This window comes from Nomascus leucogenys, chromosome 9, assembly GCF_006542625.1.
Source record: "Nomascus leucogenys isolate Asia chromosome 9, Asia_NLE_v1, whole genome shotgun sequence".
In the NCBI taxonomy this organism is placed as follows: domain Eukaryota; kingdom Metazoa; phylum Chordata; class Mammalia; order Primates; family Hylobatidae; genus Nomascus; species Nomascus leucogenys.
Window position 1 is genome coordinate 83,911,463 of NC_044389.1, and position 72,089 is coordinate 83,983,551.

Consider the following 72,089-nt stretch of genomic DNA (forward strand, 5'->3'; position numbering starts at 1 on the left):
GAGGTGGGTGGATCATGAGGTCAGGAGATCGAGACCATCCTGGCTAACACGATGAAACCCCGTCTCTGTTAAAAATACAAAAAGATTAGCCAGGCGTGGTGGCAGGCGCCTGTAGTCCCAGCTAATCGGGAGGCTAAGGCAGGCCTGGGAGGTGGAGCTTGCAGTGAGCCGAGACTGTGCCATTGCACTCCAGCCTGGACAACAGAATGAGACTCTGTCTCAAAAAAAAAAAAAAGTCTCACATTAACTTGCTGTATAATTACTCCGGTATTAGTCAAAGAGGGAGCTAGTCCTTCCCAAGTTCCTAATATAACAAAATGGCAGCACTTAATTAATTTCTTTTTTAAAAAGTTTTATTTTTCCATAAGCTACTGGGTTACAGGTGGTATTTGGTTACATGAGCAAGTTCTTTAGTGGATATTTGTGAGAACCTGGTGTACCTATCACCCAAGCAGTATACACTGCACCCTATTTGTTATCTTTTATCCCTCATCCCCCTCCCACTCTTCCTCCCTAGTCCTGAAAGTCCACTGTATCATTCTTATGCCTTTGCATCCTCATAGTTTAGCTCCTACATATCAGTGAGGACACACAGTGTTTGGTTTTCCATTCCTGAGTTACTTCACTTAGAATAATAGTCTCTAATCTCATCCAGGTCATTGCAAATGCTGTTAATTCATTCCTTTTTATGGCTGAGTAGTATTCCATTGTTTGTGCATGTGTGTGTGTGTGTGTGTGTGTGTGTGTGTGTGTGTGTGTGTATCAGAATATACCTGTTTCTTTCTTTCTTTTTTTTTTTTTTTTGAGACGGACTCTCGCTGTGTCACCCAGACTAGAGAGCAGTGGTGCAATCTTGGCTCACTGCACCCTCCACCTCCTGGGTTCAAGCAATTCCTTGCCTCAGCCTCCCAAGTAGCTGGGGTTACAGGTACATACTGCCATGCATGGCTAATTTTTGTATTTTTAGTAGAGATGGGATTTTACCATCTTGGCCAGGCTAGTCTTGAACTCCTGACCTCGTGATCCACCCACCTCGGCCTCCCAACGTGCTGGGATTACAGGCATGAGCCACCGCATCCCAGCCCAGAGTTTCTTTATCCACTGGCTGATTGATGGACATTTGGGTTGGTTCCACAGTTTTCATATTGTGAATTGTGCTGCTATAAACATGCGTGTGCAAGTTATGTTTTACAAATAATGACTTCTTTTCCCCTGGGTAGATACCCAGTATTGGGATTGCTGGATCAAATGGTAGAACTATTTTTAGTTATTTAAGGAAGCTCCACACTGTTTTCCATAGCGGCTGTACTAGTTCACATTCCCACCAGCAGTGTAGAAGTGTTCCCTGTTTACCACATTCATGCCAGCATCTACTGTTTTTTGATTCTTTGATTATGGCCATTCTTACAGGAGTAAGGTAGGATTGCATTGTGGTTTTGATTTGCATTTCCTGGATCATCAGTGATGTTGAGCATCTTTTCATATGTTTCTTGGCCATTTGTCTATCTTCTTTTAAAATTGTCTATTGATGTCCTTTTCCCACTTTTTGATGGGATTGTTTTTTTCTTACTGATTTGTTTGAGTTTGTTGTAGATTCTGGATATTAGTCCTTTGTCGGAAGTATAGATTGTGAAGATTTTCTCCCCCTCTGTGCACTGTCTGTTTACTCGGCTGACTGTTCCTTTTGCCATGCAAAAGCTCTTTAGTTTAATTAGGTCCCAGCTATTTATCTTTGTTTTTATTGCAATTGCTTTTGGATTTTTGGTCATGAAATCCTTGCCTAAGCCAATGTCTAGAAGAGTTTTTCCAATGTCATCTTCTAGAATTTTTATAGTTTCAGATCTTAGGTTTAAGTCCTTAATCCATCTTGAGTTGATTTTTGTGTAAGGTGAGAGATGAGGATCTAGTTTCATTCTCCTGCATGTGGCTAGCCAATTATCCCAGCACCATTTGTTGAAAAGGGAGTCGTTTCCCCACTTTAAGTTTGTGTTTGCTTTGTCAAAGATCAGATGGTTGTAAGTATTTGGGTTTGTTTCTGGGTTCTTTATTCTGTTCCATTGGTCTATGTGCCAATTTTTATACCAGTACCCTGCTGTTTTGGTGACTATGGCCTTATAGTATAGTTTGAAATCAGGTAGTGTGATGCCTCCAGATTTGTTCTTTTTGCTTAGTCTTGCTTTGGCTCTGTGGGCTCTTTTTTGGTTCCATATGAATTTTAGGATTGTTTTTTCTAATTCTGTGAAGAATGATGGTGGTATTTTGATGGAGATTGCATTGAATTTTTAGATTGTTTTTGGCAGTAGGTCATTTTCACAATATTGATTCTACCCATCCATGATCATGGGATGTGTTTCTGTTTGTTTGTGTTGTCTATTTCTTTTATCAGTGTTTTGTAGTTGTCCTTGTAGAGGTCTTTTGACTCCTTTGTTAGGTATATGCCTAAGATTTTTATTTTTTATTTTTTGGCAGCTATTGTAAAAGGGGTTGAGTTCTTGATTTGATTCTCTGTTTGGTCACTCATGGTGTATAGAAGAGCTATTGATTTGTGTACAATAATCTTGTATCTGGAAACTTTGTGGAATTAGTTTATCAGTTCTAGGAGTTTTCTGGAGGAGTCCTCAGGGTTTTCTAGGTAAATGATCACATCATCAGCAAACAGGGACAGTTTGACTTCCTCTTTACTGATTTGGATACCCTTTATCTCTTTCTCTTGTCAGATTGCTCTGGCTAAGACTTCCAGTACTAGACCTTCAATCTATTTTAATTAGCAAAACACAAATGATGTGAATGTTACAGAGGCTCTGGACACAACTTCTAGGTTAGAGTTGTAGACTAGATTGGATTCCTGGACTAAAGGGTCTTTATTGCTACCAAGGCCTCAGAGCACTGTCAGTGTTGCGATCTACATAGAGGAAACATTCTCCAGGAGAGTAGAGGACTCAGAATTTACACTACCATGTGGAAGAAAGGACATAAATCATGCTGAGTGTGGGTGAGTGCTTCCCATTCTGTTGGTAACTGTTGAGGTGCTTCAAGAGAAGGGAAGAGAGATGTTTGTGTTGTCTTCTACATCCAAAAGTTTTGGACTCTACTGAGGCTACTTCTCTCTTGCTTCTTTAATTTAGGGTGGTGTGGTAAATGAGACACACTGAACCAAGATCTCCCAATAGTCATCCATTCTTCTTGGTAAGAGATGATAAAGCCGAATCCCAATTGATCCTTTCTAAATGAGGGTGAAGAGAAAAGGCAACATCAAAACCATTAAACTTAGGCACTACAGCATGAAGCAGTGAAGGTCAAAACTGGGTGTCCCATAATCTATTCTCCTATCCCAGCTCTACCTCTAGTTAGCTGTATGCCTTTGGTAGGCCATTCTGTTCAGAGCAATGTTTTCATCATCTAAGAAAAAGAAGGTGTTGGATAAGATCATGTAACTGATCTAAAGCTGATTGAGTACGCATCTGAGAATTTTGCTAATTATTTTTCAGAATCCACTCTGTCAACTTCTGCATTCTCCTCTGCATGGGGTGACTGCCTCTTCTGATTTTACTGATCATAATCTATTTGTGACTTTGGGCAAGTGGTCACCTAAGACATGGGATGATTCCTTCGTTATTATATCTATCACCTCTGTCTGCCAGCTGTTGACTATTTGTTAGCTAAGCCCATCTTTCTGGATACTCAAATCTCATTCCTCAATGAGAAGTTATATGTGAAGACGTGGCCAAGAGCTTTAGATGAACATAATTAATTTAATTATCTTTTTTTGTAATTCTAAGTTTTCTACATCATAATGAAGATAAAGCAATCACTTTTGTTTTGTTGAACATCGTGCTAATGAGGAGACTTTTAGGGTTATAAGAAATTCCTCCAAAACCAAGACCCTTCAAAGGAAGTGGTTCACTCCTACAGGCCCTGGAAAACAGCCAAAAAAACTCCTAAGACAAAGGACATAATCTCTTGGGAGCGCTAGGGTCCTGCCCACCACCTGATTCTCCCTATACTACCACAGCTGATGCTGTCTTGAAAATTCCATCTCCTGGCTGGAAGCCAACCAACACAAAACTAGTGCAATAAACAAAACTACAACTAAGGGCTCTCATAGAGTCCATCTCACTCCCCTGCCACCTCCACTGGAGCAGGTGCTGGTATGCATGGCTGAGAGACCTGAAGACAGTTCACATCACAGGACTCTATGCAGACACTCCCCAGTACCACCCAGTGCCTGGTAGCTCTGTGGTGTGGCTAGATCCAGAAGAAAAATAATGATCACTGCAGTTTGGCTCTCAGGAAGCCACTTCCCTAGGGGAAAGGGGAGAGCACTACATTAAGGGAGCACCATGTGGGACAAAAGAATCTGAACAGAAGCCCTTGAGTCGCAGATCATTCCTCTGACACAGTCTGCCTGAGAAGAAACCAGAAAAACAATTCTGGTAATATGAAAAAAACAAGGTACTTTAACACCCCCCAAAGATCACACTAGCTCACCAGCAATGGATCCAAACCAAGAAGAAATCCCTGAATTGCCAGAAGAATAATTGAGAAGGCTGATTATTAAGCTAATCAAGGAGGCACCAAGGAAAGGTGAAGTCCAACTTAATGAAATGAAAAAGAAAAGATACAAGATATGAAGGGGAAAATCTTTAGTGAAATAGATAGCATAAATAAAAAACAATCACAACTTCTGGAAATGAAGGACACACAGAAATGCAAAATACACTGGAAAGTCTCAGCAATAGAATCAAATAAAACTTCAGAACTCAAAGACGAGGTTTTCAAATTAATCCATTGCAACAAAGACAAAGCAAAACGAATTTGTAAAATGAACAAAGCTTCCGAGAAGTTGGGAATTATGTTAAATGACCAAACCTAAGAACAGCTGGTGTTCTTGAGGAAGAAAAGAAATCTAAAAGTTTGGAAAACGTATTTGAGTGAATAATCAAGGAAAACTTCCATTGCCTTGCTAGAGATCTAGACATCCAAATACAAGAAGCTCAAAGAACACCTCAAAAATTTACCTCAAAAAGGTAATCATCTAGACACATAGTCATCAGGTTATCTAAAGTCAAGATGAAAGAAAGAATCTTAAGAGCCGTGAGGCAAAAGCACCAGGTAACCTATAAAGGAAAACCTATCAGATTAACAGATTTCTTAGCAGAAACCCTACAAGCTAAAAGGAATTGAGGTCCTATCTTTAGCCTCCTTAAACAAAACAATTTCAGTGAAGAATTTTGTATCCAGTGAAACTAAGCTTCACAAATGAAGGAAAGATAGAGTCTTTCTTAGACAAACAAATACTGAGAGAATTCACCACTACCAAGCCAGCACTGCAAGAACTACTAAAAGTAGTTCTAAATCTTTAAGATACACCAAAATTGAAGCTCCTTAAAGCATAAATCTCACAGGACCTATAAAACAAAAACACATGTAAATTGCCTAAATGCTCCACTTAAAAGATACAGAATGGCAGAATGCATAAGAATTCACCAAACAAGTATCTGCTGTCTTCAAGAGACTCATCTAACACATAAGGATTCATATACATTTAAGGTACAGAGGTAGAAAAAGATATTCCATGCAAATGGACATCAAAAGCAAGCAGGAAAGCTATTCTTGTATCAGACAAAACAAACTTAAAGCACTAGCGGTTAAAAAAGACAAAGAGTGACATTACATTATGACAGAAGGACTTGTCCAACTGGAAAGTATCATAATCCAAAATAAATATACACCTAACACTGAAGCTCCCAAATTTATAAAACAATTACTACCAGTCCTGAGAAATGAGGTAGACTGCAACACGGTAATAGGGGACTTCAGTTCTCCACTGATGGCACTAGACAGGTCATCGAGACAAAGTCAACAAAGAAACAATGAATTTAAACTATACCCTAGAACAAATGTACTCAACAGATATTTACAAAACATTCTACCCAACAAATGCAGAATATACATTGTATTCATCAGTGCATGGAACCATCTCCAAGATAGACCATATGATAGGTCACAAAATAAGTCTGAATAAATTTAAGAAAATTGAAATTATATCAAGTACTCTTTCATATCACTGTGGAATATAATTTGAAATCAACTCCAAAAGGAACCCTCAAATACATGGAAATTAAATAGTCTATTCTTGAATGATCATTGGGTCAACAATGAAATCAAGATGGAAATTTAAAAATTCTTTGAACTGGGCCAGGCGCAGTGGCTCACACCTGTAATCCCAGCACTTTGGGAGGCCGAGGCAGGCAGATCACAAATTTAGGAGATTGAGACCATCCTGGCTAACACAGTGAAACCCCACCTCTACTAAAAATACAAAAAAATTAGCCGGGTGTGGTGGCAGGTGCCTGTAGTCCCAGCTACTCAGGAGGCTGAGGCAGGAGAATGGCATGAACCTGGGAGGTGGAGCTTGCAGTGAGCCAAGATCACACCACTGCACTCCAGCCTGGGTGACAGGGAGAGACGCTGTCTAAAAAAAAAAAAAAAAACTCTTTGAAATGAATGATAATAGTGACACAGCCTCTCAAAACCCCTAGGCTACAGCAACAGCAGTGCTAACAGGAAAGTTCATAGCATAAATGCCTACATCAAAAAGTCAGAAAGAGCACAAATAGACAATCTAAGGACACCCCTCATGAAACTAAAGAAAAAAAACCAACCAACCCAAACCCAGCAGAAGAAAAGAAATAACAAATATCAGAGCAGAACTAAATGAGATTGAAAACAGCAACAACAACAACAACAACAAAAACAGACAAAAGATAAAGGAAACAAAAAGCTGTTTGTTAAGATAAATAAAATTGATAGACCATTAGCAAGATTAACCAAGACAAGAAGGGAGAAGATCCAAATAAACTCAATTAGAAATGAAACAGGAGATATTACAACTGATATCACAGAAATACAAAAGATCATTCAAGGCTAATATGAACACCTTTATGCGCATAAACTAGAAAACGTAGAAGAGATGGATAAATTCCTGGAAATATACAACTCTCTCAGATTAAACCAGGAAGAAATAGAAACTTGAAACAGACCAATAACAACTAACGAGACTGAAAGAGTGATTTTAAAAATGCCAACAAAAAAAGTCAGGACAACATGGATTCACAACTGAATTGTATCAGACATTCAAAGAAGAATTGATACCAATTCTATCAACACTATTCCACAAGATAGGGAAAAAGGGAATCCCCTCTACATCATTCTATGAAGCCAGTATCACCCTAATTCTAAAACCAGGAATTGACATAACAAAAAAAGGAAGCTACAGACCAATATCTCTGATGAATATAGATGCAAAAATCTGTAACAAAATACTAGCTAACGGAATCCAACAGTATATCAAAAAGACAATACACCATAATCAACTGGGTTTCATACCAGGGATGCAGGGATGGTTCAACATACACAAGTCAATAAATGTTATACACCACATACACAGAATTAAAGACAAAAAATACATGATAATCTCAATAGATGCAGAAAAAGCATTTGACAAAATTCAGCATCCTTTATAATCAAAACCCTCAGCAAAATTAGCATACAAGGGACATACCTTAATGTAATAAAAGGCATGTGTGACTAACCCACAGCCAACATAATACTGAACAGGGAGATGTTGAAAGCATTCCCCCTGAGACCTATACCAAGGCAAGGATGCCCACTTTTATCACTTTCATTCAACACAGTACTGCAAGTCCTATCCAGAGCAATCAGACAACAGAAAGAAAGAAAGGGCATTCAAACTGGTAAAGAGGAAGTCAAACCGTCGCTGTTTGCTGATGATATGCTTGAACACCTAGAAAACCCAAAATACTCATCCAAAAAGCTTCTAGAACTGGTAAATGAATTCAGCAAAGTTACAGGATACAAAATTAATGTACACAAATCAGTAGCTCTGCTACACATAAACAGTGACCAAGCTGAGAAACAAATAAAAAACTCAACCCCTTTTATAACTGCTGCAAAAATAATAATAAGTAATAATAAAATACCTAGGAATATACCTAACGAAAAAGGTGGAAGACCTCTACAAGGAAAACTAAAAAACACTGCTGAAGGAAATCATATACAACACAAACAAATGGAAACACATCCCATTCTAATGGATGAGTAGGATCAATATTGTGAAAAATGACCATACTGCCAAAAACCATCTACAGATTCCATGCAATTCCTATAAAAATACCACCATAATTCTTCACAGAACTAGAAAAAACAATCCTAAAATTCATATGGAACCAAAAAAGAGCCCATAGAGCCACAGTAAGACTAAACAAAAAGATTAAATCTGGAGGCATCACATTACCTGATTTTAAACTATACTATAAGGTCATAGTCACCAAAACAGCATGGTACTTGTATAAAAATAGGCACATAGACTAATGGAACAGAATAGAGAACCCAGAATAAAGCCAAATACTTACAGCCAACAGATCTTTGTCAAAGCAAAGAAAAACATAAAGTGGGGAAAAGATACCCTATTCAACAAATAGTGCTGCTATAATTGGCAAGCCACATATAGAAGAATAAAACAGGATCCAAATTTTTGACATTATATAAAAATCAACTCAAGATGGATCAAACACTTAAATCTAAGACCTGAAATTATAAAAATTATTGAAAATAACATTGGAAAAACCCTTGTAGACATTGGCTTAGGCAAAGACTTCATCACCAAGAACCCAAAAGCAAATGCAACAAAAAGAAAGATAAATAGATGGGACTTAATTAAACTAAAAACCTTGTGTACAGCAAAATAAATGATCAGTAAACAACCATAGAGTGGGAGAAAATATTCCCATTCTATAATCCAACAAGATTAGATTATGGATATTAGTTCATATCAGCAAGAAATCAGCAAGAAAAACAAACAAACAATTCCATTAAAAAGTAGGCTAAGAACATGCATAGACAATTATCAGAAAAAGATATACAAATGGCCAATAAACATATGAAAAAATGCTCAACATCATTTGCGATCAGGGAAATACGAAACAAACTCACAATGCAATACCACCTTAGTTCTACAAGAATGGCCATGATCAAAAAATCAAAAAACGAAAAAATAGATACTGACGTGGATGTGGTGAAAAGGGAACACTTTTACATTGCTGGTGGGAATGTTAACTAGTAAAACCACTATGGAAAACAGTGTTGAGATTCCTTAAAGAAGTAAAATAGAACTACCATTTGATCCAGCAATCCCACTACTAGGTATCTACCCAGAGGAAAAAAAGTCATTACATGGGAAAGATACTTGCACATGCATGTTTACAGCAGCACAATTCACAGTTGCAAAAATATGGAACCACCTCAAATGCCCATCAATCAACAATTGGATTAAAAAATCATGATATAGCTACCATGGAATACTACGCATCCATAAAAAAGGAACAAAATAATGGCATTCATAGCAACCTGGATGGATGGAGATCATTATTCTAAGTGAACTAATTCTGGAATGGAAAACCAAACACCATATGTTCTCACTTGTAAGTGGGAGCTAAGCTATGAAGATGCGAAGTCAAAAGAATGATACAATGGACTTTGGGGACTCGGGGCAAAGGGTGGGAGGGGAGTGAGGGATAAAAGATTATACATTGGGTACAGTGTATACTGATCAGGCAATGGGTGCACCAGAATCTCAGAAATCACCATTAAGACCTTGTTAATGTAACCAAATACCATTTGTTCCCCAAAACCTATTGAGATATATTGGGAAAAAAAAAGAAATTCCCCCAAAACCTCTCGGATAATGTGCATAAAACTAATACCTCCTCAATTCTCCTGCCTATGTGTTCTTGACATTCTACCTTTTAAGATTCCCCCTCTAATAATGTTCAACTTGCTTCTCAGTTTTAATTTTAAGCAGAGGAAACCAAGAAAAGGTTTTTTTAGGGTTATAATGAAAAGAGTCATAAAAGAGACATGACTTTTCAGTGTAAGATGAGATGGGTGTCATAGATAGAAGCAGGTATTTTAAAGGCCTTATGTTTCAGCTTCACGTGGCACACTTCTGAGGCTCTTGGTGCCATCTCACTGCAAATGGGCAGCACTGGCTTTAGTCAACTGAGACAAAGATGAGTACTCAATGATGTTAGACCATTTTTATCATTATCAGTCTCTCTCTTCTCACTTTCTCCCACCTGTCTCTCCTCTCCCCACCCCATGCTCTTTCACACAGACACTTCTGTGTTACACTAGCATTTTATAAATCTTAGAGAAGAAAGAGTGCTAAGAAAAACACTTGCTGAATGACATCCTCTCTTAACTAATGTTTAAAATTCCACCATTGAAATGATTGTTCCATAGTAGGCAATTTTACTGCAGGTTCTTCCATAAAATATTAAATTAATATAACAAAACTTTATGCATTGCTATAATAAAAATAAGAAAAAGTACCTAAGTTACTGCATGATGAAAGTGACAACAAATGCCTTCTCTGGCAATAAGAAAATTAAATTTGTAATTAACTCTGCATTAATCCATCATATTTTCTTTCTTGAGATACCCCAGGAGCTAGAATTTTTTCCCATGTGATTTCAAACATTTCTTACACTGAATGACATTGAATTTTTGTTGCTTTCAAATAAATCAATATGTTCTTTAGATTTTTTGGACTATTTCCTTGGTTTTCTGACTAACCTCCAGAGGACATGAAATGATATTTTCTTTATAACCAGAGTTGAATGTTGCAATTTATAACCAGAGTGGTGCAAACATAACTACAGCAACCAACACCAACATAACAAGTTTTGTAACAATTAGAGAGGAGGAAGTTCCTTTTTTACACTATCAAAACATTCATGCTTGCTCCATTCCTTTGTGTGTGTGTATACATGAATGTTTTAATTTTATTTATTATTTCTTTTTTTTTTTAATTCTCCAGACTACAAGCCATTCAAAGAAAGGGGCCATACCTGTCTTGTTTAATGCTATATCCCCATGTGTCCAGAATTGCTTATCAAATGAGAGAATGATGTAATTCCTGCAATGCTGCCTAAACCCATGCACATAAATACACATATACACCACACACACACACACACACACACACACACACACACACACTATCTATCTGTATATATATTTGTTGCAACTACACATTTAAATTTTGTTCATGGAGTACATCTTCTATCCCAATGGAAGTATATAAATGTTATATTTAAGAGTTACTCTTATAGGAGAGAAGGTAGTGAGGAAAAGGTGTGAAGATTGGAATAGTTCAAGGCTAGGTATAACATGGTTTAATGAAATTGACAGCTACTTCACAATTTACTGTAAGCAATAGTTTCAGCATTTTTTAATCTTTTTTATTTTATTATTATTATACTTTAAGTTTTAGGGTACATGTGCACAATGTGCAAGTTTGTTACATATCTATCCATGTGCCATGTTGGTGTGCTGCACCCATTAACTCGTCATTTAGCATTAGGTATATCTCCTCATGCTATCCCTCCCCCCTCCCCCCACCCCACAACAGTCCCCGGAGTGTGATGTTCCCCTTCCTGTGTCCATGTGTTCTCATTGTTCAATTTCCACCTATGAGCGAGAACATGTGGTGTTTGGTTTTTTGTCCTTGCGATAGTTTACTGAGAATGATGTTTTCCAGTTTCATCCATGTCCCCACAAAGGACATGAACTCATCATCTGTTATGGCTGCATAGTATTCCATGGTGTATATGTGCCACGTTTTCTTAATCCAGTCTATCATTGTTGGACATTTGAGTTGGTTCCAAGTCTATGCTATTGTGAATAGTGCCGCAACAAACATACGTGTGCATGTGTCTTTACAGCAGCATGATTTATAATCCTTTGGGTATGTACCCAGTAATAGGATGGCTGGTTCAAATGGTATTTCTAGTTCTAGATCCCTGAGGAATCACCACACTGACTTCCACAATGGTTGAACTAGTTTACAGTCCCACCAACAGTGTAAAACTGTTCCTATTTCTTCACATCCTCTTCAGCACCTGTTGTTTCCTGACTTTTTAATGATCGCCATTCTAATTGGTGTGAGATGGTATCTCGTGGTTTTGATTTGCATTTCTCTGATGGCCAGTGATGATGAGCATTTTTTCATGTGTTTTTTGGCTGCATAAATGTCTTCTTTTGAGAAGTGTCTGTTCATGTCCTTCGCTCACTTTTTGATGGGGTTGTTTGTTTTTTTCTTGTAAATTTGTTTGAGTTCATTGTAGATTCTGGATATTAGCCCTTTGTCAGATGAGTAGGTTGAGAAAATTTTCTCCCATTTTGTAGGTTGCCTATTCACTCTGATGGTAGTTGCTTTTGCTGTGCAGAAGCTCTTTAGTTTAATTAGATCCCATTTGTCAATTTTGGCTTTTGTTGCCATTGCTTTTTGTGTTTTAGACATGAAGTCCTTGCCCATGCCTGTGTCCTGAATGGTAATGCCTAGGTTTTCTTCTAGGGTTTTTATGGTTTTAGGTCTAACATGTAAGTCTTTAATCCATCTTGAATTAATTTTTATATAAGGTGTAAGGAAGGGATCCAGTTTCAGCTTTCTACATATGGCTAGCCAGTTTTCCCAGGACCATTTATTACATAGGGAATCCTTTTCCCATTGCTTGTTTTTGTCAGGTTTGTCAAAGATCAGATAGTTGTACATATGCAGCATTATTTCTGAGAGCTCTGTTCTCTTCCATTGATCTATATCTCTGTTTTGGTACCAGTACCATGCTGTTTTGGTTACTGTAGCCTTGTAGTATAGTTTGAAGTCAGGTAGCGTGATGCCTCCAGCTTTGTTCTTTTGGCTTAGGATTGACTTGGCAATGTGGGCTCCTTTTTGGTTCCATATGAACTTTAAAGTAGTTTTTTTCCAATTCTGTGAAGAAAGTCATTGGTAGCTTGATGGGGATGGCATTGAATCTATAAATTACCTTGGGCAGTATGGCCATTTTCACGATATTGATTCTTCCTACCCATGGGCATGGAATGTTCTTCCATTTGTTTGTATCCTCTTTTATTTCATTGAGCAGTGTTTATCCACCATGATCAAGTGGGCTTCATGCCTGGGTTGCAAGGCTGGTTCAACATACACAAATCAATAAATGTAATCCAGCATATAAATAGAACCAAAGACAAAAATCACATGATTATCTCAATAGATGCAGAAAAGGCCTTTGACAGAATTCAACAACTCTTCATGCTAAAAACTCTCAATAAATTAGGTATTGATGGGACGTATCTCAAAATAATAAGAGCTATCTATGATAGACCCACAGCCAATATCATACTGAATGGGCAAAAACTGGAAGCATTCCCTTTGAACTGGTACAAGACAGGGATGCCCTCTCTCACCACTCCTATTCGACATAGTGTTGGAAGTTCTGGCCAGGGCAATGAGGCAGGAGAAGGAAATAAAGGGTATTCAATTAGGAAAAGAGGAAGTCAAATTGTCCCTGTTTGCGGATGACATGATTGTATATCTAGAAAACCCCATCGTCGGAGCCCAAAATCTCCTTAAGCTGATAAGCAACTTCAGCAAAGTCTCAGGATACAAAATCAATGTACAAAAATCACAAGCATTCCTATACACCAATAACAGACAAACAGAGGGCCAAATCATGAGTGAACTCCCATTCACAGTTGCTTCAAAGAGAATAAAATACCTAGGAATCCAACTTACAAGGGACGTGAAGGGCCTCTTCAAGGAGAACTACAAACCATTTTTTAATATTTAAACCTCCATTTAGAATAGTAAAAATAAATTATTTTCTAAATATTTCCACATTTTCTCAGAGGAGAGGGCAATCCATTTACATGTACCATGAGTACATCAGGGGAGGGGAGGGAAGAACAAATAACTCTCTGTGCATAGCATACACTGGATTATCATCCTGCTGGGAAACCTTAGCCAGATAAAGAGGAAAATGCATAGGCTTTAGAGTCAGACAGATTCTGATTTAGATGCTGGCTATAATATACTGTCTCATTAAAAAGTCTTGGTCAAATCACTCTAAGGTGCAGCTTCCTCTTTGGAAAAAGAGGGATATAATGCCCGTTTCAAGGAATGTTGTGAGGTTTAAAGGTGATGAAGAAAAAGCACCTAGCATAATTCATAACATATGGCAGAAAGTTACTAATTATTCCTTTTGTGTCTCTTACCTTTGTCAAGGAGGAAGTTCTTTTCTAAATAGATTCAGTTAAATATATTGCTCATATTTTCTGATAAGTCTGAATACAAAGGGTCACTATATTTAGCAGTTTGTGATATCTCTATTAAAGTAAGCATCACTTTCCAGTGTAATTGTTCATTTGAGGACCCGCTACATGGTCCACACTCTAAATGTCTCCAGGGTCACTTTCTGTATCCCAGTAGCTCCATGCTTGCCCATAGTGGGTACTCTAAATGTACTTTAAGCAACTTTATTATAAAGATAATTTAGAGGATATAATGAGACAAAATATGTCCTTCTAATACTCACAGTGGTTCCCAAACTTAGTTACATGTCAAAATGACATGAAGAAAGTCTGAAGAATAGAAATAACATCTACACACAATTCCCTGAATTCAACCAGGTAAACAGAATTTAAAACTCGAGGTTATGAGGCAAACTTATTTGTATTTTAAAAAATACCCTGGGTAGGCTGGGCTTGGTGGCTCATGCCTCTAATCCCAGCACTTTGGGAGGCTGAGGCGGGTGGATCACAAGGTCAGGAGATTGAGACCATCCTGGCTAACACGGTGAAACCCTGTCTCTACTAAAAATATAAAAAATTAGCCGGGTATGGTAGGGGGCACCTGGAATCCCAGCTACTCGAGAAGCTGAGGCAGGAGAATCGCTTGAACCGGGGAGGCAGAGGTTGCAGTCAGCTGAGATCGTGCCACTGCACTCCAGCCTGGGTGACAAAGCAAGACTCCATCTAAAAAAAAAAAAAAATACCCTGGGTAATTCTGATGATCTTCCAGGTTTAGAAACCACTGCCCAGTGATTGGTGGTTATCAAATCATGCTCCTTATACTAGCTGCTTGAAAACCACTGAGGGGGTTTGCAGGTGGGAGGATATTTTGTGAAATGTGGATTCTCAAAACAAGAGAACCAGTATCTCTGGGAATGAAGCCCAACCATCTGCATTTTTGTGTGCCCAAGAAATTTGAAATGTACATCAGGAAATTTCTAGACCCGTGTGCTAAACAATCAGAAGAGCTTTTAATTTCAGAGATTAATTCTTCAATGAAGAGGAGGTGCATTAGAATCTCCTGAAGAGGGCCGGGCGCAATGGCTCACATCTGTAATCCCAGCACTGTGGGAGGCCAAGGCAGGCGGATCACGAGGTCAGGAGTTCCAGATCAGCCTGGCCAATATGGTGAAACCCCATCTTTACTAAAAAAATACAAAAATCTGCCAGGCATGGTGGCATGCTTCTGCAGTCCCAGCTACTCAGGAGGCTGAGGCAAGAGAATCGCTTGAACCAGGGAGACGGAGGTTGCAGTGAGCCGAGATTGCACCACTGCACTCCAGCCTGGGCAACACAGTGAGACTCCGTCTCAAAAAAAAAAATATCCCGAAGAGGTTATCTTCAAAATAACCACCCCTTCCTAAATTTTAATGTGCCTTTAGAAAAGGAGGGGAGAGTCTCTCTGTTGAATTGTAAAAGCCATTTAGAAGATTCTGATAACCTTCCCCACACTGTCTTAGGAGACGCTGTATTTCAGTATTCTAACTAAGCTAGGAAGAAATCATATGACATGCCATTTAAAAAGTTTTGTCTTTCTGCTAATAACCACTTTACTGAAAAAAATGTTCTTCTATATTTTAGTTAGCAACTAGGATATAAATCGGATAAATCAATAGTGAAATTTGTTCTGCAGAGACAAATACTTTATCTTTTAGAAATCCTATCTATCCTAATAAACAATGCAAAAAACAGAGCCTCTACTGATTGATTCAAAAAGGATCTACAGTTTTTCTACATCAACTTAATTTCAACTGAAGTGTTCATCAATGGACAAATGGATGAAGAAAATGTGGTATATGTACACAGGAAATACTGTTTGGTCATAAAAATAATAAAATTCCATCATTTGCAGCAACATGGAAGGAACTAGAGGTTATTATTTTAAGTGAAGTAAGCTAGACACAGAAAGACACAAGTTGCATGTTCTCACTCACATGCAGGAACTAAAAAAGTTAATCTCATGGAGGTAGAGAGTAGAATGATAGGTACCAGAGGCTGGGAAGGGTGTGTGTTGAGGGCAGGGGTATGAAGAGAGCTTGGTCAATGTGTACAAACATAGTTAAATAGAAAGAATAAGTTCCAATGTTTAATAGCAGGGTAGAGTAACTGTAGTTAGCAAAAAAGTATTGTGTATTTCAAAATAGCTAGAAGTAAGGACTTGAAATGTTCCCAATATGCAGACATGAATACTTGAGGTGATAGATACCCTAAATACCCTAATTTGGCCATTACACATCCTACGCATGTAACAAAATACCAAATGTACACCATGAAAATATACAAATATTAGTATATCAATTTTTTTAAAAAAGGCTTATGCTTAGAAATGAACCCACTGGCTGCATTTGCAATGAAAACTGTCATTCCTAAACTGGTAGAGAACAGTGGAGCAACCAAATGCTGTGCATTACTTATGAAGCTCATTATGTTACAAAAGAAGTGACTGCCTTTTTCTCAAACACAATTTTAAGGAGGATCTGAAAGTGCCTCAAAGCAGCCACTAGAGGTAAGTGAATATAATGTTCAGTATTTTTCACCAATAAGGTCAGTATAAGTATATTGATCTAAAACTCTAAGCTCCTAATCTAAAACTCTGAGGCCGGACACAGTGGCTCACGCCTGTAATGCAAGCACTTTGGGAGGCCGAGGCAGATGGATCACTTGAAGTCAGGAGTTGGAAACCAGGCTTGCCAACATGGGGAAACCTTGTTTCTACTAAAAATATCAAAATTAGCAAGGCGTGTTGGTGGGTGCCTGTAATCCCAGCTATTCAGGAGGTTGAGGGAGGAGAATCCCTTGAACCTGAGAGGTGGAGGTTGCAGTGAGCCTAGATTGTACCACTGCACTCCAGCCTGGGCGACAGAGCGAGTCTCCATCCCCAAAAAATACAAAAAAACAAAAACAAAAAACCTCTCTGAGAACAACTCTTTTTCTTTTAATTTTTCTCAAAAAAAAGGTGAGAAATGAAAATATGATATATATTAGAAGCAAAAATATTAGTGATGCTGCATTATCATGGCAAATAATTTTAAATTCACATAGTATTTCTTCTTGAAAGTATGATGTATTTCCAAATCATTGACGTGTGTGTGTCTGTAAATATCCATTTGAATTCATTAAATATATCTACCTATTATCTATCTATCTGGGCTTACCAATGTTTTTGGAATTTTGACACTCCGTGGCCATTCCTGCATACAAAATTTGAAATGTATCACAAGGCATTTATATCTATTAAAGTAACTTTTAAAGTTATTTTTGTTTTTTGAGAGTGTGACATTTGATGATGATCTAAAATAATTGGAAGCATCGTAGAATATTAAAGACCAAGCAAGGACCACATGGGGAGAATTCTGCACTGGGAATTATTCCTTAATTCAGCATACAAATGGGCCTCTCTGCTTAGTTGCATTATCTGGCCTGCTAATGGGATAACAATAAATGTTGCAGTAAAGTCCATGAGTAAAGCCTTGGGCGGGCTTCATACCTGTAGCTTTTTTGAAAGGCCTCCTATATTTGTAGAAACATATTTGAGAGAATATTTACTTCCAAATCTAGGGTAAAAATTACTAAATGGTGTTTGAGTGTGAAAGATCTAAATCTGGATGATCTCTTGGGGACCCACCTACTACTTTCCCCAGCCTTCTCTTCCCCTCCTTCCAGGTAGATGATATTGTTAGGGAGAGGAGAGTGAATGCTGCATTTCAGGATATGGGAAATGGGAGGCAGAGAGGAAAAAACTTGATGTTGGATTGTTCATCTGAAGATATCTTTTCTCCCTGTCTGTAACTTGTCTTTTCATCTTCTCAACAGGGATTTTCACAGAGCTAAAGTTTTTAGTTTTGATGAAGTTTAATTTATTGATTATTTTTCTTTTATGGGTTGTACTTTTCATGTCACATCTGAGAAGTCTTCACCAAGCACTATTTTCCAAAGATTTTTTTCCAATAATTTGTTCCAAAAGTTTTATGGCTTTACATTTTATGTTTTAATCTGTGATGTATTTTGCATTAATTTTTGCATAAGCTGTGAGTTTTGGGTTAGGTTCAATTATTATTATTATTATTTTTTGCCAGTGCACGTCCAATTCCTCTAGCACTATTTGCTAAAAAGACTATCTGACCTCCATTGAATTGCTTTTGCATCTTTGTCCAAAATCAGTTGGCCATCATATTACTTTCCTACTGCTGCTGTAAAAAGTCACCACTTTACAGCAGTGACTTAAAATAACACAAAATTATTATCTCATACTCCTGGAGGTCCAAAATACGAAATGAACCTCCATGGGCTAAATCAAGGTATTGGCAAGGCTGCATTCTTTCTGGAGGCTCTGTAGAAGAACCTCTTGCTTTTTCCAACTTTGAGAGGCTGCCTGCATTCTTTAGCTCATGGTCCCTTCCTCCATCTTCAAAGCCAACAGCATAGCATCTCAATTTTTTTCTCTGACTCTGAACCTCCTGCCTCCCCTTTTCACTTATAAGAATACCTGTGATTACATTGGTCTTCGCTGACTAATCCAAGGTAAACTCTTTCTTTTAAGATCCTTAATTTAAACACACCTACAAAGTCCCTTTTGCCATGTAACCTAAATTAATCACAGATTCCAGGAACTGGATGTGGGTATTGCGAGGGGAGGGGGCATTATTCTGACTATAATAGCTGTACTTTTGTGAAGCTGTTTCTGGGTTCTCTATTTTTTTCCATTCATCTATGTGTTTATCCCTTTGCCAATACCATGTAGTCTTGATTACTGTAGCTATATAATACGTCTTGAAATCAGGTAGGCTGATTCCTAAAATAATTTTGAAATTATTATTTCAAAGAGAATTGTAATTAATTGTAATTAATTTTACAATTCTCTTTGAAATAATAATTTCAAAATTATTTTAGTTATCCCAGTTGCTTTGCCATTTCATATAAATTTTAAAATAATCTTGTATAAATCTATCACTTGCTAAGATGTTGACAGAAATTGTGTTAATTAATTCTACATTTCAGTTTGGGAGAGAATGACATCTTTACTGTGTCCCATGGTATGAACAAGATATGTCTCTCTGTTTATTTAGAGCTTTTTTTGATTTCTTTATATGAACATTTTGTACTTTTAGCATTCAAGTCCTTTATATGTCTTTTTGGGTTGACATCTAAGGATTTCATTATTTTTGAACAATTGTAAATGGTTTTTTATATTTTTAATTTTGATTTTCATGTGTATATTGTTAGTGTATAGAAATACAACTATTTTATACATGTTGATTCTGTATCCTGTGATCTTACTGAACTCACTTATTAGCTTTAGGAAATTTTTGTCATTGTTTCCTTGGGATTTTCACATCATTTGTATATAGAAACAGATCTTTTTTAAAAAATCTGTATACCCTTGGTTTCTTTTCTTGCCTTTTTGGGCTGGCTAGATATCCTAGTCCTATGTAGGATATGAGTAGTGAGAGTGGAAGTTCTTTCCTTTCCGCTGATCTTAGGAGGAAAGTTCCCCAGTATTCCTAGTTTTGTGATAGTTTTCATCATGAAATGGTGTTATCAAGATTTATGTTGAATCACAAATGGGTGTTTTATCATGAATTTTGCAAAATGCTTATTCTGTACCAATTGCACTTTGGGAGGGTGAGATCAGGTGTTGGAGACCAGCCTGGCCAACATGGCGAAACCCAATTTCTACTAAAAATACAAAAATTAGCTGGGAATGGTGGCACATGCCTGTAATGCTAGCTACTTGGGAGGCTGAGGCAGATGAAGTGCTCAGACCCAGGAGGCGGAGGTTGCAGTGAGCCAATATCAGGCCACTACACCCCAGACTTTGTCTAAAAAAAAAAAAAAAAAAGAAAAATCCTCCCTGCATTGGGACTTGAGAACCCCAGTGTCAGGGCTATGTAATATTTGAGTGTATTCTCTATTGTATACTGGTGTTTGTTTTCTTTATATTAGCTTCCTTTCTCCAATCTTATTTATTTATTTATTTATTTAGAGATGGAGTCTTGGTCTGTCATCCAGGTTGTAGTGCAGTGGTGCTATCTTGGCTCACTGCAACCTCCCACTCCAGGGTTCAGAGATTCTCTTGCCTCAGCCTCTTGAGTAGCTGGGACTACAGGTATGTGCCACCATGCCCGGCTAATTTTTTGTATTTTTAGTAGACAGGGTTTCACTGTGTAGGCCAGGCTGGTCTCAAACTCCTGACCTCTGGTGATCTGCATGCCCTGGCCTCCCAAAGTGCTGGGATTACAGGCATGAGCCACCATGCCCGGCCCATTCTTTATTTTATATAAATCTCTTAGTCATAAGGAAGAACACATATTCTTGTGCATGTACACATATACATATATATGTATGAATATGAGATAAACTCATGATAAAGACTTGAAAAAAATCAGAAATCACCAAAACAGTATTAAGAGTACAAATATATAGAGAATAATCTTATTCTAATATCTAAATGCTGATATTAAACACATTATTACCACCTAGTCAGATCCTGTATAGTGCTATATGTTTCCACATAATTCATATTCAGTTTGAAATTCCATTACAAGGTATATTAGTCTGTTCTCATGCTGCTATAAGGACATACCCAAGACTGAGCAATTTATAAAGGAAAGAAGTTTAATTGACACACAGTTCTGCATGTCTGAGGAGGCCTCAGGAAACTTACAATAACAGTGAAAGGGGAAGTAAACACGTCCTTCATCACATGGCAGCAGGAGAGAGAAGTGCAGAGTGAAGGGGGAAAGCCCGTTATAAAACCATCAGCTCTCATGAGAACTCACTGTCACGAGAACAGCATGAGGGGACTGCCCCCATGTCTAATCGCCTCCCAGGAGGTCCCTCCCACAACACATTGAGATTGCAACTCAGATTACAATTCAAGATGAGATTTGGGTGGGGACACACAGCTAGATTATATCACAGGGCTTTCAAAATTAGCTTATTATTAAAGCTCCTCAGATAGTTTTAATAGCAGCCTGGTAAGGGAGAACATGTTTCCTGGATAAAATCTGAATTATTTATTATGACATATAAGGCCCTCTACAATCTGACTCTTGCTGGCCACCCTCACCCCACTTCCCCCAGTGCTTTCCACTTGCACCAAGTAGCTTGCAATTTTCCAGACACACCCAATGGGGCTGTACCTACTTGCCATATTTGCTTGCTGTATTCACATTTCAAGAACCCAGGTTAGAATTGATTATTAACTCCTTTCAGTTTCTCCTCTACTCTGTATGTACTCCTATCACAGCTATCATAGAAACATTTTATATCAGGATTAGAAATATGCCATTTGAACATTGCCTGCAGGCTGTGCCTATTGCACCACGACTGTTGATAAAATTTGGCACTCAGGAAAACTGCTCTTTTATTTGAGAAAAAAATATTTTAGTAGAACTTCTAGTTTTGCAAAAGATCTAGATCCAGAATGGCCTAGGTTTTCTTCTAGGGTTTTTATGGTTTTGGGTTTTACATTTAGGTCTTTAATCCATCTTGAGTTAATTTTTGTAGAAGGTGTAAGGAAGGGGTCCCGTTTCAGTTTTCTGCATATGGCTAGCCAGTTTTCCCAGTACCACTTATTAAATGGGGAATCCTTTCCCCATTGCTTGTTATTGTCAGGTTTGTCGAAGATCAGATGGTTGTATATGTGTGTTGTTATTTCTGAGGGCTCTGTTCTGTTCCATTGGTCTATATGTCTGTTTTTGTACCAGTACCGTGCTGTTTTGTTTGCTGTAGCCTTATAATATAGTCTGAAGTCAGGTAGCATGATACCTCCAGCTGTGTTCTTTTTGTTTAGGACCGTCTTGGCTATATGGGCCCTTTTTTTGGTTCCATATGAAATTTAAAGTAGTTTTTTTTCTAATTTTGTGAAGAAAGTTAATGGTAGTTTGATGGGAATAGCATTGAATCTATATTTTGGACAGTATGGCCATTTTCATGATATTGATTCTTCCTATCCATGAGCATGGATAGTTTGTCCATTTGACTATTCAGGACATAGGCATGGGCAAAGACTTCATGATGAAAACACCAAAAGCAATTGCAACAAAAACAAAATTGACAAATGGGATCTAATTAAACTAAAGAGCTTCTGCACAGCAAAAGAAACTAGCATCAGAGTGAACAGGCAACCTACAGAATGGGAGAAAATTTTTGCAATCTGCATATCTTACAAAGGTCTAATATCCAGAATTTACAAGGAACTTACACAAATTTACAAGAAAAACACAACCCCATCAAAAAGTGGGCAAAGGATATGAACAGACACTTTTCAAAAGAAGACATTTATGTGACCAACAAACAGATGAAAAAAAGCTCATCATCACTGATTATTGGATAAATGCAAATCAAAACCACAATGAGATACCATCTCACACCAGTGAGATTGGCAATTATTAAAAAGTCAGGAAACAATAGATGCTGGTGAGGTTGTGGAGAAATAGGAATACTTTTACACTGCTGGTGGGAATGTAAATTACTTCAACCATGGTGGAAGACAGTGTGGCGATTCCTCAAGGATCCAGAACCAGAAATACCATTTGACCCAGCAATCCCATTACTGGTTATATACTCAAATGATTATAAATCATTCTATAAAGACACATGCACATGTATGTTTATTGCAGCACTATTTGCAATAGCGAAGACTTGAAACCAACCCAAATGCCCATGAATGATAGACTGGATAAAGAAAATTTGGTACAAATACACCATGGAATACTGTGCAGCCATAAAAAAGAATGAGATTATGTCCTTTACAGGAACATGGGTGAAGCTGGAAACCATCATTCTCAGCAAACTAACACAAAAACAGAAAACCAAACACCACTCGTTCTCACTCACAAGTGGGAGTTGAACAATGAGAACACATGGACACAGGGAGGGGGATAACACACAGGGGCCTGTTATGGGGTGGGAGAGAGGAGGGAGAGCATTAGGACAAATACCTAATGCATGCAGGGCCTAACACCTAAATGATGGTTGATAGGTGCCGCAAACCACAATGGCACATGTATACCTTTGTAACAAACCTGCAAATTCTGCATATGTATCCCAGAACTTAAAAACAAAACAAAAAACCCTAGCCTCTGACTTTTGGTGGGAGGCTGATTTGAATAATAATAAAACTCAAATCTCCCCCCACCAAAACAACAACAACAACAACAACAAAGATCGATCCAGATTTTATCTTATGGGAAAATTGAGAATAATAATAAAAAGTTTCAGGATAATAGGGCTGGCAGGACTCATGATTTTCTGGGGCAGCAGATCCTCTCTGCCAAGGCAAGGGCAAGTTCAGAGTGACAGAGGGGATGCAGAGTCCTGAATTTCAAAGAGTTGTTAGAGTGTTTTTAAGCAGCAGGCTGAATTCTGATCCCAGAGCAGAGGCTCTTAGTCCCGCAGTCTGACTTGATGCTGACTGATGAGTCCAAACCCACAGGGGTTTATTGGAGACAGAAGGAAATTAGAGACTTCCAAATGCCTCTTGTTTCTTGAGTCATAGACAACAGTACTAGAAAATGTTAAATTAAACTTCAAGTCTCTCAAAACAAGACAAAACAAAAAAAACTATGAAAGGTGATTCTTACCAGTTATCTAAAGCCTCTATAAGCCCCTGGTATGAGAGGCAGAGGAGGACCTGTAACCACACAGTGAATCAGAGCAGAGATATGTCATGGGATGGGTTTGGTTGCATTAAAAATTAATATCCTTTGTTAAGTACTATATATACTAAGGACTTCATGTGTCTTACCTCCTTTAATCTTCACCATAACCTATGACTTTTGTCCAGTTACTATCTTAAAGTAAAATAAGGATGGGGAGATTGAGGCACAGAGAATATAGAGTCAAAACATCTATCAAGTGGCAGATTGAGTTTTGGCCCTTGCTTCAAGTCTAGCTATGGCTCTGTCTTCTAAACACTCTGCAACTTAGGGAAGTACAGTCTGCAATGACAAAGAAAGGCCAAACCTGCTGAAAATGTTTATTATGAATTGAAGGGAAAAGATTAGAATAGAAATTTTTACCAATTATGTATTTAAGTACACCACTGGCCACTTACAAACTGCATATATATAAGAAACAAAACAAAAAACAAAACCTTATTTAGGACCTGTCTGAAAGTCAGCCGCTTCTGATACTTTTTTTCTTTGTAGCTAAGTTGTTCTTATTCTAATGAATGTAGTTTCAGTGGAGTTAAATTGCCTAGTAGTTTACCTGTACTGATATGGATTTTTATCTTGTTGAAATGTACCTTATTTCGTGAAGGTACATTCTTTTCCACTTAATGATGTTTACCACCTTTAAATACATTTTAAAAAATTCTCTATCAAGTTAAACTTGGAGTTTACAAAAGAAATACCTTTTTGATCCTAAGTACTTCATTTTTCTATTTTTAGGGAAGGAAATATTTCAAAAATTCTTTTGAAAATAATCTACAATGTGATAGAATTTCTTTTAACTTCAGGAAAGGTAAATAGTTTTCCAGCTGAAAATACAAATTTCCATAATTGTGACATAGTACAGATAAACCCTACTCACAGACCCAGGCTTACATAAGTATCATTTAAGAGATATTCATAATGTAATACATATAAAATGACCTTTCTGAAGAAGAAAGGACTTTTGCTTTTTGGGTTGTATAAAATGAATTAAATTTGAATATTGTCTCTTTAGGTTATTTGTGAGTTTCCGTGGCTGACACTAAGTACACAGTGATTTTGACAAAGCAGTAAGCTGTAGAGGTCAGATAGTAGTTCTGGTGAAATAAAGCTCTTAGAAGGTACAGTGCTATCCATGGATTTCAACTGATAAAATCAGTAGAAGTCATCTGTGGTCAACTCAGAACTGCTGGAAAATGGTGTGTAGAGTTCTAAAGGGTAGAATAAAGAAAAATTTTCTTATTTCCCTACAGATGAAGATGTTATAAACATTCTTTTGCTAGCATAATACTCCAAGGGTTGGCTTTGGTAATTAAAACCATTCATCCTTATTATTAAGGTTATCTTTATTTAAAATCTGAAGGCAGCCAGCATGAAGAGCTCAAATCATAATTAGTTTAATAAAATGACCACTAGCTGCGATCTAGAAGAAAACAGGTCTAAACAGAACGTCAACAACATGGTTTGGTCATGGCTTTGTAACTGAGACCTATACTTTACTTTATGCCTCAACCTACCCTCAATATAATGAAGGCAATAGATTTCCCTTCATCAGAGGATGGGCAAGATATTCGGTGTTGACATCTTCACTGATGATTCTCCTTGACAACTGGCGTATTGTTAGAAGAGTGTTAAGGTTTTTCTTCTGTTTGCACTAAGGCTTGTTTTCCAGTTTTTTCCCTTGCATACATCACCTCCCTGACACTCCCGCTACTTCGCATTCACATGTGGGCCATACTCAAATGGCTTGACACAAATTATTTTACTGTTGGAAAAAAATGTTTTACTTGAAGATTTTAACATTGTTGATGCATGGTCTAACACGTTGTTAATATATGTAATGTATGGTTAAAATACTTGTTCTTGCATCCCAGAGCCTGCCATATATTAATACTTTTTGAGAAGCAGAACATTCTTTGGTACTGATGTTTAGTAAGAATTTCATTTTACTTTGATTTACTCTCCACACACACACACACACACACACACACACACACACTCAGGTTAACTTTGAAATAGATTTGTAATAGATTACATTTCTGAATATCCAGCTGTTGGACAGATATAGAAGGCAGTGGAGATCAAGTTGAGTTAAAGAGTGGCAAGTTAAAGGCTGACATGAAAAAAAGTGCATGATTGAGAATAGACCTCAATGCTCAGATGAGTAAAAAATGAATCAGTAAAAAAAAAACTTTTTTTTATTCCCTCCATTTTTCTTTTAACAAACTTGGATATTAAGCATCTATTAGACCAAATTTGTGGAAAATTCTTTGATTTTGGAGTCAGAAAGACTTGACTTTGAATCTTAGTTTTGCTTTTTTAGTAGCCATGAGACTTGGGCAACCTACTTTTAATAATTCTCATACCTGTCATTGGGGAAATGAGAGTAATAGAAGGCTGCAAAATGTAGTGTTGGTATATAAAATGCCTAGCACATGACAACCATTACACAAGTTGCTGCCCCACTCCCTCTCCACTCTTTACCCACCCACCACACATGCAATGGTGTTAGGGATACAGAAATGATTATGACAACAGCCATCAGACTGTACGTTTCCATAGGGCAGATATTATTTCCTATATACTTTTGTTTCTCCAGTCCTTAGCTCGGTGCCTTGCATATTATATACCCAATAAATGTTTGCTGAATGAATATACCATGTTTATCCACAAAAATTCACAATCTATACTGACTATAAATAGATATTCCTTCCAAAATATAGAAATATTACACTAAAAGTCATGCAGTTAGTGACAAATGTAAATACTTAGGAAAGTGAAGTAGACCAGTGGAAGCTAAGCTTCTTGAGAAGGCTTGGGACCCAGATGAAGAGGTTACAGGAAGGTTAGGAATTAATGTGAAAGACATAGAGAAAGAATAGGTGTCTTAACACTCTCTGTCAAATCTTGGTGAGGTGTCAGTAGAAGAAGACTTTTCAATTAAAAATTCTGCTACAGTGGACAAATATTTTATTATGAATTTTTGGCAGCTGCTAAGAAAGATCTTTAGACTAACCTCAGACTAGACACAGAATCTAGGGTATGCATGGCCTGGTCTTGTCCTAAAGAAGCCATGATCTGTTCTGGAAATGTTCATAATCTGAAGCCTCTCTTTTGCTATCTGTTAAGTAGAGATTAATCGTTAGGGTTGTTTATTTAAAGTTACTTTATTGACTGGGTGCGGTGGCTCATGCCGGTATTCCCAGCACTTTGGAAGGCCGAGGTGGGCAGATTGCTTGAGCCCAGGAATTTGAGACCAGCCAGCCTGAGCAACGTGAAGAAATGCTGTCTCTACAAAAAAAAAAAAAAAAAAAAAAAAATCAGCTGAACATGATGGTGCCTGCTTATAATCTCAGCTACAGGGGAAGCTGAGGTGGGAGGATCACTTGAGCCCGGGATGTTGAGGCTGCCATGAGCTGAGATTGTATCACTGCACTCCAGCCTGGATGACAGAGTGAGACAGTGTCTCCAAAAAAAAATGTATTTTATTCACTACAGTAATTTTCTCTAAGAGCCCAAAGTGCTTATCTGCTCAGAGATCTTCTGAGAGAGAGATGGAGTTATTCTTCCAGCTATTAAGGGACTCTTAAAGAGCTATGGTAACAAGAATAAAGACATCACTATTTCAACTTTACTACAATTTTTATCAGGACAGGGTTTATTCTCAGTGTGTTAAATAATGTTTTTGGATGGATTCTGTTGTTGCAAAATGAAAATTAGGATTCTTTTCCAATATGATCTCAGAACCTAAACATCTTTACTAAAGATATCATTATTACCAAATTGCTCAAGAATAAAAATATGGCATGGTTAAGACTGGAGATATTTTACTCCCTTGGTGCTTTCTATTATCTATTTTTAAATAATACTCCAGTGGTTTGACTTGATAATTTAATCATTTAAAAGGCATTGACTAGAGTATTTGCATAGAAGCTGACAATGTCTCTTCACCTTCACTGCTACTGTTGTTGTCTAAGGCACTATCATTTTCCCCCCCAGATTGCTGAAAAAAATCTCCTTAACTGGTCTTTTCTTCATGCTTGCCTCATTCTCCTGCCCCTACTCTCTTTTCTTTATGGTAGACAGAGAACTAATGATAAATTGTGCCATATCATGTCACTCCTTTGCTCAAAACCTTCAGTGGCTCCCCATTTCATGCTTTGTAAAAAGCCAAAGGTCTTACAGGGTTTTATATAAGAACATATATAATCTGCCCCCCAGTCATCTGTGGTTTTTCCTCCTCTCATTTACATCATTCCAGCCACACTGGCTTTCTTGATGTTTCACGAGAACATCAGGAATTTTCTCACTTAAAGATGTAGTGTTGGCTCTTCCTTCTGTCTGGAATTCTCATTTTGTAGATATCCACATTGCTTTTTACCTTCACTTCCTTCATATTCTTGTTCAAATGTCATTTTCTCTTTGAGGTGAACCCTAGCTACTCCGTTTATAATTGCAAGCCTTTATCCTTGAGACTCTCCATTCCTTTTACAATGCTTTTTTCATTTCATAGCATTTATTACCTTCTAACAAACCACAATTAATTTTATTAATTCTATTAATTATAATTACTATAATTATTATTACCATATAAAAGCTCATTGATGGCAAGACTTTAAGTGTCCATCAATGGGCAATTGGAAAAAGAAAACGTAGTAAATATGCATAGTGGAATATTATCTAGCCACAAAAAATGAATGAAAGTCTGCCATTTGCACCAAAATGGATGGGACTGGAGGTCATTATGTTACGTGAAATAAGCCATGCACAGAAAGACAAATACTACGTTTTCACTCATATGTGGGGGCTATAATAGTTGATCTCACGAAGGTAGAGAGTAGAATGATGGTTGCCAGAGCCTAGGAAGGGTGGGGCAAGGGCATAATGAAAGGTTGGTTAATGCATACAAAAATAGTTAGATAGAAGAAATATGTTCTAGTGTTCAATACCAGTAGGGTAACTATAGTTAATAACAGTGTATTGTATATTGTAAGATAGCTAGAAGAGAACATTTGAAATGTTCTCGACACAAAGAAATGATAAATATTTGAGGTAATAGATACCCTGAAAAACCTGATTTTATCATTACAGACTGTATGCATGTATCAAAATATCCCATCTATCCCATAAATATGTACCATTCTGTATCAATAAAAAATAAAAAAGTAAATGATATATTAGTTCTATATACTTCTCAATAGCCCTATACCACACATAACTTAAAGTTTCCCAAGAAATTCACATTATAATAAATCTCTATTATTAAAATGTTTTTATGAAACTCAACCCAACCATGAATCCTGACAAATGAGACTGAAATGCTTTTCTGTCATAGAAGAGCTGCTGGTGTTTTTGGACTCAGTAAATGCTGTTTGCAGTTATTCACTTTTTGAATACCAGGAGCCCAAATGCTCAGAGCAGCAATTTAATATCTGAAAACCAACTATAGTAGATTAAAGAATCAGTGTTCCTTTATATAACAGTATCTCCAGAAAAGGTTTATAAAAAGAAGTTATCTGGGTTGACTTTCTGATGTGCTTATGAATATAGTTGTTAATCATCACCTGTAAAAGGAAAATTATCTTTGGAATCTAACTTCAAATTTTAGTGCAATTAGATTTAAGTCATTTAGCAAGCTCTTCTATTTTGCCATTGAAATGTGTCTTTAAAATATGAATAAAGACCCTGAAATTCAGTTAATTCAGTTATATATACATTTAATAATGTATATAAAAGGATATGGTAAGGTTTTTTTTTCAAATTTGAAATTGTTTCTTTTTAAGCCATTACCTATCTGATTGAATTTTCCAAAGAAAAATATAATGATGCATTTTTCACCAATTTCTCTGTGTGTGTGTGTGTGTGTCAGACACACACACAATTAGTATTTGAAAAGCTCACCTTGTGCACTACATGAACTCCCTAATAATCTGAAAAACCCCTTAACTTTTTCCTAGGATACAACATGAGGTACCTGACCTGAAGTTATTGCCAAAAACTTAAACTATGGTGTGATACAAAATGAATCCATAATGTTTTATGAAAAAAGATCTATGTTGAAAGTAAAAGATTGGTTTATCTTTGTCTTTGAAATTTCTCTCCCTGCATTTGATACAAAACAGTTACTAGAAAGTTGTTTAATATAAATTAAATTGTGGTAATGCCATCAATTCTATTTAATTTTGCTGAAGTTTTATGAGTGCTAAAGTAAATGCCACTGACTGCCAGATTAGTCTTCCTAAAACAATAGAATATTATATTCTTTTCTTTCTTAGGAACTTGTTTCCCTGCTTCCTACTATATTGTATCCAAACTCCTTTTTAAAATCTGATTATAATCTGCAGACCACATTTTTTACTAATTCCCAATGTTCAGACACCTTCTCCATTTCTAGCCCTATACCTTTCCATGAATTCTAATAGGAAAAGCAATAAAAGTATTAATGGAAAATAATAAAATGACAGCCAACATTCTGAAGTCCTTGAATTTCCTATCAGCCACCTACTATGGCCAGAAATGCCCTCTCTAGATACTTGCTTGGTTAATACACAGAGACTAAAGGCAAACAGTCAATCTATCAGCAACTGAGATTTTTGCTCTAACTCTATACTTTCCTGGTGTGTGGGCCTTGATCACATATGTATCACAAGAATTCCTTTTTTATTTTATTTTATTTATTTTTTTTTTGAGATGGAGTTTTGCTCTTGTTGCCCAGGCTGGAGTGCAATGGCATGATCTCGGCTCACCACAACCTCCGCCTCCTGGGTTCAGGTGATTCTCCTGCCTCAGCCTCCCGAGAAGCTGGCATTACAGGCATGTGACACCACGCCTGGCTAATTTTGTATTTTTGGTAGAGATGGGGTTTCTCCATGTTGGTCAAGCTGGTCTTGAATTCCCGACCTCAGGTGATCCACCCACCATGGCCTCCCAAAGTGCCAGGATTACAGGCATGAACCACCCCACCTGGCCAACTACATAAAATCTTTAAAGCTCAAGATATCAAATATAAATCAGTGAACAGAATGCAAAGCAAAGGTTGCCTCACAGATGCTGTGTTTTACCATCTTTTCCCAAGACACATCAAAATAACTTTCTGCTACTATGGCCCAGTTTTCTCTTTTTCGTCAAGAGAGAGGTAAGATGACCTGAACAACCTTAAAAAGGAAGCATATGTGGACAACAATTCCTATTTTTACCTTCAAGGTAATAAAAAAATGTCCCCACATTAAGTGAAACTTTTGTTCGTGGTAGTTCTCCTTCATTCATTTATTCATTCAGTGAATATTCATTGAGCACCTACTATGTGTTATGCCTTATTCTGTGAGTTTGGAATACAGTAATGTGGAAATAAAGACTAACCAAGTACAAAAGCAAAGTTATTTATTAGGCAGAGGAATGGGAAAGCTTTATAATGGAAAGAAATGAAGGCTTTACGTATGTCCTGATTGAAGACTGATGACCTGAGCAAGCTGTAGCCAGGTTAACCAGAAGGTAGGCATCCTGTGTGACTGGTTAGAGGCACATATTTGGCTTTCTCTGGTTGGTCCTAAGTTGGAAGCAGGGACCAAAATTAGGGTAGCTGTCAGTTATTAATCAAGTCCTGGCCATTTGTGGCTGATTTTCACAGAAGTTACTGTCAGAGGCATGTGAACAAGAGCAACTCTATCTTAAATAGGAGCTGGGTAAAATGAGGCTGAAACCAACTGGGCTGCACTCCCAGATGGTTAAGGCATTCTAAGTCACAGGATGAGATAGGAGGTCAGCACAAAATACATGTCATAAAGACCTTGCTGATAAAACAGGTTTCAATAAGGGAGCAGGCCAAAATTCACCAAAACCAAAATGGCCACAAGAGTGACCTCTGGTCATTCTCACTGCTACACTCCCACCAGTGCCATGACAGTTTACAAATGCCATGGCAATGTCAGGAAGTTACCCTATATGGTCTAAAAAGGGGAGGCATGAATGATCCACCCCTTGTTTAGTATATCGTCAAGAAATAACCATAAAAATGGGAAACCAGAAGCCCTAGGTGCTGCTCTATGGAGTAGCCATTCTTTTATTCCTGTCTTTCGTAATAAACTTGCTTTCACTTTGCACTGCACACTTGCCCTGAATTCTTTCTTGCGTGAGATCCAAGAACCCTCTCTTGGGGTCTGGATTCAGACCTCTCCTTGTAACATTACTGCTTAATGTCCTAGATTGTCACTAGAGATAGCAATCTAGATTCTTGCAAATCTGACTTACAGCAGGTTGAATTTCTGAGCTGTTCATTATAGACGAGGATGTTAATTTCCTGGGGAGCTTCCCATGACTTTCAGGTCAAAGTTCAATTTTTATATATGGTTTAGCCATTGTCTGTTTATATATTCAATATTAGTAGTGAATAAAAGCAATAACAAAAAACTATCCTTGTAGGGTTTACATTATACAAGAGATCTTACATTGACTTCTCCCTTCTCTAGATCTTTTTGCATGTATCATTTCATGCAATTGGTAAATGACATATAGTCCTATTTTTAAAAAATATTTTATTTTTTAGTTTCAATAGTTCTGAGGAAGAGGTGGTTTTTAGTTACATGGATAAGTAATTTCTGAGTTTTTGGTATACCCCTTCACCCAAGCAGTGTACACTGTACCCAATGTGTAGTCTTTATCCCTTACCCCCTCCCATACTTCCCTCTGAAACACAAGCTCATTATATCATTCTTAAGTGTTTAGCTCCTACTTATAAGTGAAAACATAACGATATTTGGTTTTCCAATCCTGAGTTACTTCACTTAAAATAATGGTCTTCAACTCCATCCAGATTTCTGCAAATGCCATTATTTCATTTCTTTTTACCACTGAGTAGTATTTCATGGTGTATATATACCACATTGTCTTTATCCACTCATTGGTTCATGGACATTTAGGCTGGTTCCATAATTCTGTAACTGCAAATTGTTCTGCTATAAACATGCATGCCCAAATGTCTTTTTCGTATAATGACTTCTTTTCCTCGGAATAGATACCCAGTAGTGGGATTGCTGGGTCAAATAGTAGTTCTACTTCTATTTATTTAAGGAATCTCCATACTATTTTACATACTGGTTATACTAGTTTTACATTCCCACCGGCAGTGTAAATTGTTCCCTTTTCACCGCATCCACACCAACACATATGATTTTTTAATTTTTTAACTATGGCCATACTTGCAGGTTTATCACATTGTAGTTTTAATTTGCCTTTCCCTGATAATTAGTCATGTTGAACATTTTTTCATATGTTTGTTGGCCATTTGTATATCTTCTTTTAAGAATTTTCTATTCATGTCCTTTGCCCACTTTTTGATGGGATTGTTTGTTTTTTTCTTGCTGTTTTGTTTGAGTCCCTTGTAGATTCTGGATATTAGTCCTTTGTTGTATGCATAGCTTGCAAGTATTTTCTCCAACTTTGTGGGTTGTCTTGTTACTCTGCTGATTATTTCTTTTGCTGTGAAGAAGCTTTTTAGTTTAATAGGTCCCATCTATTTATTTTTTATTTTGTTGCATTTGCTTTTTGCTTCTTGGTCATGAACTCTTTGCCTAAGCCAATGTCTAGAAGGGTTTTTCTGAGGTTATCTTCTAGGATTTTTATGGTTTCAGGTCTTAGATTTAAGTCTTTGGTTTATCTTGAGTTGATTTTTGTATAAGGTGAGAGATGAGGCATCAGTTTTATTCTTCTACCTGTGGCTACCCAATTATCCCAACACCATTTGTTGAATAGGGTGTACTTTCCCCACTTTATGTTTTTGTTTGTTTTGTCAGAGATCAGCTGGCTGTAAGTATGTAGCTTTATTTCTGGGTTCTCTATTGTGTTCAACTGCACTATGTGTCTATTTTTACACCAGTACCATGCTGTTTTGGTACTTATAGTATACTTGTAGTATAGTTTCTATAATACAAGTATACTTGTAGTATAGTTTCAAATCAGGTAATGTGATGCCTCCAGATTTGTTCTTTTTGTGTAGTCTTGTTTGGCTATGTGGAGTCCTTTTTGGTTCCATATGAATTTTAGAATTGCTTTTTTCTAGTTTTGATGGTGGCATTTTGATGGGTATTGCATTGAATCTGTAGATTGCTTTTGGCAATATGGTCATTTTTCACAATATTGATTCTACCTATCCATGAGCATGGGAGGAGTTTCCATTTGTTTGTGTCATCTATGATTTCTTTCAGCAGTGTTTTGTAGAATTCCACATAGAGATCTTTTACCTCCTTGGTAGGTATATTCCTAACTATATATTTTATTTAATGGCAGCTGTCATAAAGGGGGTGGAGTTCTTGATTTGATTTTCAGCTTGGTTGCTATTGGTGTATAGCAGTGCTACTCTTTTGTGTACACTGAATTTGTATCTTGAAACTTTACTGAATTCATTTATCAGACCCAGGAGCTTTTTGGATGAGATTTTAGGGTTTTTAAGGCATACTATCATATCATGGGCTAACAGCAACAATTTGACTTTTTCTTTACCAATTTGGATATCCTTTATTTCTTTCTGTTGTCTGATTGCTCTGGCTAGGACTTCCAGTGCAATGTTGAATAGAAGTGGTGAAAGTGGGCATCCTTTTCTTGTTCTGGTTCTCAGGGGGAATGCTTTGCTGGCTAGGGGTTTGTCATAGATGGCTTTTATTACCTTGAGGTATGTTCCTTTTGTGCCAATTTTGCTGAGGGTTTTAATCATAAAGGGATGCTGGATTTTGTCAAATGCATCTATTGAAATAAGAACATGATTTTTGTTTTTAAATCTGTTTATTTAATGTATCACATTTATTGCCTTGTGTATGTTAAACCATCCCTGCATCTTTGATATGAAACTTACTTGATCATAATTTATTATCTTTTTGATATGCTGTTGGATTCAGTTAGCGATTATTTTATTGAGGATTTTTGCATCTATGTTCATCAGGGAAATTGGTCTGTAGTTTTCTTCTTTTGTTATGGCCTTTCCTGGTATTGGTATCAGGGCAATACTGGCTTCATAGAATGATTTAGGGGCGATTCCTTCTTTCTGTAACTTTTGGAATAGTTTCAGTAAGATTGTTACTAATTCTTCTTTAAATATCTGATAGAATTCAGCTATGAATCTATCTAGTCCTGGACTTTTTTTTTCTTGGCAATTTTTTAAATTACTGTTTCAATCTTGCTAGTTATTATTGGTCTGTTCCAAGTTTCTAGTTCTTCCTGATTTATTCTAAGAGAATTGTATATTTCCAGAAATTTATCCATCTACTCTAGATTTTCTATTAAAAGTTTGTGTGCATAAATGTATTCATAGTAGCCTTGAATGATCTTTTGTATTTCTCTGGTATCAGCTATAATATCTCCTATTTCATTTCTAATTGAGCCTATTTGGATCTTCTCTCTTCTTTTCTTGGTTAATCTCACTAATGGTTTATCAATTTTATCTTTTCAAAGAAACAGATTTTGTTTCATTTATCTTTTGTATTGGTTTTTTTTGTTTGTTTTAATTTCATTTAGTTCTGCACTGAAGTTTGTTATTTCTTTTCTGCTGCTGGGTTTGGGTTTGGTTCGATCTTGTTTCTCTAGTTCCTTGAGGTGTGACCTTAGATTTTCTATTTGTGCTCTTTCATACTTTTTGATGTAGGCATTTAATGCAATGAACTTTCCTCTTAGCACTGCTTTTGCTGTATCCCAGAGGTTCTGATAAGTTGTGTCACTATTATCATTCAGTTCAAATAATTTTTTAATTTTCATCTTGATTTCATTGTTGACCCAATGATCATTCAAGAGCAGGTTATTTAATTTCCAAGTATTTGCATGGTTTTGAGGGTTCCTTTTGGAGTTAATTTCCAATTTTATTCCACTCTAGTCTGAGGGAGTACTTGATATAATTTTGATATTCTCAAATTTATTGAGACTTGTTTTGTGGCCTATTGTATGTCCTATCTTGGAGATGGTTCCATGTTCTGATTAAAAGAATGTATATACTGCAGTTGTTGAGTAAAATGTTCTGTAAATATCTGATAAGTCCATTCATTCTAGGGTATAGCTTAAGTTCATTTTTTGTTGTTGTTGTTGTTGTTGACTTTCTGTCTTGATGACCTGTCTAGTGCTTTGAGTGGAGTATCAAAATTAATATATATATATATAGTATGGGAGTTCCTCTTTCTCCATATCCTCACCAGCATTTATTTTTTGCCTTTATGATAATAACCATTCTAACTTGGGCGAGCTGATACCTCCTTGTGGCTTTTATTTCCATTTCCCTGATAATTCATGGTGCTGAACTTTTTTTTCTAATACTAGTTGGCCATTTTTATATCTAATTTTGAGAAATGTCTATTCAGATTCTTTGTCCACTTTTAAATGGGATTATCAGTTTTTTTCAGTTGAGTTGTTTGAGTTTTTCTGCATATTCAAGATATTGGTTCTTTGTTGGATTAATAGCTTACAAATATTTGTTCCCCTTCTACAGATTGTATTTTTTAATCTGTTCATTGTTTCCTTTTCTGTGGAGAAGCTTCTTAGTTTAATATAGTTTCTTTTGTCTGTTTTTGTTGCCTGTGATTTTGAAGTCTTGGCCATAAAATTGTTGCCTAGACCAATGTCCTGAAGTATTTCTCCTATGTTTTCTTCTAGTAGTTTTATTGTTTCAGGTCTTACATTTGGGTTTTGAATCACTTTTGAGTTGATTTTTACTTATGGCAAGAGTTAGGGTTTACTTCTCCTCTTCTGCATGTGGATATTCAGTTTTCCTAGCATGATGACTCCAGCTTTGTTCTTTTTATCCAGTATTGATTTAGCTATTCAGGGTTTTTTGTGTTTCCATATGAATTTTAGGATTGATTTTTCAATTTCTGTGAAGAATGTCATTGACATTTTGATAAGGATTGCATTAAATCTGTAGACTGTTCTGGACAGTATAGTCATTTAAAAATATTTTAATTCTTCTGATCCATGAGAAAAGAGTGTATTTCCATCTGTTTGTTTCCTCCTCAATTTCTTAATCAGTTTTTTGTAGTTTTTGTGGTAGAGATCTTTCACGTTTGATTAGATTTATTCCTAGGTATTCAATTTTTGGAGTTATAGGTGGGTTTTTTTAATTTCTTTTTCAGCTAGTTCTTATTAGTATATAGAAACCCTAGTGATTTTGTTTGTATTCTGCAACTTCACTGAATTCATTGAGAAATGAATTTACTCATTTCTAAGATTTTTTTGATAGAGTCTTTAGGTTTTTCTATACATAAGATCATGTCATCTGTAAGGAGGGACAATTTAAATTTCCTTTTTCCAATGTGGAAGCCTTTATTTCCTTTGCTTCTCAGATTGCTGTGGCTACAATTTCTAGTACTATTTTGATGAATAGTGATGAAAGTGGATTGTCCATTCCAAGATGGCCTACTAGGAACAGCTCCAGTCTGCAGCTGCCAGTGCGATTGATGCAGAATGTGGGTGATTTCTGCATTTCCAACTGAGGTACCTGGTTCATCTCACTAGGACTGGTTGGACAGTGGGTGCAGCCCACGGAGGGTGAGCTGAAGCAGGGCAGGGTGGTGCCTCACACAGGAAGTGCAAGGGGTTGGGGGATTTCCCTTTCCTAGCCAAGGGAAGCTGTGACTGACTGTACCTGGAAAAATGGGACACTTCCACCCAAATACTGCACTTTTCCCACAGTCTTAGCAACCGACAGACCAGAAGATTCTCTCCTGTGACTGGCTCGGTGGGTCCCACGGAAACGGAGCCTTGCTAACTGCTAGCACAGCAGTCTAAGATCGACCTGTGAGGCTGCAGTCTGGTGTGGGGAGGGGTATCTGCCATTGCTGAGGCTTGAGTAGGTAAACAAAGTGGCTGGGAAGCTCAAACTGGGCGGAGCCCATCATAGCTCAGCAAGCCTACTAACTCTATAGACTCTGCTTCTGTGGGGAGGGCATAGCTGAACAAAAGGCAGCAGAAACTTCTTCAGATTCAAACGTCCCTGTCTGACAGCTCTGAAGAGAGCAGTGGTTCCCCCAGCATGGCGTTTGAGCTCTGAGAACAGACAGACTGCCTCCTCAAGTGGGTCCCTGAACCCTATGTAGCCTAATTGGGAGACACCTCCCAGTAGGGGCCGACAGACACTTCATACAAGTGGGTGCCCCTCTGGAACGAAGCTTCCAGAGGAAGGATCAGGCAGCAATATTTGCTGTTCTGCAATATTTCCTGTTCTGCAGCCTCCGCTGGTGATACCCAGGCAAACAGGGCCTGGAGTGGACCTCCAGCAAACTCCAACAGACCTGCAGCTGAGGGACTTGACTGTTAGCATGAAAACTGACAAACAGAAAGGAATAGCATCAACATCAACAAAAAGGACATCCACACCAAAACCCCATCTGCAGGTCACCAACATCAAAGACCAAAGGTAGATAAAACCACAAGAAAAGACCAAAGGTTACATTTAATTTTATCCAATCTGGCCGGGCGCAGTGGCTCATGCCTGTAATCCCAGCACTTTGGGAGGCCGAGGGGGGCAGATCACAAGGCTCAGGAGATTGAGACCATCCTGGCTAACACAGTGAAACCCTATCTGTACTAAAAATACAAAAAAAATTAGCTGGGTGTGGTGGCGGGCGCCTGTAGTCCCAGATACTTGGGAGGCTGAGGCAGGAGAATGGCATGAACCCATGAGAGACAGAGCTTGCAGTGAGCTGAGATTGAGCCACTGCACTCCAGCCTGGGCGACAGAGTGAGACTTCATCTCAAAAATAAATAAATAAATAAATAAATAAATAAATAAATAAAATAAAATATAATAAAATAAAAAGACTTAAATGTTAGACCTAAAACCATAAAAACCCTAGAAGAAAACCTAGGCAATACCATTTAGGACATAGGCATGGGCAAAACTTCATGACTAAAACACCAAAAACAATGGCAACAAAAGCTAAAATAGACAACTGGGATGTAATTAAACTAAAGAGCATCTGCACAGCAAAAGAAACTACTCTCAGAGTGAACAGGCAACCTACAGAATGGCAGAAAATTTTTGCAATCTACCCATCTCACAAAGGGCTAATATCCAGAATCTACAAAGAACTTAAACAAATTTACAAGAAAAAAACAACCTCATCAAAAAGTGGGTGAAGAATATGAACAGACACTTTTCAAAAGAAGACATTTATGCAGCCAGATGAAAAAATGCTCATCATCACTGGCCATCAGAGAAATGCAAATCAAAACCACAGTGAGCTACAATCTCATGCCAGTTAGAATGATGATCATTAAAAAGTCAGGAAACAACAGATGCTCAAGAGGATGTGGAGAAATAGGAACACTTTTACACTGTTGGTGGGACTGTAAATTAGTTCAACCATTGTGGAAGACAGTGTGATGATTCCTCAAGGATCTAGAACTAGAAATACCATTTGACCCAGCAATCCCATTACTGGGTATACACCCAAAGGATTATAAATCATGCTACTATAAAGATACATGTACATGTATGTTTATTGCGGGACTATTCACAATAGCAAAGACTTAGAACCAACCCAAATGTCCATCAATGATAGACTGGTTTAAGAAAATGTGGTACATATACACCATGGAATACTGTGCAGCCATAAACAAGAATGAGTTCATGTCCTTTGTAGGGTCCTGGATGAAGCTGGAAACCATCATTCTCAGCAAACTATCACAAGGACAGAAAACCAAACACCGCATGTGTTTACTCATAGGTGGGAATTGAACAATGAGAACACTTGGACACAGGGCAGGGAACATCACACACTGAGACCTGTCATGGAGTGGGGGGCTAGGGGGAGGGATAGCATTAGGAGAAATACCTAATGTAAATGACAAGTTGATGGGTGTAGCAAACTAACACGGCACAAGTATACCTATGTAACAAACCTGCACCTTGTGCACATGTATCATAGAACTTAAAGTAGAAAAAAAAGAGTGGTGAAAGTGGGCATCTTTGTTTTGTTCCACTTCTTCTTTTTTTTTTTTTTTTTTTGAGATGGAGTCTCATTCTGTCACCTGGGCTGGAGTGCAGTGGTGCAATCTCGGCTCACTGCAACCTCTGCCTCCTGGGTTCAAGCGATTCTCCTGCCTCAGCCTCTTGAGTAGCTGGGATTACAGGCACATGCTACCATGCCCAGCTAATTTTTGTATTTTTGTATTTCACCATGTTGGCCAGGATGGTCTCGATCTCTTGACCTCTTGATCCACCCGCCTCAGCCTCCCAAAATGCTGGGATTACAGGCGTGAGCCAATGTGCCTGGCCTTGTTCCACTTATTTTTATTACACTTCTTAGAAGAAAAGCATTTAGCTCTTCCCTATTCAGTGTGATGTTAGCTATGGGTTTGTCATATATGGATATTATTCTGTTGAGGAATATTCCTTCTATGCCAATTTCTTGAGAGTTTTTAGCATGAAAGCATGTTTTTTCAAACTTTTTTTCCATCTATTAAGATAATCATATCATTAATTCTGTTTATGTGATATATCACATTTATTGGTGTGCATATGTTTAATTATCCTTGCATCCAGGAGATACTTGATCATGTGTATTGCATTTGATGTGTTGGTGGATTCAATTTGTGGGTAGTTTGTTGATGATTTGCACATCTAGGCTCATCCAATATATAGGTTTGTAATTTTTTTTCTTGTTGTGTCCTTGTTTGGTTTTGGTATCATGGTAATTCTGGCTTTTCAGAATGAGTTAGAAAAAAATACATTTTTTTCAATTTTTTTTGAAATAGATTCCAAATAATTGGTGTTAGTTCTTCATAAGTTTGATACAATTCAGTAGTAAACCATCAGTTCTTGGGCTTTTCTTTATTGGGAGTTTTTTTTTTACTGAATCAATCTTACTTTTTGTTATTGGTCTATTTCTTATTGGTTCAATCTGGTAGGAGTATGTGTCTAGGAATTTATTCATTTCCTCTAGGTTTTCCAAGTTGTTAAGAGTATATTTATTCTTAATATTCTCTAATTATTTTTTAAAATTTCTGTGGCATCAGTTGCAATGTCCCCCTTTTCAGTTTTGCTTTTATTTATTTGAATCTTACCTGGTTTTTTTTCTTGTTTAGTCTAGCATGCAGTTTATCAATTTTGTTTATATTTTCAAAAACCAACTTTTTGTTTTATTGATCCTTTGTATTATTTTTAGTCCCCATTTTATTTAGTTTTGCTCTGATCTTTATTATTCCACAAATTTTGGGTTTTGTTTGGTTTCCTATTCTAGTTCCATGAGTTGCATTGTTGCTTTTTTTTTTTTATGTCACTCTGTCACCAGGCTGGAGTGCAGTGGCGTGATCTTGGCTCACTGCAACCTCTGCCTCCCGATTCAAGCAATTCTTCTGCCTCAGCCTCCCGAGTAGCTTGGACTAGAGGCATGCACCACCATACCCAGCTAGTTTTTGTATTTTTAGTAGAGATAGAGTTTCACCATGCTGGCCAGGATGGTCTTGATGTCTTGACCTCATGATCTGCCCACCTCAGCCTCCCAAAGTACTGGGATTACAGGCATGAGCCACCACACCTGGCTGCATTGTTGCATTTTTTATTTTAAATCTTTCTTTCTTTTTTTGATGTAGGTGTTTATTACAGTAAACTTCCTTCTTAGTATTCCTTTTGTTATATTCCATAGGTTTTGATATGTTGTGATTCAATTTTCATTTGCTTAAAAAATTAATTGATTTCCTTTTTAATTTCTCCATTGGCCCAATGGTTGTTCAGGAGCATGTTTTTAAATTTCCATGTGTTTATACCATTTTCAAATTTCTGCTTGTTATTGATTTCCTGTTTAATTCCACTGTGGTCTGAGAAGATACTTGGTATAATTTTTATTTTTAAATTTGTTGAGACTTGTTTTGTGGTCTAATATATGGTCTATACTGTAGAATGTTCTGTGTACTGACCAGAAGAATCTGGATTCTGTAGCTCTGGGGTGACATGTTCTGTAAACATCTATTAGGTCCATTTGGTCTATAGCACAGTTTTAATCTAATTTTTTGTTGGATTTCTGTCTACATGATCTGTCCAATGCTAAGAATGAAGTGTCAAAGTCCCTCACTATTGCTTTTATTGGTGTCTATCTCTCCCATTAGATGTAGTAATATTTGCTTTATATATTTTGTTGTTTGAGTGTTAGGCACATAGATATTCAGAATTCTTATAGCCTCTTCATGAATTGATCGTTTTAATCATTATGTAATGACATTCTTTGTCTGTTTTTATAGTTTTTGACTTAAAGTCTGTTTTATCTGATATAGGTATAACTACTCTGGCTTCCTTTTGGTTTCTGTTTTTGTGCAATATTTTCTCCATCACTTCGCTTTACATCTTTTCAGGAGAGGTGAGTTTCATTTAGGCAGAATACAGTTAGGCCATTTTTTATTTCCTATTCAGCCACTCTTTATCTTTTGAGTGGGGAATGTAATCCTTTTACATTCAAAGTTATCGTTGTTAGGTGAGGACTTACTCTTGCCATTTTGTTCATTGCTTTCTGGTTGATTGGTATATTTTTTATTTGTTTATTTATCTCTTATTATTTATCACTGTAGTTTGGCGATTTTTTTTGTAGTAGCAATATTTGACTTCTTTCTTTTTCTTATTTGTGTCTGTTGTACCAGTAAATTTATATATTTGCATGTTTCTTGATGGTAGATATCATCCTTTCACTTCCAGATATAGGACTGTCTTAAGCATTTCTTGTAAGTTCACTGTAGTGGTGATGAATCCCTTTAGTTTTTGCTTGTCTGCAAAATACTTTCTTTCTCCTTTATTTCTGAAGGATAATTTGGTTAGGTATAGTAGTCTTCGTTGTCAGTTTTTTTCTTTCAGCATTTTGAATATATTATCTTATTCTCTGCTAGTCTGTGAGGTTTCTGCTGAGAAATCTGCTGTATGTCTGATGGGGATTCCCTTATATATGACTTGATACTTTTCTCTTGCTATTTTTGGAGTTATCTTTGTGTTTGAATTTTGACAGGTTGACTATAATGTGTCTTGGAAAAAACTTTTTTGGGTTGAATCTATTGGGAAATGTTTAAGCTTCCCGTATCTGAATGTCTACATCTCTTGCAATACTTGGTAATTTTTCAGCAATTATTTCATTAAATTGCTTTTCTATGTCTTTGCCCATCTTTTCTCCTTCTGAAACTCCCTAAATTCAAATATTTGGTTCCTTTATGGTGTCCCATATGCCACATAGACATTCTTCATTCTTTTTTATTCTTTTTTTTTTGTCTGAGTTCTTTCAAAAGATCTTTTTCAAGATTAGAAATTCTTTCTTTTGTTTGATCTAGACTATTGTTGGAGTTCTTGGTTGTATTTTTTACTTTATTCACTGAATTCTTCAGTTCCAGGATTTCTGTTCAGTTCTTTTTTATGATATATATATATATCACAAATCATATATATATATCATATACATATCTTTGTTGACTATCTCATTAAATCAGGTATTGTTTACCTCTGTTCTGTTATATCTCACTGAATTTCTTTGGTATCATTATTTTGAATTTTCTTTCAGGCACTTAATAGATTTTCTTTTTGTTAGAAACCTCTATGGAGAATTATTTTGTTTCTTTGGAGGTATCATGTTTCCTGGCTTTTTGTTATTTTTATTATTTTCTTTAACATTGGTATCTGCACATCTGGTGTGACCATTGCTTCCTCTAACTTTTTGGATTGGCAATTTTGGAGAAAGAATTTTTCCTGTGCCTGTATCTACAGTGTTCTTTGGGTAGGGTGTTTTGACTTTGATTCTGGGTGAGTAAAGTAATGCAGTCTTTGTATGACTTCTTTAGATATAATCAGCATCAGTAGTGTCTGTGAGTTTCTCAGTGGCTTAAGCTGTGGTTGTTAGTGGAGGCTGTGGAGAGGCTTTTCTGGGGATGGGGCTACCAGTTCAGTCAGTTCTTGGGCAACAGTGGTGGTGTTGGCAGGCCTGGCATGTGAGTCCTTGATCCCCTGTGGGCATACATGGATTCTGGCAGTAGCAAATCTGAGCAGGCTGATCCTTGGACCTTGAGGTGGGCTTGCTTGGGTGCCAGCAGTGACAGCAGTGGATCAGATGGGTAGGCAAATCCTTTAGTCTCTGGGCGTTGTGTGTGGCACTGGCAGTGTCAATAGTGGTGGCAGGCCACCTTTATGCTTCCAAGTAGCATGCACGGGAATACAATCTAAATTTTACTTTTACTTAGCATTTCCTACATATTTAAGCAGATATTACACATTTCTGGGAATTCGTGATCAAAAGAAGTAGGTTGAAATAAAACCATCTCACCTTCCAGCTATGTGACTCTGATTATATTACCTCCCTTTTCTGAGCTTGCTTGTTCTTTAAAGTTAAGAACTATCACCCCAGACAGTGGTAAAAATGAACTAAAGCATTTTTTGAAGTACTAACATAGCATCTGGTATATAATAGGGTCTTTGTGTATAAATTAAATGGAATAAATAATAAGAAAATCCGAATAAAAGAATGAACTAGCAAAATAAATCTTTTGCAATGATAAAGTGCCAGTCTCCCTTATTTTATGACAGGTTTGCTGATACCACTTAAAAGCCTCACAGTGGAGTTTAATAGGGAACACAGTCTTAGAACTCTGATGATTGAGAGATTTAGGATCAAATCATTTTGTAGCTATGAAAACATGAACACATTCTTAAAAATTTATGCTTCATTTTCCTCATATGTAAAATAAGGACAATAAAAGCGTATATGTATACACACATACATACAATCTTGTTATAAGAATTAACTACAGTAATGTGTGTAAAGCACATAACCCCCTTCCTTTCTGGGTTATGATAGTCATCAAATAAATGAGTTATAGTATTCACCAAATAAATGTTAGCAGAGACTCCCAACTCTGTAGCCTGGGCAGCAGTACTCAAATTAAATACATGTATCTCTTGGGGGCACATGGAGACTTTCCATAGTCCTCATTGACACACAGAGTTTTGAGTGAGGTTTCTAGACACACCCTGGTTTGTCCCATATAGTCCTCATTTATGCCTGTTATTTATGCCTGACATATTATCTGTTACTATTATCATCCCTTTTTTACTCTGAGAGTGTCCTTTTTTGATTAATGGTCAGCCTCAATCTAAAAGAATCAACTCCCCAATTCTCAGCTTTTTTATTAAATTTTCCTAAAATATTTTTATAAAAATGCACCTCTTTCTAAAAATATTTTTTCTAAAATTGGTAAAAAATCATGCCAATTATTCTTTCTCATATTCCTTTATACAAATTACCCTTTTTATACTTTATAAAAGAAAGGTATGTCTTCCTTTAATGTAAATCTTGGAAAGAGATATCTGAGATAGCTGAGCAGAGAGCATCGATAAATGTTTCACCCAGATATCTAATCCATGTCCAGCTTCCTGATCTATCTTTCTCTGAGATGGAATTTGAAGTGATATATTTTCATGGGGATCTTTATTAAAATGTTTATTTTACTTGAAAAATGAAGTTATATTTTACATATTGACAGTAAGTTTTATTGGCTTGACAATGAGGACTGGATTGGTCCATTATATTTATAGGAAACATTTTATAATTCAGTGATCTAAATCTGCAATTTCATGCTTTTGAAAAATATAGATTTAAATTGCAAGTTAAGTAATTTCTTAATACGTAATGCACTGGAAAGTGTGTATTTAAAAGTAACAACTTTTTAATATTTCCAACCCTTTCTAAACATGTTATGATAATATAGCAATTTTAGCAAATGAGTTAGAAATAGAATTAGTAGTTATTTGCTAAGTCTTGGTAAGGTGGTGTTTTATATTTTTGATAAACTTCCCAGAAATGAAAAAATGAATGATTCTCAATGACTAAGAAATAATTTGGTGGGTCAGATGGTTTCTATTTTCCTTTAAAAACAAGAATTGGGTTGACCATTGGTAAATCATTAAAAATATCTTTTGTTGAATGTTCACTATGTGATTTTTGATATATAAGTCTGAAAGTATTCAATAAATTAAGTAATACTGTTATAACAAACTTCTCCCATTTTCATCGACTTATTTATGTAAACCATTTTTCTAATGCTTACATATATCTAAATATAACAAAAATTCTAGCAATAAATAGTCACAAATCTATAAACAAACTGAAAAAAATTCCCCATTTACTTTTAGTTACATTTCCGATAAAAACTTACTGTGCATATTTCATATTTTTCTTCCTTTTTTATTTTATTTTATTTTATTTTTGAGACAGAGTCTTGCCCTGTCGCCCAGGCTGGAGTGCAGTGGCGTGATCTCGGCTCACTGTGAGCTCCACCTCCTGGGTTCACACCATCTTCCTACCTCAGCCTCCTGAGTAGCTGGGAGTCTGGGAGTACAGGTGCCCGCCACCCCGCCTGGTTAATTTTTTTTTTTTTTTTTTTTCTGTATTTTCAGTAGAGACGGTGTTTCATCATGTTAGCCAGGATGGTTTCGATCTCCTGACCTCGTGATCCGCCCACCTCGGCTTCCTAAAGTGCTGGGATTACAGGCGTGAGCCAACGTGCCTGGCCTCGTATTTTTCAAAAGTCATAATCTTATTTGATTTTATATTAATAGCAATTACATTCAATTAGAATATTTAATATATTATTGCAATATGCTGAAAATAAAACATTTTAAATCTTTTAAATTATGAAAATAACTTCAGATGTGTGTGTGGGGAAGTCTGAAGACCATTGATCTATAGAACCTGTCCCTGCTCCACTCTATTTTTTCCAATATTTGTCCCTAACAATATACAGGTATTGTTATTTTTATTAATTTGTTTTTATTGTATATTATTTAAGGTATACAGTATAGCTTTTGTTGTTATTGTTTAGGGACCCAGGCTGGAGTGCAATGGCACTATCCTAGCTCACTGCAGCCTTGCACTCTTGGGCTCAAGGAAAACTTCCATCTCAGCCCGCCAGGCTGGGACTACAGGTGCTTGCCATCAAGCTGGTTAATTTTTGTATTTTTTTATAGAGATGAAGTGTTGCTGTGTTGCCCAGGCTGGTCTCAAACTCCTGGGCTCAAATGATCCTCCTATGTTAGTCTCCCAAAGTGCTGGGATTACAGGCGTGAGCCAACATGCCTGGCCAACACGATGTTATAATATAAATTATAAATAGGTGAAAGGATGAGTATAGTCAAGCAAATTAACATATGCGTCATCACATATAGTATGAAATCTCTCAGGTATCATTTTTAAAGAATATAAAATATTTCTAATTCATGCACGATATTTTTATTTGTAAAAGTGTATATAAATTAAGTGTATTATATATTTTGTAATTATAACACCTACAGAACCTACAAGAACAGTTACCAACTCTTCAGCCAGGTATTTATAGTATATCCAGTTCTACCCCCATTGTTTAAAAACTTTTATTGTTTTCCAATGCAAATGCCAGAGGACCTCTTAAATATGCTCTAGGTTTTGCTCTACTACCAACATTTCTTAAAGTGCTCTTTGTTTGCCTCTTGCTCTGTCCAAAGCTTCCTTTCATTAGAACATAGCCCAGACTTTACCTTCTCAACAAATAGTCTTGATCTCTCCCATGGGTCATTCATCTTATCTTCAAATGCCTTTGACTCTTGAATCCACAGTCACACTCTGACATATAATTTCCCCCGTCTATCCTATGATGCTTCACAAGCACACCGTGTCCTACCTGTGTGGATATACTCCCAATTTCTCTAATATCAAGCACTATTTTCTCTACCTAAAGTGCCTTTCCCCTCTGCTTTCTATTTCTCCAGCCCTCAGAATTTCCATTCATCCTTTAAGATCTAGCCGAAATATTTCCTCATTTGGGAAGACGTCCCAGATTATCTGAGATTTGGTTAGTCCCACCTTTGTGATTTCATTGAGTGAACTTACATTTATATCACTTATATCAGATATTGTATGTATTCATTTATATTATTTGTCTTACCTATTGTAATACCAGACAAAAGTTTTAAATACATCTTTAGGGAGTAAAAGATCTTATGGCCCTGATCATTGAGTGTAGTCTGAAACATATAGTGGAAATGCAAAGAATGTTAATTGAATTAATATCTCACAGGTAAATAGCAATTCACTGAATAAATGAAATTTTTTGTTTTACATTTATCTCAAGTATAAAAACTCAGAAAATAAGGGCAACAAAAATGTCAAGGTTTGTGCAATGGACATGTATAGAAACCTAGATCTGCAGAATATACAGAACTTCTAAAAACTCATCTCAATATTTTTAAATAATTGTAAGCACACAAACCACATAATACTACCACATTGCAATTAATTAAGGAAGAACAACAAAACATAACTAGAAAAAAAATTGTCTTAAAAATCTAAAAAGGTTTTTATCTTAGGAGTAAAAATCATAATATAAGCTAGAAAATATTTATAAGTAAATAATAATGACAAAACTGTATGAAAAAAGTTATGAGGTATGACAAAGCATGACTTATAGGAAATTTAAAGTATTAATACTTATAATAGAAAAAAAAGAAAGTTTGAAATTAATGAGTCAAATATCTAATCCAAGGAGAAAAAAAATAAGAAGAAAGGAAATGACAAATAAAAGACTTGAAATTACTAAAATAGAAAACATAACAGAAAGAATCAGCAAAGCCAAAAAAGGATGAAATTTATAATTTTTCAAGGAAGATATGTAAATAAAAAGACAAAGGCAGAAAAATATTAAAAACTATTATTAATTAAGAATAAAACTAACAAAAATATGTAGACTCCGAAAATATTAGGGACATTGTCAGCACTTTGTGTCAATACTTTTGAAATCTTAGATAAAATATATACCTTTCTAGAAAGATGTGTGCTAAAACTGACTCAAGAAATGAACGTCTGAATGGTCCCATACCTTTAAAAGAATTAATTCACCAGTTAATAATATTCCAAAGCAAACTCAGGACATTTTAATTCTGCAATTAAAAAAAATGCCAGAAAAGTGAAAAAGAATTTTGAAAAATATTATAATAGTTGATAAAGGCAAGTCAATATATATAACTTATGTATATTACATAGCAGAGTAATAAAATAAACATCTACAAACATATCACCTCATTTACAACCTTAGAAACTTCCAGTATTGGCCAGTGAGTAGTCCTTTTCTAGCCTATTCTGCTACCTCTTTCAGAGGCAAACAGTATCCTGAGTTTTACATTTTCTGTAATAGACTTTTTTTTTACAAAAATTGAGATATACAGCCGGGTGCAGTGGCTCACGCCTGTAATTCCAGCACTTTGAGAGGCTGAGGCGGGTGGATCACGAGTTCAGGAGATCGAGACCATCCTGGCTAACACGGTGAAACCCTGTCTCTACTAAAAATACAAAAAATTAGCCAGGCATGGTGGCGGGTGCCTGTAGTCCCAGCTACTCGGGAGGCTGAGGCAGGAGAATGGTGTGAACCTGGGAGGCGGAGCTTGCAGTGAGCCAAGATTGAGCCACTGCACCCCAGCCTGGGTGACAGAGCGAGACTCCGTCTCAAAAAAAATGAGATATACTTTACATTTAGTAAAATGCATAGATATTCATACATTTTGGCAAATAACTATATATGATAAAAATTTCATTACTCTAAATAATTCCCCCTCATCCCACCAAGACAACCAATGTACTCTACTTTTCTGATTTCTATCACCTAGTTAGTTTTGTCTTTCTTGAGTTTTATATGTGTGTATGTGTGTTTCTTTTGCAATTTATCCATGTCACATTAGTAGTTCATTTCTTACTTTTGAGCAGTTTCCCAGGGTATAAATATACTACAGGTTGTTCACTCATTTTTCCATTGATGGAATCAATGGAATTTAGTCTCCAATTTAGTGTTTTTATGACTAAACTGATATAAACATTCCTGTACATTTATTTTGTTTTATTTTATTTTATTTTTTATTTTTGTTTTAACATTCTTATGTAAATATCTTGAAGCAGAAATACTGTATCAATGGGTAGGGGTACCTTTTATATAAGAGGGTGATAAACTGTTTCCTAAAATGGTTCACTCACACTAGACATTTATTAGAATTTCAGTTACATCACTTGCAACAGGAACTTTGGATGTTGCCAGTCTTCTTAATTTTAGCCATTCTAATGTGTGGGAAGCAGTAACTCATCAGAGCTTTAATATGCATTTCCCTAATAAATAATGCATTTGAACAACTTCTCACATGTTTGAATGCCTTGGGAAAGAGAGGATTTCTGAAAGAGGGCTTTGCATGTTTTGTATATAAATTTAAAAAGTTAATCTGAGTGTTTTCGTATTTAAAAAATGGCTTCTAGCTTTTCTGTAGTTCCATTACTCATAGAAATCTAGGTTTCTGAGTATATGACATTCCCTCCTCTCTTACAAATAAAGAAGTCCCGTAGAAATATGCAAATGATTCAGGTCAAGATGTGAGGGAAAGTTTTACATACCAACAAGTTAATAAACTTTAAGTTGTACTCCTAGCATGACCTCTTAGTCTGAATGAGTGCTATCAAAAACAACACATAATGTATCAGGGAAAAATAAAACTGTAAATTTCCAGAGTTCTGTAGTTTGCCTGAGAGTTTGATAACAATACTCCATTATGTGATGTAACATATTTTGTAAACAAATAGAATAATATATAATAACCTATCTCCAAGGACAAATGGATGAATTAGATTATAAATTTGTTTAAACTTAATAGCGCTCATGTTTTCATTGGTCTCTCGAGACTCACAAGATTTATATAAATTTAAAATGAGAGAATTCGTAAATTTCCAGGAACATAAAAAAACTTTAAAATACTTGTTGGGGTATAACTCAAGGGAAATAGAGAACCTTTAAAAAATGATTTTGATTGCTTAGTTGCAGGATAAGAAGCACAGGAAAAAAAAAGCAAGAAAGAAACCCCAAACTAAAAACCTCACTTCTTATAAATAAGCATTAAAGAATTTAAAAAATATATTTTTTTGTATAAATATAAAATAAATAACTTAGGCAATATTCCTTATCCAGGTGAATAACTGGACAGTTTATACTGGTTTAATAATTTTGATTTAAAACAATATGTATCATTTCTTTGATTTTATTACAGTGTGAAGAAAATTACATTAACATATGTTCTATTTTATTCTATTAATGTTTTATTTTATATAAAATGTATTTATTTGCGCCTACAAAGGTTAATTTTTCTGAAATTTCTAGTTTCCTGCACTGATTATATGGGTCAAATAATGTGTCATTGAAATGTCTAAGTAAGATTTAAATGTAAAACTAAACTAAATTTTAAAAAGGTACTTTTCTAAAATGTTTTAAACTTCTTATGATGCTACAAATCAATCAAACTGATAATTCCAAATACACTAATGGCATATAAATTTTGTACAATAAAAAGTGGCCATCAGCTAGTAAATTAAAAAATATATATTTGAGATGGATTTTCACTCTTGTTGCCCAGGCTAGAATGCAATGGTGCAATCTTGGCTCACCACAACCTCTGCCTCCCGGGTTCAAGCGATTCTCCTGCCTCGGCCTCCCGAGTAGCTGGAATTACAGGCATGCGCCACCACACCCAGCTAATTTTGTATTAGTAGAGATGGGGTTTCTCCATGTTGGTCAGGCTGCTCTTGAACTCCCGACCTCAGGTGATCTGCCCGCCTCAGCCTCTCAAAGTGCTGGGATTACTGGCATGAGCCACTGCGCCCAGTCAAAAAATATATTTTATATTAGCTTGTATTAGTTGTACATGTTTATTAACCTTCGCAAATGTGAAAAGCATGTAAATGATGGTACCATGATTCAATCAAGTATCACCATAATAATGCACATATCTAACTACCCCAAAACTCAGTAGGTTAAAGGATTAAGTATTTCTTTCCATGGTCGTATGTCTGCAGTAGGCTACACATAAGCTGAGTTAGTCTGGACTCGCAGCTGTCGGATTCGAGCTGCAAGCTCCGTGATGCAGGCACTTCTGTTCTGGGGTATAGACTGAAGGGGTGTCGGCCACCTGGGGCATGTTTTTCTAATGGCGGATCATTGGAGTGTAAGAGGGCACACTCAACTGTGAAAGAATACTTCAAGGTTCTGCTTATCTCATGCATACTAACTTTTTTAAGATTATTTTTTATTTATTAAATTTTTATGGGTACATAGTAGGTGTATATATTTATGGGGTACATGAGATGTTTTGATACAGGCATGCAATGTGAAATAAGTACATCATGGGGAATGGGTTATCCTTCCCCTCAAGCATTTATCCTCTGAGTTAGCACACTAACACTTCAATGGGCAAAGCCAGGCATGTGGTCAATCCCAAATGAGGGAATTAAAAAATGCACTTTACCCACTATGAGGATGTGGTATGTGTGTGAAAGTAAATGATTACAACAACGTAGTGAAGAATTGGGACCAATAATGTAGTCTGCCATACATAGATGTGTATAGAGGTATGCAGTTTTTTCCAGAACTTTACTCTGCTAATGTGCTTACATGTGACAGACACCTCTCCGTTTATTTTGTAGTATTTTCTGGCCTGTGACAGAAGTTAGTAACTTTAATTAATAGTTGAATTAATATTGGTAATGACTTCCAGCTCTATTCATGTCCCTGAAAAGGAGATGATTTCATTCTTCTTATGGCTGCATAGTATTCCGTGATGTATATGTACCATATTTTCTTTATCCAGTCTATCATTAATAAACACTTAGCAAACTAAAGCAAGAACAGAAAAGCAAATACTGCATGTCATCATTTATAAGTGGGAGCTAAAATGAGAACACAGGGACACACAGAGGGGAAAAACACACACTGGGGCCTATCAGAGGTTGGATGGTGGGAAGAGGGAGTGGATCAGGAAAAATAATGGGTACTAGGCTTAATACCTGGGTGATGAAATAATCTGCACAACAAACCACCATGACACACGTTTATCTATGTAGCAAACCTGCACATGTACCCCTGAACTTAAAATAGAAGTATATATATATATAAATGAACTTTAAAAAAAAGAAAGTATGTCTTACAAATGATAATCTCTTTGAAGCGAGGAAATATATCAGCTTTCAACTGAAAAGAAATTAATATTGGCAATAGAGACTTTGGTAAATTCAACAGATGCAAAGATATACATGTGTATGGAGGATAATGGGTTTGGTTTTCGTCTATGAAGAGGAAAAATAAAGTAAAATGGTTGGTGTGCTAGAATATGAAAGACAATTGACTAGGACAAGCGGAGGCTCTACAGTAAAATATAGAATATCTGAGGTAATACGAATTGTATTAGTCTTAGTTTATAGTACCTACAATCGTGAGTTTAAAAATAAACAATAAAAGGTATTTAATTTTGACAAAGTTGGCTCAGTGTTAATAAGTTTATTTTTAAGAAAGTTTTGGTTCTCACCTACAACTGGTATCATTGCTCCCTTCTTCCCTCACCCTTCAGGCTTCCTTCCCCCTGTTGCCTGTCCTGGGATGAATTATCCTCCCTATTGATTCCCTTAATCCTGGCTACACTTTCACACATGGGCTCCTTATTTAATTCTTTAAAGGTTAAGCCTTTGGAGGGTGACATCTGTTTCCTGCTGGGATTTTGACTGCTACATATTTTTCTCTTTATTTTGTTTACTTTTAGTGTTGTCAGACTGTCATGTTTAGATTTACTTTACATCTCACTATTGCTAGATGTTTAGAGTGTAGGGCAAACCTCAAAGTATAATCTTATGGTGTCAGCTTTTAGATTTTAAAAAGATGTATGTGACGGGTAATTATTCTGAAAAAAAGTATGTATTTCATTTGGAGCTTCTCAATGACTTATGTTTTTCATTTTGTCATTTAAGTGAAAGAAAGTAGTTTCTGAGGTTGAAATAGAAATAAATTTATTAAAGATCCATCTGTCTTTTTTTCAGAACAAACAAAAAACCTGCCAATTTCCTTGGAACTTAGGTTCTTTTAATCAATGTTTTACTTACCTCATCCCTTTCTTTGCCTTTCAAACATCTCTCTATTCTGGTACAAAACTGTATCTGATAAGAAGCCCTATGCAGATATTTCCAAACCTGGAGGAAAAGAGAGATCACATTTGGTTTTGCAGATTTAGGCATTTTTGTGATGGGTCTCAAACTTAAAGCTAGCACTCATCTTAGGCTTTAGGATCTGTGGTGAAAGGAAGTATTTCTTCATGTCCTGGGAGTTGCTTTGATAGCCCTTTACTTCTTTGCCCTGAAGAAAGTAAAAAAGAAATCTTTTAAGTAAAGAGAATTTTTCTCAAAGAATTGGTATGTATCAATTAGAAATGTGAGAAACTAATGAACAATTCATAATTTTGGGATATTAATACGGTGGTAAGGTAATAAATTCATACTTAAACAAACATGGGTTCTAATCCAACTTGAACAAGTTATTCAGCTTTGCTATGTCTTTTTTGCAGAGTAATGCCTACTTTCCCCCACTAGTTCATGTCATGTAGGAATAATTATTAAGAAACATTTTGTTTAAACCTCTTATTTACAGATAAACAGTATTAAATTAAACTGAAAAAGCATAGAATTCCTTGTTCCCTCTTCTCTAGTAACCTTGAGCAGGTGACTTAACTTTGCATTCAGTTTTTTCATTTATAATGGAATATTCACATGTGCTATGCACCTAGCACATTGCCTGGCTCAGAGGAGGCCCTTGATAAATATTATCATTACTGTTTTTAGTATTACTGGAGAATTATATATGAGTAACATTACTGAAACAGTGAGGAAAGAGAGGCCCTAGGAATTAATACCGAAAAAAACTCATAAATAAAATAACCCCAAGAAGAAATATTTAGGAAATAAGAAGATAATGCATTTCTGCCTGTGTAATTATTTTTCTCCTTTAAGATTCCATTGTGCTATCTTAAAATTGGGTTTATCTGGATGAAACGCCTACAAGGTGGGATGTGTCTCCTCTAAATGCCTAAAGATAAGCCTGTACGGGAGAGTGAATAAGAAAAGGAAGTCATTTTACCTTGGAAAAATACTTGCATTCTTATATTCATTCTTTAGTCTTGTGGATAATAGAATTAAAACATTTACCTCATAAAGATGCTGGCAAAATAAATTAACGTATTTATTCTTAGAAATCCATATTAAAAATATAAGTTCTTACAATTGTTTATTACAAAAACAATCAATCTCTTCTGCTGCAAACAGAGAAAAAGATTCTCCTGCATCTCTTTGCAGTGATTTTGGGGTTTTCATGAATTTCGAAAGTCTATGAATGTGTAATCACAGCAGTGAGGAGGAAGTTTATGATGAAGGAAGACATATAGATGGATGTCAGCAAGTATCAACACAGTTCAGGCAGAGACAAAGGAAGATATTGTGTGAAAGCAGCTGATTCAGCTCTCTTAGGGGCCAGAGATAGACCATCTTAAGTGTCAACCTAAGTCCTGGATCCTGCTATACATATTTTTATATATTAACCTTGATGAAAAAAAAATCCCTTGGGCATCTTAACTTTAAAATATTTTTCATGTAATAAATTGAATCTCCTCCTTTCAAGTGAAAGGATTTTAGTGCTACTTTGAATAATATTAAAACAGCAGCAAAAAAAAATCAATTAATAATACTATCGGCTTGGTACGTTGCCCTCTTGTGCCACGCTCTAGTCATGTCATTGAATATCATAGCATACCTGTAGGAAAGATATTGTTATCCTTATTTTATCCCTACCCATGTGTCATAACGGAGACCCGTGGAAGTTAAGAAATCTTCCCATGGTCACAGAGATTGGAGAATATAAAATTATGATTCAAACCCAGATCTGCGTCCTTTTGAAGTGAAATTTTAAACCACTGTATGATGCCCTTCATACACAACTGATTTATAGTTTCCACTTATTTCTAAAACAATAGGTTTTTTTTGTTTGTTTGTTTTTGAGACAGAATCTCGCTCTGTCACCCAGACTGGAGTGCAGTGGCGCGATCTCTGCTTACTGCAAGCTCCGCCTCCCGGGTTCACGCCATTCTCCTGCCTCAGCCTCCCGAGTAGCTGGGACTACAGGCGCCTGCCACCACGCCCAGCTATATATATATATTTTTTGTATTTTTGGTAGAGAGGTGGTTTCACCGTGTTAGCCAGGATAATCTGGATCTCCTGACCTTGTGATTCACCCGCCTCGGCCTCCCAAAGTGCTGGGATTTGAGGCGTGAGCCACCGCGCCTGGCCATAAAACAATAATTTTATAATGCTTTATATAGTTAGCAGCCTGGATTGTCTATCTGCAATAAGAAGAATGGACATAAAACTCATGTACTATATTGGTTTTGGTTGCTACTGATTATTAATCCTGTTAGAAAATGTTGCAAGAAAATTTGCCAAAAAGGCAAGCTGCAAAAGAAATAATTTATACCCTATAGAATATTGGCTAAATATGATTACAAAGCATTTATTTTTTATGATTAAACAAGTCCTTGTTATTTTGTTGATGTTACAGTAGTCTCCCTTAATTCTTTTCTTTCTTGTTTTCCTCCTAGTCCCTAAGTTTTAGACTTTCATTTCTAAAATACTTGTTAGTAACTTTGCTTGATGTAGAAAGGCAGGCTACAGTGGCAAGATATTTAGTTTAGAACCTTAAATATGTCAAGTACATATAAGCATAAATGTGGTGAGTGAGTTTTCATGAACATCTATGTTGTCATCAGCCTCAGAAATCCTTCTAGGCTATAAGGACAGTTAATATAGAAAGAAACATATGATTTAATATATACCTTTCTTATTATCTTACTAAGGCCTATGAACAAAGATTGTGAATATTGGATTTATTCGCAATTGAAATTTTAAGCCTAAAAGAGAACAACCTTTGTTTGATACCTTTTAATTTTGCTTTTTAATATTCCTCAAGACCGTTATATCCATAACTATGTGTACAGAATAACCTTCCCTTTACAGAATTATCCCTTAAAATATTCCAATATTTGGCCTATGTCTTCAGGTTTTCTGCAAACAGCTCAGAAGAGACGTTCCCTTAGGGTAGTTATTTTCTTCTTAAAATGTTTTTAAAATTACCTAAAATGAGCTTTAATCAATTGAACACCCTTGTTTTGATTGTTGAACCTTTTAGTGAATCTACCTCAGAGTGCAAGCCAAATAAAAAGTGAAATAATTTGAATAGCAGTAGCTGAGGCTGCCTTTAAAATGTCAGTTTTTACAATAAAAGTCACATGTTTAAACTATGTTTTTATTGTTCTTGAAGGCCCCAAAACTCTATCGGGTGAAAGGAGGCAAGGAAAAGGAATTCTATAAATAATACAGCCCATACTATATTTGCTAATAGGATTGAATGTGACAGTTTCGAAAATGGCATGTATTAATGACTGTTTTGTTAAAAAATTCTAGGCAGAATTATACCAATTTTTGACAAAAATAATTTATGTATGTAAATACAAATGTAAACTACATTGACCTAAAATAGGTCAGAGATTGCCTGGTAATGCCAGGTTGAAAGAGAATGGTTGCAAAGAGGCATGAAGAAAATTTGGGGTAATGGAAATGTTTGCAGTGATGATTGTGCTAATAATTGTGTGTGTGTGTGTGTGTGTGTGTATACACTGTATATATATATATATATATTCCCGCCACAGGGCAGAAAAATTTGAGGCAAATTTTGTGTGCTGAGAGTTTGGAGGTCCAGCTGCCCAGAACATTAGACAACTTGATAACATACCCCTCTACTGATTTTCCTTCTTTCCCTTTACATTCTTTCCTATTTGCTACTTCTGCTCCATGGGATCACTTTCAGAAATAAACTACGTACATGTAAGCCTTTTTTTCTAAGGGCCTGCTTTCTGCTAGGTACACAGGGTAACCAATGTATCTTTTCTTCAAAGTATCTCTATACTCTAAATATGGCTGATGCTATAAATGGTGAAGGTCTGGCCAGATCTTAATGATGCCTTCAGGGAAGAAAGATCTGTTTTCTGCAGATTTCTGCATGTGTTCAATTGAATTATTCATTTGGAACTTTTCCAACTTTAGGTTGTTCCTCAACTTTGTTTTGTGTAAATGTAGCATGATGTTAAGAGAAATATTGCCAGCCAATCTGATTGGAAGGACTCACATGAGCTCCTCTGTTGAATGAGAATTTGCAAACTTGCAACCTACTTTAGCGGGAAGTGAAACTGAGATGTGTTTTGTGCATTTCATTTAGGGATATTAGTTTGCACTTTTATTTCCCCAAGGCCAAAACAAATGGGTACTGTGTATCTTTTCATCCAAATAGGAAAATGTTTCTCAGCAAAGCTTTGGCTTGGTTTGTTGTTAAGGCATCCTTTTAAATTGGTAAAGAATATTTTTCATTTGTAGCTTAAGACTAAGACTTGGATGTAGAAAATGGAGTCACAGGTGTCCTGGGAGTGTGCTCATACCAGTTCCTGAGAGTTGAATATGTAGATCTCTTCCAAACTTTGTGTTCATTCACATCACATAAGCAGCTTGAAACTGACAATGGCAGGAATATTTACACCACTGAAATTGGCAAATGTCACAGATCAGGGTTTTCCTCCTCCCCCTGGTGGTGAGTTTACCAGCTCATGAATGGTATAATCCACCAGAAGGCAAATGCTTCACACTGTCAACCATCCTCAGTTTGTTTCTTCCAACTGTCTAATTACTGAGTTACCTATATACAGTCCATAGTTTAGAGGTAAAAGGGAATGAAAACCTCCTTTAAAATATTCTTATGTTGTGGATTAGATAATGAATATCTGGCGAGATTAGATGATCTACTTAGCACACAATTAGTTGCAGGGTTTGGGTTAGAATCAGCTCTTTAACTCTTAGCTACTTGGTGGGAAAACAACTCTGTAATTATCCAGAATTGTAAGGTACCCTTGTAGTTGTGTGGATTCACCTTGACTTGAGCATTCCAACCAAAGCCATACACGTATTTGGATCTAAACCCTGTATTCATGCTATGCTTTATGGCAAATCCTAAACAAGCCTGTGGAGATTTTCATTAGTTTGTTTCATTGGCAACTTTAAGTCTTGTGAAAGTTAAATAACTCCAAGTTAACTTTCTCAAGCACTAATATACATATATAGACTCTAGGATTGAAAATTGCAGTGCTAGTCCATGCATATGTCTTGAGTTCGTTGTTTTTAAACTCATGCAATATATTAGATCTAATAATAAGAGCTATAAAATAGATCTGAACTTTGAACATCATAATGTTTAAGCAAATGATATATGACATAAAGTATCTAATACCAGAAAGCCTCATTTGTAAATATGTGAAATAAAGGCAAAATATAAACAAAATATTCTCAGGATCTTGAACTCATAGCATGAAAAGAATTTTGAGAAAACCCTTAGTACAACTTCATTAGTGATTTGCAAAATAGATATTTCTTAAATTTAATTGAACCCCAGAGGACATTCTAAAATTTAACTGTAGCAACTTTATTAGCACACTCCAGTGTTTCCAAAGGTTTATATATTATGGGGAAAGCTTGTAGGCTGGAATGAGAATGTGAATTCCCATGATAGGGTTATAGAAAGAATAGCAGTTAGTTAGGGGAAGCCTTCTTGAAGGGAATAGTTTGTTCCTTCCCCTTATCTGTGGACTATGTAAGTTCTTATCGGTGTTGCTTGGATGGGCTTTAGATCTATGTCTCTTATCCCAGTGGTAAAATTTTGAGATGCAAATGCTTCTGGGTATGTGTAGGGGAGAATATCTACATCTTTCACCAGATTTATAAATAATTATGTTAATTTCCAAAGGTAAATGTTAAGGGAAAAATTCATTAACTATTTTTAAGCATCTATGTTCAGCACTGTACATACATACATTTGCACACATGATTTACATACATATATTTACATGCATGATTGCATTTACTTAATCTTCACAGTTTGAAGAAATAACATTGTATGTCTCGGATTGGTTTGAACTGTTTTCCTGCAGCAGGCTGTTATACTCTTAACTCTTACAGTTTATGCTAACTGATTTCAGAGCTAATTGGGTGGATTAATATGTAGGATGGTAAATAGTTACTTTATTTTTCAAATCCTTATTATCCTGTTTGCTTCCTTGGGTTTATCATTGTTTCCTGCATTAGTCAAGGTTCTCCAGAGAAAGAGAACCAATATTATATCTAGATATATAGAAATATATTCATTATGGGAATTTGGTGCATATGATTATGGAAGCTGAGAAGTCCTGCAGGCTGTCCCCTGCAAACTGGGGGCCCAGGAAAGCCAGTGGTGTAATTTCAGTACAAACTGAAGTCCTGAGAACGAGGGTCATCGGTAGTGTAAGTCTTGGAGTCCAAAGGCCCAAGAACCAAGAACACTGATGTCTCAGGGCAGGAGAAGATGGATGGCCCAGCTCTAACAGAGAGAGCAAACTCACCCGTCTGTTTTTTGTTGTTGTTGTATTTGGGCCTCACCCACATTGGTGAAGGGGATCTTCCTTACTCAGTCTATTTTCTTCAGGAAACACCTTCCCAGGCACACACAAAAGTAATATTTTACCCCTATTGGGCATCACTTAGATTAGTCAAGGTGACATAAAATTAACAATCACATTATCCAAAGTGTTTTATAGAATATTGGCATCTTCTATCAGGAGCTCACTTGAGCAAAAATACATATTCAACTAAAGAAGGGAAGCTTCTGACTGTTTATAAAGATAAAATGCTCTGTAAACTTTTTGTAACCAGTCTGTGAAATGAACTTGTAAAATTCTAATAAGTGGCCAGTTGTCCCCTTGAATATTGGAGTTTTTGTGTTTATGGGCAAAATATGTGGCAGTAGTTTTCCAACATTAATTTGAAGGCTTTTGTTTGGCCACAAAAATCAGTAAAAACATATATTGTAGTTTCACTTGAAGTGTTCATCAATTGAGCTGATAAGAAAGCAGGTGGTTACAATGAAGCAAGACAAGCCTTAGATTGCTGCAGGCATGACTCACTATGAAATACAAGTGAGCAATATATAAAAGCAGCAAAGAATTGAAAGGATGGAATAATTTCATATTTCAACACAAAAGATAGCCTAGGATTTTTTTCCTATCCAAAAGGGGAAATATGACCTTCTGTCCCAGCTCATAAACAAATCTATTCAACATTTGCAGCATGCCTGCTTCTTCCTGCGTTGCTGAAAATGTATCCTACAGCCTCGAGAGAGCACAGTGAGATTAGGCCTGAGAAATACCCTAATCCCTCCCTGACCATTTGAGAAGAATCTAAGATCCCCACATCCTACTCCTGTTACTGCAGCGGTATTCAAAACTCAACAAAAAGCAACTGGTTTTCTTTTTTTTTTTTTTTTAATTTTTTTGAAGGAAAGTGGAAGGTGTACTGAGTGAGATATGAGTACAGAGGGGGCTTTCATGTTGCAGGTGTGCCTGAGAAACTGCGAGGCAGAAAGTAGAAATATACACCTAAGGTGAATTAAGTCAGAACTTTGAATGTCAGGCTGCTGGAATCTTCATGGTGCTTAAGTCCCTTTATAATAAGTTAGCTCATTGGAGAATCATGCTATCTTAATGACCTTGATAGTCTTAATGATTTTTAGAGATTTACTGGCAAATCACCATTAGCATGAGGAAATCCCCATTAGTATGAGGAAATCCTCATGTGATAAGGTATAGGATCATGTTTTAAGGCAAAGGCTTCTGAGTCAGAAATACCTGAATTGAAATGTGGCTCTGCAGCTTGCTAGTTGTGACTTCTTAGGCAAAGTCTGCTCGCTTGGAACTGGTATAGGTCCTAGTTTCTTCATGGATAACATTAGAATCATAATAGTAATTGCCTTTTTAAGGTTATTTGTCGGGATCATGTGAATTAATGGATGCAAAGTTCTCAGCACGGGGCCTTGCATCTAGTAAGGTCTCTTGCTACTAGCTGTTCTGTTGGTGTTAAGAAGAGAAAGTACTGAAAAAAGTCCTGGCATTCTGGTTCTGTTAGGAACATTGTCAAATTGTCCAGGTAATTATCCTCTTTGAGATTCATGTTTCTCATCTGCATAATGAAGGGATTAATTGGCTATAGTTCATATGACAAACTAAGAAAGTATATAATAGATTGTAGTATAATAATAACATTTATTGAATAACATTTTGCTGGGCACAGTGGCTCATGCCTGTAATCCCAGCACTTTGGGAGGCTGAGGTGGGTGGATCACCTGAGGTCAGGAGTTCAAGACCAGCCTGGGCAACATACTGAAATCTTTTCTCTACTAAAAATACAAAAAAATTAGCTACTAGGGAAGCTGAGGCAGGAGAATCACTTGAACCTGGGAGGCAGAGGTTGCAGTGAGCTGAGATAGCATTACTGCACTCCAGCCTGGGCGACACAGCAAGACTCCGTCTCCAAACAACAAACAAACAAAACAATAATAAAAAATAAATTTAAGCATTTCACATGCATCAACTCATTTAATCCTCATAACAACCCTGTTGTTATGCAAGTGAGCAAAATATAAAACAACACAAGGACTGTCGTTAATGCCTGTGTTATAGATGAGGAAATTAAGACAGAGCAATTAAGAAATTTGACACACAGCTAGTATTGGCAGATCTGTGATTAAGCGGGCCAAAAAGTAGAAGTATAATATGATCCCGTTTTTGATAAAAGAAACTATCATAAATATTTATATATACAGTCATGCCCTGCATAATGATGTTTTTCTCAACAATGGACCAACCAAATGTACAATAGTGGTCCTATAAGATTTTAATACAACTGAAAAATTCCTATCACTCAGTGATGCTGTGGCTGTTGTAATGTCATAGTGCAATGTTGTAGTGTCATTATTGTAGTGAGGCTGGTAGAAACAAACATACTCTGCTGCAGTCCTATAAAACTGTCGCACATACAATTATGTACTGTGCATGATACTTGATAATGATAATAAATGACTATGTTACTGGTTTATGTATTTACTATATTATACTTTATATAGTTTTTTTAGAGTGCGTTCCTTCTACTTATATATAAAAAAGTTAACTGTAAAACAACCTCAAAGCAGGTCCTTCAGGAGATATTCCAGAAGACAGCATTGTTATCACAGGAGATGACAGCTCCATGCATGTTATTGCCTCTAAAGACCTTCCAGTGGAACAAGATGTGGAGATGGGAGACAGTGACATTGATGATACTTACCCTCTGTAGGCATAGGCTAATAAGTGTTGGTGGCTTATTTTTCTAACAAAAAAAGTTTAAAAAAAAAGTAGAAAAGAACTTATAGAATAAGCATATAAAGAAAGAAAATATATTTGTGGCTCTGCACAATGTGTTTGTGTTTTAAGCTAAGTGTTACCATAAAAGAACCAAAAATAAAATTTCAAAGTTTATAAGGTAAAACAGTTACAGTAACCTAAAGTTAACTTATTCTTCAAGAAAGAAAAAAATTATATCGCCTAAGCATTTATAAAGTCTAGCGTAGTGTACAATAATGTCCTAGGCCTTGACATACACTCACCACTCACTCACTGACTCACCCAGAGCAATTTCCAGTCCTGCCAGCTCCATTCATGATAAGTGCCCTATACAGGTGTACCATATTAGAATTATTAATACTGTATTTTTACTGAATTCAATGTTTACATACACAAATGCTTGCCATTATGTTTCAACTGCCTACAGTATTCAGTACAGTAACATGCTGTACGGGTTTGTAGCCTAGGAGCAATAGTCTAAACCATATAGCTGAGCTGTGTAGTATATTATATCATCTAGGTTTGTGTAAGTACACTCTGATGTTTACACAGGGACAAAATTGCCTAATGATACATTTCTTACAATACACTCCTTTTGTTAAGCAACCCATGATTGGGTGTGTGTGTGTGTATTCATCCGTTCTCACACTGCTATAAGGATATTACCTGTGGCCAGGTACGGTGGCTCATGCCTGTAATCCCAGCACTTTGGGAAGCCAAGGCAGGTGGATCACCCGAGGTCAGGAGTTTAAGACCAGCCTGGCCAACATGGTGAAACCCCATCTCTACTAAAAATACAAAATTTAGCCAGGTGTGGTGGCATGCCCCTGTAGTCCCAGCTACTCAGGAGGCTGAGGCAGGAGAATCACTGGAACCTAGGAGGCGGAGGTTGCAGTGAGCTGAGATCACGCCACTGTACTCCAGCCTGGGTGACAGAGCGAGACCCCCTCTCAAAAAAAAAAAAAAAGATACTACTCGTGACTGGGTAATTTATAAAGAAAGGGGTCTAACTGACTCACAGTTCCACATGGCTGAGGAGGCCTCAGGAAACTTACAATCAGGGCAGAAGGCGAAGCAGTCACATCTTACATGGTGGCAGAGCGTGTGAGAGCACAGGATAGACAACCATTTATAAAACCTTCAGATCTTGTGAGAATTCACTCACTATCACGAGAACAGCATGGGGAAAACCTCCCCCATAATCCAATCACTTCACTGCCCTCTCTCTATATGTGGGGATTACAATTCAAGATGAGATTTGGGTGGGGACACAAAGCCTAACCATATATATCAGTTACATACATATGCACACACATATATAAAATGGTTGGAGGGACTTTTCTCCAAAAAGTTAAGTGAAATATTTCTAAGAGGTAAAATATAGGATGACCTTATGTGTCTTCTCTTTGCTGATACTTCTAATCTTTCTACAGTATAAATAAATAATTTGAATAATAAAATAATTTTATACCAAAATAAATAGGTTGGACTAGATGAGCTTTTAGATTCTTTCAGAAAATAATGTTTTGTGATTCCACATACTAAATAAAGAAGCAGGACATTTTTTGTTGTAGGAGGGTAGGAGGGTGGACCTCCCTACCACCTGTCTCTGGGAGATTCGAGGGATATACCTACCCACAGAGTGTTACTGTTGTCCGTGCTGTGGGAATCAGGAGAATTGCTGATGTGGAAAGACTGTTACTCTGTTATGACTTCATTGCAACCTGAAGCTCGCTCTGCCTCTGTGCTGGTTTGCAAAGCAGCAGTGGAATGAGAGGAAGGGGTTGGAAGCAGTACCCACAGTGTGTTTAGGAGAATTATTATTCAGTGGCACACAGTTCCTTCCCATATAAATAGCCAAGTATGCTTTTAAATTATCCTTTTAAATCTTAAGGGTCAAAAGGCATTTTGAAGCAGGAGTGTAAGGAAGAAGAGGATCCTTAGGTTAGAAGAAAAAGAAGTATATTCAGTTTTCCTGTGTCTTTCCTCTTGTCCAAAATGTGAAGAGACAAAATGGAAGCAACAAGTACTAGCAGTTGGTAGCCACTGTAATGGATGAAGGGAATATGTACTAGGAGAAATAGGCTTGCTACAGACAATCAAGATTTTGGGTAACTGAATGAAGCATTTGACGAATCTTTAAGGGTTAATAAAGACTGACAGAAGTGGAATCAATTAACTTTGTTTTACTTTCACCATGGTAAATGATTTGTATGCACTTTGAAGGAAAAGACTGATTTCAGTATTCTCCTGGGCTCCCCTTCATTTTCACTCCTTGGAATAGCAGCTGAGTCAAAGTAGCTTAGCATGGAAATCTTGCCTTCTTGAGAGAGAAAGCGAATTCTTTTCACAGCATCATAACCCCAACAGAATTTAGAAAGAATACAGTTAAAACTATTTAAATGGAGACTGAAAGAATTGACAGAAGAAAGATGATTATGGTAAAATGGGCTTGCTCTGTCAATGATGCCAATGACTGTTTATTTCATAATGGAATGAGGCCCTAGCATGGCAATACCAAAGCCTCAGGGCCTTACCTTTTAGATTATAGCACTGAGGTCTCAATCTCTGGTTGTTAACAATTCGTTGGCACTGCCTAATTGAAAACACAGCTTCTTAAAATTTTGATCAAATATCAACATATCATTCATTTCATAAGTATTTATGGATACTTCTTACATGGCAGTAAACCAGCTTTCCCTGATAAGGATTCAAAGAAAAATAAGTAAGATTAGTAGGTTTTCAAATATGGGGACATGCGTTCTTCCCTTTCCATAATTCTGAGGAACATTTCTGATGAGACTTTTTGTATGGCCAATTAAATAATAAGCATAGAATAATTTTTGTTAATTCTTAATGTAGATATAACACAGGAATCTCTAAGTTTCAATTTTCTCAGGTATCCATTTTTGATTCAATATGATTGTGATTTTCTTCTGAGAAACTCTGAGAAATTCACTAAGTGAACATCCCAGAAATAGATGTTGCACAGTTGGTTCACAAAGTAAGATTAATGAAACCATGTAGTTGGTGATGACAAGGTCATGCTGAGCAGTCATTGGAGATTAGGCTGTAACCATCTGTTTTCCATGTGATGTCTTAATAAACACATTAAGGTGTTATTACAGTAAGCCTCCTGGATATTTGTAGATCAGGGAACTTAGGCACAAGGAAGGAATTTTTGATACTCTTGAATTACCACAAGGAATGCTTGTGGCCTACATTTTAAAAAGTGATCCCATGTTGAGGATCTTGGGGATTTGTTTTGTTTTGTTTTCAATTTCAAGGAACATTTCATCAAGGGACTCAGACCATAAAAAGGTAAGAGTGAAGAGGTTACTTAGAGAGAAAGTAGAGCTGAGAATTCAAAAAAAGTAGAAAACAAAAGAAAAGAAATCTTCATTCTTTGATAAGAAGAAATTGACTAGAGAAAATCATACTTAAGCATTACACATGATATAAATATCGTGATAGTAATAAGGAATTCTTATGATGACATTCTAGTTAAAACTGCTCACCCACATTAAAAAATATGTATAGATGCATATACAGGTATACACAAAATACCAGCATATCATCTATTCATTCAATAAATATTTATGGAAACCTACCATATGCCAGGTAAAAGTTTTTTCTAAGAGATATCTTATCTCTCCACTGACTTCTAATTTAAGAGAGATTTAACTTGTCATTAGAATATACATATAGCATACAAAATGCAAGGACTTCATCATATTCTGCTTTTTTAAAAAATAGAGATAATATGCCAGGCGCTGTGGCTCACTCCTGTAATCCCAGCACTTTGGGAGGCCGAGGCAGGTGGATCACGAGGTCGGGAGATCAAGACCATCCTGGCTAACTCGGTGGTCCATCTCTACTAAAAAATACAAAAAATTAGCCTGGCATGGTGGCAGGTGCCTGTAGTCCCAGCTACTCAGGAGGCTGAGGCAGGAGAATGGCGTGAACCCGGGAGGCAGAGCTTGCAGTGAGCCGAGGTCGCACCACTGCACTCCAGCCTGGGCAACAGAGCGAGACTCCATCTCAAAAAAAAAAAAAACAACACAAAAAACCAGATAATAATAATGCATGTGTCTAAAAGTCACTTATCTGAAACATCACATAACTAGTGAATGCAGATGAAAAACCAGGCTGAATTGAAAAAAAAAAGGACCTGCATGAAATAAAAGATATACACTTGAGTTTAAGTTCATGGACCTTTTTACTTTACTCTAGAGAAACTCTTCAGCCCTTCATTCATAACTTTTTTTTTTTAAACTACAGAGATGATGACAGCTTTGATTACCAGCAGATTGTAAGGGGGCAACCTCTGAGAGAATAAAAAAGAAAGCTAATGTGAGACTAGTAATTGACAGCAAACTGATGACAAAAGGGAGAGAAAAGTATTAAAATAATCACAATAAGATAAAATAAATTTGACGCATCTAGTTTAGGGGTAATGACTACTGCAGAAGTACTAAGGGTAGTATGATTTTTCGAGTATTGTATTATAACTTCTGCTTTAAATAATAGATTTGAGCCACCTAGGAAAGGTTGTTAGGTTTATTTGTGTAGTAAGACAGAAAATATGTAATTATTTTATATGTATTTCTAACTAAAATTGTGAAGAAAAGTTAAGAGTTTACTAAAAAACTATTTGTGAAATTGAAACCAATTCAATAGTCCTATAAAAAGTTTTTTGGATAAATATAGAAATAGATCCTTCTAGTCTTAAAGCTTGAAACTTATATTTGTTTTATCTGAGTTCAAGACCAGTCTGGCCAAAATGGCAAAACCCTGTCTCTACTAAAAATACAAAAATTAGCCAGGTGTGGTGACACACAAAGGTGCACTTAGCTGAGATCAGGCCACTGCACTCCAGCCTGGGTGACACAGCAAGACTCTGTCTCAACAAAGAAAACAATAACAACAACAACAAACAACTAATATGGTTTGGCTATGTCCCCACCCAAATCTCATCCTGAATTCCCACATGTGGGAGGGACCAGTGGGGGGTAATTGAGCCATGGAAGTGGTTCTTTCATGCGCCGTTCTCATGAAAGTGAATGAGTCTTATGAGATCTGATGGTTTTTAAAATGGGAGTTTCCCTGTACAAGTTCTCTTTTTGTCTGCTGCCATCCATGTAAGACGTGACTTGCTTCTCCTTGCGTTTCACCTTCTGCCATGATTGTGAGGCCTCCTTGGCCAGGTGAAACTGTAACTCCAATAAGCCTCTTTCTTTTGTAAATTGCCCAGTCTCCAGTATGTCTTTATCAGCAGCATGAAAACAGACTAATACAGTAAATTGGTACCTGGTGTGGGGTGCTGCTGAAAAGATTCCTGAAAATGTGGAATCGACTTTGGAACTGGGTAACAGGCAGAGGTTGGAACAGTTTGGTGGGCTCAGAAGAAGATAGAAAAATGTGGGAAAGTTTGGAACTTCCTAGAGACTTGTTCAACAGCTTTGACCAAAATGCTGATAATTATATGGACAATGAAATCCAGGCTGACGTGGTCTCAGATGGAGATGAGGAACTTATTGGGAACTGGAGCAAAGATGACTCTTGTTATGTTTTAGCCCCTGCCCTAGAGATCTGTGGAGCATTGAACTTGAGAGTGATGATTTAGGGTATCTGGCAGAAAAAAATTTTAAGCAGCAAAGCATTCAAGAGGTAACTTGGTTGCTGGTAAAAGCATTCCATTTTAAAAGGCAAACAGAGCATAAAAGTTCAGAAAATTTGCAGCCTGACAATGTGATAGAAAAGAAATCCAATTTTCTGAGGAGAAATTGAAGTCAACTACAGAAATTTGCATAAGTAATCAGGAGCTGAATGTTAATCACCAAGAAAATGGGGAATATGTGTCCAGAGCATGTTAGAGACCTCTGTGGCAGCCTCTCCCATTACATGCCCGGATGTGTAGGAAGAAAAAAATGGTTTTCTGGGCCAGGCCCTTGGTCCCTCTGCTGTGTACAGTCGAGGGACTTGGTGCCCTTCATCCAAGCCACTCCAGCCTTGACTAAAAGGGGCCAAGGTACAGCTCAGGCTGTTGCTTCAGAGGGTGGAAGCCCCAAGCTTTGGCAGCCTCCATGTGGTGTTGAGTCTGCGGGTGCACTGAAGTCAAGAATCGAGGTTTGGGAACCTCCACCTAGATTTCAGAGGATGTATGGAAATGCCTGGATACCCAAGCAGAAATTTCCACTCCATGAGTGGAACCCTCATGGAGAACCTCTGCTAAGGTGATTCAGAAGAAAAATGTGGGATCAGAGCCCCCACAAAAAGTTCTTACTGGGGCACAACCTAGTAGAGCTACAAGAAGAAGGTCACCATCCTCCAGACCCCAGAATGATAGATCCACTGACAACTTGCACCATGCTTCTGGAAAAGCTGCCCACACTCAATACTAGGCCATGAAAGCAGCCAGAAGAGGGTCTATACCCTGCAAAGCCACAGGGATGGAGCTTCCCAGGACCTTGGGAACCTATCCCTTGCATCAGTGTGACCTGGATGTGAGACATGGAATTAAATAAGTTCATTTTGGAGCTTTAAGATTTGATTGCCCTCCTGGATTTCAGACTTGCATGGGGCCTGTAACCCCTTTGTTTTGGCAAATTTCTCGCATTTGGAACAGCTGTATTTACCCAATGCCTGTAGCCCCATTGCTTCTAGGAAGAAACTAGCTTTTGGTTTTACAGATTCATAGGCAGAAGGGACTTGCCTAGTCTCAGATGAAACTTTGGACTGTGGACTTCTGAGTTAATGTTGAATGAATTAAGACTTTGAGGGACTGTTGGGAAGGCATGATTGGTTTTGAAAGGTGAGGACATGAGATTCGGGAGGGGCCAGGGATGGAATGATATGGTTTGGCCATGTCCCCACCCCAATCTCATCTTGAATTCCCACATGTTGTGGGAGGGACATGGTGGGAGGTAACTGAGACATGGGGGCAAGTATTTCCTGCACTATTCTCGTGATAGTGAATGAGTCTCATGAGATCAGATGGTTTTAAAAATGGGAGTTTCCCTGCACAAGCTGTCTCTTCTTGCCTGCTATCATCTATGTAAGATGTGACTTGGTTCTCCTTCCCTTTAACTTTCTGTCATTATTGGGAGGCCTCCCCAGCCATGTGGAACTGTAAGACCAATAAACCTCTTTCTTTTGTAAATTGCCCAGTCTTGGGTAGGTCTTTATCAGCAGGACGAAAATGGACTAATACACCAACCAAATAAAAATAATTTGGCAAACTCATATTCTTTTGTAATACTCTTTGGCCCCAATATTCTTTGGAATCTGAAGCTTTCTGTTGAATGGGAAAGCAAGATGGATTTTGTGTTGTCTGTGTAGAGATGGGATTTTGTGTTGTCTCAGTAGAGATGGGGTTTCACCGTGTTAACCAGGATGGTCTCAATCTCCTGACCACATGATCTGCCAGCCTTGGCCTCCCAAAGTGCTAGGATTACAGGCCTGAGCCACCACGCCTGGCCTATATTCAGGCTTTTATGTTGCTGTTTTAAGCAGGGATGGGGTTGGTTAGTAGGTTCCAGGTGGTTTTCTGTGGAGCTCTTCGGCCCCAGTGCTCTTTGGTGTCTGGGGAAGTTGGGCCTTTAAAAATCAAACTGCAGTGGAAAATACTTCACCCAAAATTTTGGTTCAGCCATGTGAACATGTTTGTACACTGCTGAGTTTGTATTGTTGTCTCATGGCTAGAGTTCCAAGGTAAAAGCTATTGGGTCTTTGTCTGTGTGCATGGATACATTTCTAGATGTGTTTATGTGGATGTACATTTATTATGTTTTATGTTGTTTCTACCAAATTGTCTTATAAATAAAAGAGCACTCATAAATTAAGTAAATAAGTCTAAGCAATTTTCAAGTTCACTTGACTCAAGTAAATCTTGACTAAACAAGCTGGCTTTAAAATTATTAGTGAAATGAAAAATAGAAATGTCTTCAGAATTGTCAGTATACATTTTTGTCTGCATTTTATATTTGTCTCTGCTAGATATTTTGAGAAATTAGGATTTGGCACAGAAAGTTATAAAACCATAAACCCAGCCAAAACAAAATGATCTTTGTATGAATTTTTTGATAAGTAAGACTAATTTAATGTTGTTGGTTTAATGAAAACAGTTGAATCTTCTGAGTTATTGGTGAAAATATCCATGTAGTTAACCTTAAGGTTTTTATTTAGGTGAACACCTTGTATGTACAGGTTATAAAAATGTTTAACAATAAAATAAATGATACATAAATGATCTAGATAAACTGCTAAAATAATTAAAATATAAATGGATGTGCCATAGGTAAACTTTTTGTGAAATTTAAAAATTTTAAATTATTTTTGACATTCATTAGATGCATGAGTCATTTCCCATTAAGAAAGGGTTATGATATGGGGAAATATGTTTCAAAAAAATGTGGAATTGTTCTCATCTGTAAAATGCTAATATCTGATAGTTGAGGATTTCTTGCTTCCTAGGGTTTCACTAAAATTTAAGGTTGCTATGAATAAGAGTTATAGTCACTATATAATTCTCTATATAAAATGTGCCTAATAAGATGCGATCTCAGTAAGGGAAAGAATTGTTTCATCTAATCCAGAAGTTATTAAAGGTTAATTGAAATTATACACTTGAAAAGGTTATTTCTGAAACAAGGTAGAAAGAAAATAGTAAAATAGGTGAGAGAGATGTGAAGAAAGTTATCGATATGAAGATGTATTTTTGGTAATGAAGGTTATAAAGAAAAGAATAATTTTGTATGAGAAAGGATCTTGTATGGTGTATTTGTGTCTTAAAATAAAATGACTTGTTATTGAAAAAAAAGAAAAGAAAATTTAGAACAAAAAAGAAAATTCAAGCATATCATACATGGTCTGTGTAAGTTGTGTAGTTTTTTTACTGTTTCTCTGTGTTTGTTAATGCACATACAGAGAAAATGGAAAGTTAAAAAGTTTAGATAGTAAAATATTCTTTAAAACTTGATAAAATCCTGGAGAAATTTGGTGAATTAACACTGCTCATAGTTAAAACTTTTAGTGTCAATGAAGGTAAATTAAGAAATATAATAAAATACACTGGCAGT

General features: G+C 36.6%; 1 long non-coding RNA gene across 1 annotated transcript; it reads right to left on the reverse strand.

Moving 5' to 3' along the window:
- Nucleotides 1-16,236: 16,236 nt before the first annotated feature.
- Nucleotides 16,237-28,851, reverse strand: LOC115836655. The gene is made up of 3 exons (XR_004031651.1): nt 28,832-28,851; nt 26,215-26,217; nt 16,237-16,317 (listed from the first exon to the last, which is right to left on the reverse strand). It is a non-coding gene; the product is annotated as an uncharacterized LOC115836655 (long non-coding RNA).
- Between the last annotated feature and the right edge of the window lie 43,238 nt (nt 28,852-72,089).